The 69055-nt window shown below is 47.4% G+C and overlaps 6 protein-coding genes and 1 long non-coding RNA gene across 9 annotated transcripts; 4 read left to right on the forward strand and 3 right to left on the reverse strand.

The window, feature by feature from the left end:
* The first annotated feature begins 10296 nt into the window (after positions 1–10296).
* LOC120642291 (agmatine coumaroyltransferase-2-like) lies at positions 10297–11643 on the forward strand. The gene has a single exon (XM_039918750.1). The coding sequence runs from the start codon at positions 10297–10299 to the stop codon at positions 11641–11643; it is 1347 nt and encodes a 448-aa protein (XP_039774684.1).
* A 977-nt stretch (positions 11644–12620) lies between these two features.
* On the reverse strand, positions 12621–16107 carry LOC120642293 (NAP1-related protein 1-like). 3 transcript variants are annotated; one of them, XM_039918752.1, is made up of 10 exons: positions 15810–16107; positions 14996–15118; positions 14834–14884; positions 14577–14648; positions 14381–14494; positions 14234–14295; positions 13540–13600; positions 13378–13434; positions 13259–13297; positions 12621–13058 (listed from the first exon to the last, which is right to left on the reverse strand). In XM_039918752.1, exons 1-10 carry the CDS (start codon positions 15939–15941, stop codon positions 12996–12998), a joined length of 774 nt encoding a protein of 257 aa, XP_039774686.1. In that variant the 5' UTR covers positions 15942–16107; the 3' UTR covers positions 12621–12995. The 3 variants fall into 3 exon arrangements, with proteins under 3 accessions (XP_039774686.1, XP_039774685.1, XP_039774687.1); XM_039918751.1 differs by having other exon boundaries at positions 13540–13603; XM_039918753.1 differs by lacking the exon at positions 14577–14648 and having other exon boundaries at positions 13540–13603.
* A 1496-nt stretch (positions 16108–17603) lies between these two features.
* Positions 17604–18248, reverse strand: LOC120642294. Its single transcript, XR_005662556.1, has 2 exons — positions 18012–18248; positions 17604–17906 (listed from the first exon to the last, which is right to left on the reverse strand). It is a non-coding gene; the product is annotated as an uncharacterized LOC120642294 (long non-coding RNA).
* Positions 18249–24987: 6739 nt separating this feature from the next.
* Positions 24988–29718, reverse strand: LOC120642295 (ATP-dependent RNA helicase SUV3L, mitochondrial-like). The gene is made up of 2 exons (XM_039918755.1): positions 27551–29718; positions 24988–25526 (listed from the first exon to the last, which is right to left on the reverse strand). Exons 1-2 carry the CDS (start codon positions 29680–29682, stop codon positions 25472–25474), a joined length of 2187 nt encoding a protein of 728 aa, XP_039774689.1. The 5' UTR covers positions 29683–29718; the 3' UTR covers positions 24988–25471.
* Positions 29719–34421: 4703 nt separating this feature from the next.
* LOC120642296 (protease Do-like 8, chloroplastic) lies at positions 34422–40430 on the forward strand. The gene is made up of 13 exons (XM_039918756.1): positions 34422–34642; positions 35384–35508; positions 35655–35737; positions 35832–35930; positions 36202–36268; positions 36361–36436; positions 36515–36581; positions 37202–37419; positions 38276–38343; positions 38907–38986; positions 39601–39687; positions 39827–39934; positions 40065–40430. The coding sequence occupies exons 1-13, from the start codon at positions 34509–34511 to the stop codon at positions 40191–40193; spliced, it is 1341 nt and encodes a 446-aa protein (XP_039774690.1). The 5' UTR covers positions 34422–34508; the 3' UTR covers positions 40194–40430.
* A 4402-nt stretch (positions 40431–44832) lies between these two features.
* LOC120642297 (60S ribosomal protein L34-like) lies at positions 44833–46570 on the forward strand. The gene is made up of 4 exons (XM_039918757.1): positions 44833–45008; positions 45112–45191; positions 46024–46133; positions 46231–46570. The coding sequence occupies exons 1-4, from the start codon at positions 44930–44932 to the stop codon at positions 46319–46321; spliced, it is 360 nt and encodes a 119-aa protein (XP_039774691.1). The 5' UTR covers positions 44833–44929; the 3' UTR covers positions 46322–46570.
* Positions 46571–49820: 3250 nt separating this feature from the next.
* LOC120642298 (60S ribosomal protein L34-like) lies at positions 49821–51444 on the forward strand. The gene is made up of 4 exons (XM_039918758.1): positions 49821–49899; positions 50003–50082; positions 50915–51024; positions 51122–51444. Exons 1-4 carry the CDS (start codon positions 49821–49823, stop codon positions 51210–51212), a joined length of 360 nt encoding a protein of 119 aa, XP_039774692.1. The 3' UTR covers positions 51213–51444.
* Positions 51445–69055: the final 17611 nt, after the last annotated feature.

The raw sequence follows: 69055 nt of genomic DNA on the forward strand, positions 1-69055 counted from the left end.
TGAATTCTCATGTGTGTAGGTGAACTACAAAGCCGGTGGAAAACATTGGGTACTAGATAGCGGTTGCTCTCAACATATAACCGGCAATGATAGCATGTTCACCTCCCTTGAAGACCCCGGCGATCATGAACATGTCACCTATGGTGATAACTCAAGGGGAAAAGTTTTAGGTTTGGGTAGAATAGCTATCTCTAAAGATTTATCTATTTCTAATGTCTTGTTTGTAGAAACACTTAGTTTTAATCTTATTTCTATTGCTCAATTGTGTGATCTTGGACTAACGTGTACCTTCGACAAGAATGGTGTTGTAGTAACTCTTAAAGAAGACAAGTCAATGGTATTCACGGGGTTTAGGCATGGCAACATCTATTTAGTGGACTTCTCTTCAAAGCAAACAAGTACCATGACATGCCTCTTCACCAAGTCTTCTATTGGGTGGCTTTGGCATAGAAGAATTGCTCATATTGGCATGAGCAACCTCAAGAAAGCCCACAAGAGAGGAATGATCACCGGCTTGAAGGATGTCACGTTTGACAAGAACAAGCTATGTAAAGCATGTCAAGCCGGGAAGCAAGTTGCAACACATCATCCCATCAAGACGATGTTGTCTACCTCCAAGCCGCTCGAGCTACTTCACATGGATCTCTTTGGTCCAACTACATACAAGAGCATTGGTGGTAACCTCTATTGCCTAGTAATTGTTGATGATTTTTCACGTTACACTTGGGTTATGTTTCTAGGCGATAAGGGTTAAACTCCGGAAATCTTCAAGACCTTTGCAAGAAGAGCTCAAAGGGAGTACAACTCCCCAATTGTGAAGATCCGGAGTGACAACGGCACCGAGTTCAAGAACATGAAGATTGAAGAATGGTGCGATGAAGAGGGCATCAAGCATGAGTTTTCCGCCACCTACACGCCTCAACAAAATGGAGTGGTGGAAAGAAAGAACAAGACTCTCATCACCCTAGCTAGAGCAATGTTGGATGATTATGGCACGTCCGAGAAGTTTTGGGCGGAAGCAATCAACACGGCGTGTCATGCATCCAACCGAGTATATCCTCACCGACTCCTCAAGAAAACTCCATATGAGCTCATCACCGAGAAAAAACCAAATATATCATACTTTCGAGTCTTTGGTTGCAAATGCTTCATCTACAAGAAGAAAAGGCTCGGTAAATTTGAAAGTAGATGTGATGAAGGTTTCTTTCTTGGTTATGCATCAAACTCCAAAGCATATAGAGTATTCAATCAAACCTCCGGGTTAGTTGAAGAAACATGTGATGTGGAGTTTGATGAATCTAATGGCTCCCAAGAGGAGGTTGTTGGCTATGAAAATGTAGGTGATGAGGAGATTGATGAAGTTTTGAAGAATATGTCCATTGGGGATATCAAGCCGGAAGAGGTGCATGAAGGCAATGATCAAGGGGGAGGACCTTCCTCATCTACACCAAGCACCTCCACGGCGCCCCAAGTGGATGAAGATCAAGAAAAAGATGATACACAACGTCAAGAAGATGTGCCAACGCCAACACCCCAAGTTCAAGAACAAGAAGAACAAAGTGTTCCACCACAAGCACAAGTCACCCATGATCCACCCCAACAAGCATCCACGCAAGTACCGCTAGTAAAGCATGGTCGCATCTCCAAGGATCATCCAATTGGTCAAATCATTGGTAGTCCATCAAAGAGAGTAAGAACTCGCTCTAAACATGCTTCATTTTGCGAATATCACTCGTTTGTTTCTTGTATTGAACCCACTAGCATAGAGGAAGCGCTTGAGGACTCGGATTGGGTGATGGCCATGCAAGATGAGTTGAACAACTTCACCCGCAATGAAGTTTGGGTCCTCGAAGCTCCTCCGAAAGACAAAAATATCATCGGCACCAAGTGGGTCTTTCGAAACAAGCAAGATGAACATGGGGTGGTGATACGCAACAAAACAAGACTTGTGGCAAAAGGGTTCTCTCAAGTCGAAGGTTTGGATTTTGGTGAAACTTTTGCTCCGGTCGCAAGACTTCAAGCTATCCGTATTCTTCTTGCTTACTCTTCACATCATAACATTAAGTTGTATCAAATGAATGTGAAAAGTGCATTCTTAAATGGCGTTATTAACGAACTTGTTTATGTTGAGCAACCTCCCGGGTTTGAAGATCCGAGGAATCCTAACCATGTTTATAGGTTGCACAAGGCACTCTATGGGCTCAAACAAGCTCCAATGGCTTGGTATGAGAGGCTTCGTGACTTCCTAATCATGCAAGGCTTCAAGATCGGGAGGGTGGACACCACTTTGTTCACTAAAGACGTCAACGGGGATCTTTTTTGTCAAATTTATGTTGACGATATTATCTTTGGCTCAACTAATGATTTACTAAGCCATGAGTTTGCTACCATGATATCTAGGGAATTCGAGATGTCCATGATTGGCGAATTGACCTTCTTCCTTGGTTTTCAAGTCAAACAAATGAAGGAAGGGACATTCATCCATCAAGAAAAGTACACCAAAGATATCTTGAAGAAGTTCAAGATGGATGAGTGCAAGCCAATCAAGACACTCATGGCAACCAATGGGCATCTCGACTTGGATGTGGACGGTAAACCGGTTGATCAATCCCTCTATCGTTCTATGATAGGGTCTTTGCTTTACCTTACCGCATCTAGGCCCGATATAATGTTTAGTGTGTGCTTGTGTGCCCGCTTTCAAGCTAACCCAAAGGAGTCACACCTCTCGGCTGTGAATAGAATCCTTCGGTATCTCAAGCACACCCCAAGCATAGGCTTGTGGTACCCCAAAGGCGCTAGCTTAGATCTCTTGGGATACTCGGATTCGGATTTTGCCGGAAGCCGTGTCGATCGCAAGAGTACCTCCGGGGGTTGCCACTTGCTTGGGCGTTCTCTAGTTTCTTGGTCAAGTAAGAAGCAAAATTCCGTGGCTTTGTCCACCGCGGAAGCGGAATATATAGCGGCCGGTGCATGTTGTGCCCAAATCCTATATATGAAGCAAACCCTTTTGGACTTTGGTGTGAAACTAGATAGGATCCCACTCCTTTGTGACAATGAAAGTGCCGTAAAAATTGCCAAGAATCCGGTTCAACACTCTCGCACAAAGCACATTGATATTCGCCATCACTTCTTGCGTGATCACGAAGCCAAAGGAGACATATCTCTTCAAGGTGTGAGATCCGAGGAGCAATTGGCGGATATTTTCACAAAACCATTAGACGAGAGTACCTTTGTTAGGCTAAGGAATGAGCTTAATGTGTTAGATGCGGCAAACGTCATGTAAGTTGCCATGTCATATCGAAAAATGCATACATATAGGACACTTGTCTAACCATGGTAAGATAGTGATGAGCAAGGGTTTAGCTAGAGGTGGTGGTCCACTTGTGTTCCTCTAGGCTTGTAGAAAGGCTCATCATGAAGAAGCTTCCCGTGGGTTCAAACTTGACAAGTAGATCTTAATTTTTTGTTATGCATTTCTTGTCATATAGATGTGCACTTCATGTTTACTTTACTTTCGCATGTGGTTGTAGCTTGCATTATCATTGCATGCGTAAGGGTCACAAAGGAGATCACTTGATGAAAATGAGACTTGTTTTGATATACAAGATCTTAATTCATGAAAAGTGAAAAGAGCAAAGAGTTAGGTGCGTTATTGCCTAGTGAGCAATGTCATGATGAGTTTGAAGCTTTCTATCTTCAATATTCCTATGACATGGCTCATACATTTTATTTGGCGCTTTGTCTCTCTTGCGGCTCTTCCTTGTGTTTAAAAAGAAATTTACTTAAGCAAGTGTGCTATCCTATTTATTTTGAGGGGTAAAGTCGCCTATGCAAGTCCATTAACTTGAGTTTATTTGAGTTTTGTAAGATTATTGGACTTAGCATAGAAGAGTGAGCTGAGTGTGGGGTTTTTGGCTTCACCGGTTAAACCGACGTTCAAAGGATCTATACCCATCGGTTTAACCGGCGTTACTAAGTTGTGGCTCAGCTCAGTCAAGTTTCAGGCGTTTAACCGACGTATACAAAAGTCAGAGCATCGGATCAACCGGTGATCATAAGTGCAGATCAGACCAAGCAATCAACCGGCGTTTTGATCAATCAACCGACGGGTTCACATTTGGCATCATCGGTTCAACCGGCGTTCAAAAACAGGTCTGGTAGAGTCTCGGGTGAACTACACCGACGCAATCAACCGGCGTTCAAACCCTACGCGTCGGATCGACCGGTGTTAAAGAAAATCGCGGGTCCCACCTGTCATATATGTGTCTTGCCCGCGGACGCCTGGCTCTCTTTTTTTTGTTTTAACCTACTTCCCATTGCGCCGCCGCCTGATCCTCTTACGCCGCCGCCGCTCCGCAGTCGCCTCCGCGCCGCCACCAGTCGCCGTCGCTCGCCCACGACTCACGCCGCCGCTCGCCTGCACGCCGCCAGCAGAGCCGCCGCCGCCGCGCATTCACCACAGCACCGCCTGCGCGCCCTCCTGCGCCGCCTGCGCACGCGCCGCCACCATCTGCGCCGCTCCGCTCCCGCACTTGCGCCCGCGCCGCCAACACGCCGCCCGTGCGCTGTCGCCACCGTGTGCCTCCACGCCGCCGTCAGGGTCAGAGTCTTCTATGCCACGGCCTGGATTGCTCCCGAGCATCGAGCAGTACACTTTGTTTATGGAGGCCAGGTCTTTGGTTTGTCGAGAGCGACGATAGCAGGGATTCTTGGAGTTGACTTAGTTGACGTCTCCCTGCACGAGATGGTTTACGGAGATGCAGATCCACCGCGCAGAGCGATGATTGGCGGGATTGCACCTTCTTATGAGGCAATCTCTCAGTGTTTCCGCCAGCCGTTCCCTGCCTCCTACGCCAGAGTTCCCAGTCTGCTGACCCCAGAGGCATACGCAGTACACATGGCACTCCGGAGGACTTTGCTACCGAGGAGTGGCTACCCAGAGGGGTTTACAGGACTGCAGCAGCTCCTGCTTCTACACATCCTCACTCACGAGCCGTTTGACATAGTTGACTTTATTCTGGCTGAGATAGAGGATGTGATCACAGACGGGATGGGTGTGGTGCGACAGTTTCCCTTTGCACACTGGATCAGCTATATATGGTCTATGATTGTGCCAGCAGAGTCACCCATCAGCGCTCCCTACCGTCACGACGAGGCTCCCCGGTTCCCAGTTTACCGACCGACAGCTCCACAGGACCGGAGGAGGGGCAGACAGGCAGAGAGAACTGCCATGGCACAGTTGTCACCAGAGGCACAGGCTCGTGTGGCACAGGAAGACGAGGCACTGCTTGCCGCCGAGGCACAGCTTCCCGGAGGAGAGGATGAGATACACTGGTCTGAGCTTGAGTCAGACTCCTCCGAGGACGTAGAGTACTTCCCTGCAGCAGCCCCAGCTAGTCACGACCACGAGGCAGGGGGGTCTAGAGAGCCAGCTCCAGAGTCACCAGCACCTGCTACAGTCTCTGAGTCCCAGGTGTCTCAGGCGTCCGAGCTCACCGCACTTCTACAGCAGCTCGTGACTCAGTAGAGAGAGGACAGGCTTGCACAGGAGGAGGCCAGGAGAGCCCATGAGGCTCAGCTTGCTGCTATACAGAGAGAGGCCGCCCGAGAGCGGGCTGCGACCGAGGAGCGTTTTGTCGGGCTTATCGACAGAGTTTCACAGAGGACAGACGCTCAGTTTCAGCAGATGCAGCAGGGGATGATGGCGATGTTCGGGATGATCTCACAGCTTTACTCTCACACCGGACTCGCCCCGCAGCAGCCAGGACAGCCAGGCCTTCAGGGTGTTGGAGCACCTCAGCTTGCCGTTACACCAGCTCCAGCCCCTACTGCAGCTCCAGCTACCTCAGCGACACCGGAGACCACGTTCTCGATGTCCGCATTACTTGGGTCTGCCGGTCGTCCACTGTTCTCTCCACTGCCAGCGACTTCACTCTTCCAGGAGTCTCCTTCAGCAGTCCAGTCAGTCGCCCTCCCCGTCGTACCACAGACACTACCTTCAGGGGGAGGAGGAGAGGGTTCCTTGCTTCAGCAGCCGTCACAGCCGGCAGCTTCAGCACTCACTACTTCAGATGTTGACACATCTTCTGCTGAGCCGGTTACTACTTCTACGGACCCTCTTCCAGGCAGTGCCAGCACGCGAACCTCTACCACAGCTACACCCCCAGTCACTTCAGATCCAGCAGGCAGTTCTGACCAGCAGCTTCCGTCTGTCACTGAGGGTACACCGTCCGACGACGACGACGATGATGACCCGGACCGCTTCCTTGCAGTACCACGACAGCCGGACCAGTAGCTCGCCTTTTTGGTGCTTTGACGCCAAAGGGGGAGAGAGTCAGGGGGAGTCAGAGTTAGGGGAAGGGTAGAGCTAGAGAGAGCTCGTAGTTATTAGGACTTTGATTCTTTGTATCATTTGGTGTTAGTTCATGGATATGTACATTTGTCGCTTGAGTATGCCGTGCTTTGAGACATATCTATGGATTTCGTTTGAGCCGTTGTGCTCTTTGGTCCTTCTTTTCGAGTTCGCTTGTGTTTATCTTGCTTTATCTTTCTCGCTCTCTCGTTATTTATGGTTGTGTTGTCATCAATCACCAAAAAGGGGGAGATTGTAAGCATCTAGGCCTTCAAGGTATGTTTCGGTGATTAATGACAACCATTATTGTGACTAATGAGTTTGTGCAGCTTAATAGATCATTATCGCTCATTTGGTCATATGTCAAAAGAGGCCCCTCAATTTCATTATTCAAAAAGGCGATCTCGGTATTCAACTCAATTTTATGTCAAGACTAAGGATCTTTCTAGTCCTAAGTGTCATAAGGTTGAGAAGGACACTTAGGTTAGTATAGGTTTTATAGTTTTGTAGTGATCGCACTATTAAGAGGGGTTAAGGCTAAGTAACTTGAGCATGGACATGATCATTTGAAAATGGATGCACACTATGGTCACTCAGGTTTCTAGAAGTTCAAATAAGTGGTTCTCAAACTATATCTCAAGAATATTTGGATTTCATTCAAGACTCAAATCAGAAAAGACAAAATCAGAAAAAGTCTATACACCGGTTTAACCGACGCTCTCAATTTTCTATACGTCGGTTAAACGAAGTCAGCAGAGTCTGGACAAATTCAATACACCGGTTAAACCGACGTGTTTGAAATTAACGTCGGTGCATTAGTCCAGAGTTGGTTTTTTTCAGGGTATTTCAAGTTCTATACACCGGTTAAACCGACGGTGTTTAAATCAAGACGTCGGTGCAATTGACCAGTGAGATGGTTTTTCAGAGGAATTCAAAAGTTGTACTCACCGGTTAAACCGACGATAGGTTTGAGTTAACGTCGGTGCAGTTGTCCAGAGACTTGGTTTTTCAGTTGATCAGTGGACAACTACACTCACCGGTTAAACCGATGATACGTCGGTTAATCTGCCCAAGTTGTAACGGCTAGTTTTCAGAAGTGGCAGTTTACATTCACCGGTTAAACCGACGCTGGCTATTGGAGGGACGTCGGATTAACCGGCGATACGCAGTTTTCTGGCAGCTTTTTCTCCAACGGCTCTATTCGTGTGAGCTGCCTATATATACCCCTCCAATGGGTCATTTTGCTACTCTTGACACCAGGCAACATCCAAACACTCATACTATAGTCAAGAGCCACCTTGAGCTTCATCTTTCACATACTTGTTCATTCAATCAATCAAGAAGCAAGATTAAGGACTTGAGTAGAGAGAAGCTAGTGTGCATCCGTTCTTAGTGATCGGTTCTTGCTCAAGTGAAGGCCTTAGCTTGTTACTCTTGGTGATTGGCATCACCTAGGCGATCTTGGTGATCGAGATGTTTCTCGCGGAGCTTGCCAAGGGTTGTGGGAGCCCGGAGAAGAAGATTGTACGTGGCTTGATCTCCACCACGCTGGGATGGTAAACGGAGACTCTTAGTGAGCGCCCTCGTCTCAGTGACTTGGGAGGTGACAAGACTCTCTGTGAGTGTCACAACGTGGATTAGGGGTGTGTGCCAACACATCGATACCACGGGAAAAAATCCGGTCGTCTCTTGTCCACTCTCTTTATTCAAGCATTTTCTTTCATGCAATTTATTCATGTGCTTGACTTAGAGATCATAACTTAGCTCTACCTTGCTAGGCTTTACTTCTCTTTTTATCTCTCTTAGCTTGTGTAAGTAGCTTAGTTATCCGGTTGGTGAATTGGTGCCTTACTAGCATTGCATAGGTTAAGGTTGCTTTACTTTGTTTTGGAAATTGAAAAAGGCCCAATTCACTCCCCCTCTTGGTCCATCGATCCTTACACCCCCCCGGGTCACCCGAGGGTGAGCAGCTAAGGGCCCAAGGACGGCGGTGGCAGCCGTAGCACAGCCCCACCCGACCGGTGGCGGCGGCGCGACCGCACCCGATCCTGCTGCGGTGGCGCGCCCACCCCCGAGCCAGACGGGAGATCCAGCCATTGGGGGCCCGGATCCGGCCCCAGCAGCCGACGGCGGCGAAGAGCGACGAGGATGTGGGGCGGGATGAGGAAGAAGGTGGGAGAGAGAGGAGAGGGCGTGGGAAGCGCCGGTGGAGCCAGCTTCGGCTCCGCCCTGGGCCGCCACTGCCGCCCGAACGGCTGCCGGCGGCAGCGGCCGCCGCCGGAGGCGGCGCGGGGAGGGTGTTGGGCGGGAGTCGCCAACGAGAACGACGCGGGGGGGGGGGGGGGGGGGGGAGGGGAGCACATGCCTTAAAACATAACCTATTCAAGGCCATGTTTGGTTAGGGAGTAGAAAAGTTTTCATGAAAATTTTTAGCAGCTTTGACCACTAAATAGAGGTATTAAATGAAGTCTAATTACAAAACCACCTCTACAACTATAGTTCTGTAGCCGTTGCTGTAGCTAATGAAGCCTTTGACCGTACAAGTAGAGGATGATTAGAGCATGGTTACTGTAGCATTAATATTGTAAATTATGGATTAATTAGGCTCATTAGATTCAGCTCGCAAAGTTGCACATATATGTGAAAAAGTTTCACAAATAAACTTTATTTAGTATTCCATGCATACCTTCGTCTTTTTTTTGAAAAAAAATCAAGGGAAAACCAAACATGGCCCAAGTTCAGAACAACACAATTAGCATGTCTCAGACAAGAAAAGAAGAGAAAAAAAAAGAGTAGAGTGCGCATCCCACCGCTTAAACACAATACAGTCCAAAACTTGAAATTCATTTCCATCAGCAAAGGCCATCGGGGGAGCAAGGGCTATCCAAGCAGGTTGGAACTGTGAGTTCGGCGCAAGTTAGCAGGTGATGCGTTGCATCAACAGAAGACCATCACAGGAGATGGGATTAACAAGCTAAGTGCAAACCACGAAACAGCTAGTGCCAAAAATGACGAGTTTGGAGATAGACTAAACAACCAAAGAATAGCTCGGTCGATGAGACGATCGATCAGGTATCCCCAACCCTCCACGTAGAATAGTTTCAATATCAATAACTATACACCACATATGATTTTTAGTTTATGTGACACTATATTAAATGAGAGAGAAGGTAGAGAGAGGTACAAATTGGGTCTCATGCAAGACTCAGTATCAATATGTAAACCAATACTCTGGACACTACAAGTTGTGCATTGAAAGTAAGGTGATATCTTCATAAAAATGGAGAACAAAATATGATAGATGAATAAAAGAGAGTGGATTAAATACGAATCCACACCAAGACATCATATTTTGTAGAGTGTAGTTTCTAAAGGTATGATGATTGCAATATAAACACTACTCCCTCCATATTCCATACTCGAAAAGAATGTCGTTTTGGACAAGATTTGAGTCAAATATTGAGAATATAAATCATAAATAACTTTCAAGTTGTTGAGTTTCAAAATACAAAAACCATATGAATAGATTTATCTTGAAAAATACTTTCATAAAAGTATAAATATATAACTTTATGATAAATATTTTTATAAAAATAAGAAGTTAAAATTAAGTTTTGGTGATCGTGTTGCTGTCCAAATGACATTCTTTTCGAGTATGGAAGAAGTATCTATGGACGCTATGGGTTGGAATTGAGGTTGTGAGTTGTGACACACGTAGCCAGGCCCCGTGGATTGAGTAGGCTGCAAGGCGGTCCAAATCCGGGCTATTAGGGATGGTGGCAGACTGGCGGTAGGAGGAAGGGAATGGAGGATAGCGGGGAAGGCGGCAAGTAGGACAAGCAGGATACCGGGATAGGGTCGGTGCTTATTCCCGTTCAAAATATAGCGCCAATCATCAACTGGATTAGCTCTCCAACGACCCGCTCGTGCAGTCACCAGCAGGCATGAAGATCACCGTGCACTCGTCCAAGCCCGTCCGGCCCGCCTACGGCGCCGGCCGCGTCCCGTCCGCGGCGGCGGGCGCCGTCCCGCTCACCGTGTTCGACACGGCCAGCTTCGACCAGCACATCTCCGGCATAAGCTTCTTCCGTCCGCCGGCTCCGCCGAACGCCGTCCTCGAGGCGGGGCTGGCCAGGGCGCTCGCCGAGTACCCCGAGTGGGCCGGCCGGCTCGGCGCCGACGCCCGGGGCCGCCGCGCGATCCTGCTCGACGACGCGGGCGCGCGGTTCGTCGAGGCGACCGCCGGCGTCGCGCTCGCCGCCGTCATGCCGGCGCTGATGGAGCCGGCCCCCGAGGCAGCGGGGCTGCACCCGACCGCCCCCGGCGACGGGGGCGAGCTGCTGATGGTCCAGGTCACGCGGTTCGCGTGCGGGTCGCTCGCCGTCGGCCACACCATGAGCCACGTCGTGGCCGACGGGCAGGCCGCCTGCAACTTCCTGCTCGCGTGGGGCCAGACCACCCGCGGGGTCCCCGTCGACCCGGCTCCGGCGCACGACCGGGCGTCGCTCTTCCTGCCCCGGGACCCGCCGCGGGTCGAGTTCGAGCACCGCGGCGTCGAGTTCGGCCCGCCCCGCCCTCACCCTCGCGGAGGGAAGGCGCGCGACGCCGACGACGTCGTGGTCGTGCACCGGGCGCACTTCAGCCAGGAGCTGATCGCCGAGCTCCGGTCGCGGGCGTCGGCGCGGGCGCCGCGGCCCTACGGCACGGCGCTGTGCCTGGCGGCGCACCTGTGGCGGTGCATCACGAGGGCGCGCGGGCTCGACAGGGGCGCGGTCACCGCGCTGCGCGTCGCCGTGAACGGGCGGGCGCGGATGACCGGCCCCCCGCGGCGGGTGCCCGAGGGGTACACGGGCAACGTCGTGCTCTGGGCGCGGCCGGCCGCCGCGGCGCGGGAGCTGGTGGACGGGCCGCTGTGGCGCGCCGCGGAGCTCGTGGCCCGGGCGGTGGCCCGCGTCGACGACGGCTACTTCCGGTCGTTCGTCGACTTCGCGTGCTCCGGGGCGGTGGAGCGGGAGGGGCTGGCCCCGACGGCCGACGCGGCGGAGAAGGTGCTCAGCCCGGACGTCGAGGTGGACAGCCTGCTGCACGCCGCGTTCTGCGACCTGGACTTCGGCGGCGGCCGGCCCTTCTTCTTCATGCCCGGCTACCTGCCGGACGAGGGCTCCGTCTTCCTCGTGCGGTCCTTCTCCGGTGACTGGGGCGTCAACGCCTACGTGCCGCTCTTCAGCCGCGCCATGGAAAGCTTCAAGAGATGCTGCTACTCGCTGGGAGCGGTGGACGCACGTCTTTAGAATTTAGGTCCCTGTCTGATCTTTTGCTGGTGCTTGCTGTAAGCCTGTAATCCAATATCCGCCGTCTTGATCTGATACAAAACCTTTGCAAATAGATGATGCTAAAATGCCCCACATATTGCATGCAGCTTCAGTCGAGTGACTTTCCTTGAATCATCTTTTCTTTTGCGCATGACGACGTTGACGTTGTTCGTAGACTCTTTCTCTTTTCTTTTCTTTTTCTTTTTTTCTTTTCATCTCTGGAATCTGGGTGTAGAGGCAGGCCGGACGGCGATGGTGCGGGTGAGATGGCACACGGACAACGTCACCGGCTGCCACTGCCAGAGACAATGGGATGGAGGGCGAACGCGCGAGTGGTGGCGGCTCCGGTTGGGGAGCGCACCCACCCGGGTTCGACTCCCTTAGGGAGCACCGGGTGTCGCACTTGGGGGCTTATTCCCTGTATTTATTTCCTGTTGGTCCTGGACATCTCGCGTGGCGCCACAAAGGGATTACGACGTGCCCGTCGTCTACAAGGCTCTGTGCAGCTTTGGTGATCTCCGGAAGGACGCTGGTTGTGTATAGGTTGTAGGCTCTGGGTGTGAGTGTGTGGTGTGAGTGTGTTGTGTTGAGTTCAGATACTATACAATTTGTATACTTATAGTCCAGGCTCAAAAAAAAAAAAGACAATGGGATGGAGGAAGACAATGGGATTTGATTTAAGTGCGGTGGTTCCCGGTGGTAGTAGCAAGCATGACGATGAGGACAGGGGGAGGAAGAGATCGACAGAGCTCGGGGAAGAAGAAAGAGGAACCGCATGACATCTTATTTCAAAGCTAGAACTCACATGCCGATCCGGGTACAAAAATATGCCACTGCATATTAATCGCAACAATCCTCTTTTAGGACAGGAAATCGGCTCGATAAATTATTAATGCTTCTATCTATGGCTTATCTATATCAGGGCATATTGGGTCAAGATTCTGAAGCTCACCACATTCAGGGACGGCTATTTGATAGACCGAGCCCGCCATCAAAGCTGCGCAGTAAAGGGCTCAACTTGCACTGTGCACAAATACATGTACGAGTAGCTATGATGTTTGCAGTACAAGCTATCAATACTTTCTGCAACGCTAAGAACAGGCACGGCACAAATAATTTGCAGGCCAAGTACAGAAATCTTATACAGTAGAGCCACGAGTTGCTTCTCGACCCATAAACTGAAGTTGTGAAGATAGCTCCTAAACCGACAACTAAGGCAAGCACCAAAACACCGCAAAAGGGGACGCCTCGGTTTCATGAGCCCTTTGGAGGCCCAGTCTCACGCATTCTGCAGACATAAGTTATCAGACCCGGTTGGAATAGAAGAGGGCTCAGGTCTCCTCTTCATCCCCCTCATCTTCATCGTCATCTTCGGCTTCCTCCTCATCAGATCCCTAAATACATTACAGGGAATGGTCAATACAATGGATACGGTGAAACAATAGTTCTCAACGTCTCCAATCTGCATATGCCCAGTCTGCATATGCAACCTAACAGCCAGGTGCAACAGATAAAAAAGGTAGCTAGGGACAGAGAAAGGATGCAATGCACGTTTGCTTAAGGAATAGAACCACACACGAAAGGATTGAATTACCTCTTCATCACCCTCTTGTTCAAACTCACTTTCTAGCTCCTGCAGTGAGAGATTTCAGCACAAGATATATAAGGAAATAAAAAGAAAATGAACAAAATCACTTCAAAAGAACCACTAACATTGTTGAAATACTTCAAAGGATTAGGCCACAAGTCTTCCTTGATGATATCTGCCACCTATGTAATGGAGGTTATCAGAGAACATCCTCATCTGGAACATGTTATGTATTTTTAATTTTTTTAGGCCTCGACCTCAACGGTAGGACCTGGAAATTGATATACCTGATCCATCTCACCATGAGCAAAACTTCCATTCTCTGCATCATTGAACCAAGTGAAGAAGCTGCTAAAGAAACGGAAGACAACTTTACACAATCTCCAACTTGCAACTCAACAGATATAGACAAATCACTATACTGAATAAAAGAAGAAAGAAAAAGAGAATTTTGAAGCACACAGACTGACAATATTGCAAATAGAAACAAAAAAATATCTATTGGATACTTAGCAGTATTGATGCTTCTCTATGGAAAAAGAAAACCAATGCATACAGATACATCAGGAGGAATGACCTTGCAAGGGATTCTCCAATAAACCATGCAAGTATATTGGATTAAGAGTGTTTAGTATGCCAAATCACAAGACCAAGCAGCCATTGAACCTATAGGCACTACTATAAAACATATTTTCACAAATATTTCAACTATTTCATGAACTGTTGGCAAGACACCACGGAAATGGAAATGTCTAGATTGTGGAATCCCAATGGACCCAACAGAATAAACAGAGTAACAAAGACACATCCTGACTACACTGTAGAATCTCAATGGCAGAAAGAATGCTATCCTTTTGGAGCTTTGGACAATATTGACATAAGAAAGAAGCTCCATGCATAGATTGTTTAATTATGTAGTTGTTCATCACTTACAAGATACTAATAATGGGGAAATTTTGTGCACAAATTGAAACTAGATACCTTTGATCAACCAGTAGTCGCTTTTCACCCTTCTTGGTGCATGCCTTACCGTTGACAATATCCTAATGTACAAGTATAAATTAGAAACATTCTCTTGGCAGGAACTTGGTATGTTAAACATATAGTTTGATGGTCAAGGCACACTACCATTCCTGCCTTCCACTTAATGGAGGTTGCCTTTACCATGACTGTTCCATCATCACTCATGGAATATGTCTTAGTAAGCTTTTTATCTTCAAAATACGGATTGGAAGAAAAGGTCTTCCAGTTCAAGGTAGTTAGCAAAAATAAAGTTTAAAAGAAAAATTAAAAATAAATTGTAGAAGGTCCAAAAGAAGCTTACTAGAGTAATAGAGCAGCCCGATTTAATATCCTCTGACTCGTCCACAAAAATAGATTCCAAGTGTTTGCAAATCTACAACAGAATGAACAATGAAAATTCCTGACTAATTAAAATGCTTCAATTTGCCGACTTGGTTTCAGAGAGTTTCACAATATTATAGGTGTACTGAACTACTGATTATTTGATTTTATTACTCTGCTAATTTATACTAACAAATATCCAAAGAGCTAAAAGCATGCCAAGCAAGCAAAGGGTACCTGTTGATCATCCTCGGTTAAAAGGTCACCAAGCACAGGATGGCTAAGGAACTGCAGGTCAGCACACTTGCGTCACAATTAAATAATTAAAAGAAGATCCCTTAAGCACTACCAGTACAGGAGAGGAAGTAACATAAACCATAATAGAAGAATATTACAGACCGCTGTCAGCCAGAAGTCTGGAATTTTCTGGATAATTTCATTGCGTCGAACATAAACTGGTCTGCGAATTTTATTGTATTTCTGTTCCACCTCTAGAACCTTATCGCTCGCTTCCTCATTGACCTGTAACGAATTGTTGCCATTAGAGAGGCCTACTGGTAAAAGTACATTTAAACAGCCATTATAAAAAAAATGCATATGAACTAGCAATTCGTCATATACATGGGGGCAATGCAAATTTAGCCAGTGCGTTTCCCCGATCATATTCAACAACAAATTTTAATTTCTGAAGTATTCAACAATTACAACAATGGTTGGTTTTCTAAATCATAAAGCCAAACTATGCAATTGCAGGCTTCTACACTTGCTTATGCTCACAAGCAAGTAAATTCCGACCTCAGTGCCTGCTGACATTAAACATGATGAAGGCACGTACGCGCCTTGCTGCGTCTAATTTTTCATGATTCCACTAGAGCACAGAAAGTTTCCAATGCTTCCTCGCACTAAACGCGTAGAGAGAAAACCCTCCGTACCCTCCCGATTCCCCCAAACGAATTCTTCCACCCAGGCCACAATCAACTAATCAATCACCCAGCGCTGAGCCACAGCGGAACCATCTCGCAGGTCACCCTGGACCGCAGCGGAACCTCCACCAAATCCCCCGCTGCAAACCGCTGCTGGAAAGACGACCAGCATTCCAACAACAACCTAACCCAGCGAGCCGAATTCCAGTGACCGAGCGACCACAATTCACAGCGTGCCAAATGAGGCGGGTAAGGAATCCCAATCCACTCGGGGAACCGAAGCGACTCACCTTCTCGATCTCGTCCTGGATCTCCTGGAGCTTCTCGATGGAGAGCAGGAGGGCGCGGTCGATGGGCTCTCCCCCGTCGCCCTCGGCGCCGTCGGTCCTCGCCCTCTTGCCCTTCTCCTCGGCGGTCCGCATGGCGAGCGAGGCGAAGAGGCCCCCTTCGCGAGGGGCTCTAGGGTTTTGCACCCTGCTCAGAGAGGGGGAAGGCTGTGCCTGCCGCTGCCGCGCGCTGTGGGGAGAAAAGAGAGGAGCAAACCCAAGGGACGGAGGCCGGTGGTGCGGCCAGGGGTTTGGACGGTTACCTGCGGGGTTTTTATACCGCCGGTTTGAGTACGGTTGGGCTGGGCCGTACGAGTCGTGGTAACTTACCGTTGCCGATGCTTTGAGCAGGCCTAACGAGCCGGGCCGTATTGCCGCCTCAGAAAATTTCAGCCGAATGGAAATCACTAATGAATGCGTCTCCACTAAAGAAGACGAGTACTTTGCGCGCGCCTTGGCGCGCCCTTGGAGTCACTTAATATAACGATAATATCATTAGTTCTACAAAATCATATCTCTAGGCAGGCATGAGAGGTGAAATAATTTCTGAAAAAACATGGGTGGTAAACAATCCATTATTAGCATCTTCTTAAATTTGTAAAATAGATTAGAGAGAAAAGCGATGAGAATCAATAACAAAAACTAAAGATTCTGTAGTCTGAAATATCACTGAGGTCTATTACTAATTACAATTAATACGACAAACAAACTGTATTACAATAACAAATGGAAAAACTTGTTATGGCTAAAATGTAATACAAATAAAAGACATCATCAAGCCTTCTCTTCAATGGCAACAAATGCAAACACCTAATAGAAGCATACAAGGGCATTACCTAATCCAACATGTGCTGAATATTTTCAGTGTGCAACTATATATCCACAGCAACAAAAAGTATCTATGTAAAATTGCTTTTTATTTGACTCAAATTGAGGCATTTACGCATTTCCTCGCATCAGTCCCTTGTCGTTCCATTGTCATGACCATATGATGAAGCTTAAGGTTAATATTGCAAACAAAAGGGATCAAACTGTATCCACTAAAGAAATTTCATTTAGACATTCTGGATGTTGATTAGTACAAAAATTTGTCACCTCAAACTGAGATTCAGCATGTATTATAAATTAATCTATTAAAGCAACTAAATTTTGCAAATTTACATGATACTATAACATTTATAGGATACTACAATTGATGAAGAGGGAATGTTTACGAAGATTCATAATCTAAGTATCATAATCTGAACAAACATTGACGTGCTTTTTAACTGGCCTTAAGTTCATTCTTAGAACCTTGTTGGAGTAGCAGCAGCAGCTAGAGGATGAGCTGCTATAGACAACAATCGGAAAAACAATTTACCTTCTTGGTTGTTTGGTATAGTATCATCGCAAAGGCATTGTTGAAACAAGCTTCACAAACCTCAACTATGGAAAGACATTATTCCCATAGTTGAAATTTGAAAGTTTTGCAAATGAAAAGATAAGAAGCGAATGACTCAAACTATGATAATAAATGCCAAAAAAACAGACCATAAGTCAGTTAATATTCGCTTAACTCTGTAATTGGCACGTAGAAAAATCGATTCCGGTAATAGAACAAAAAATGCAATTGCTAGCAGTTTCAATATACATGATTATCCGACCTTTCAGGAAGGATAATTGAGACAAAGTATGAGATTATAATTTTAATTGTCAATGCCATTGTATACTGTAGCTAGAAAAAATGAGCCATTGCGACCAGGAAAATGACATACTAGCTACATGAATGCTTCAGTAACACGGTAAATTTTCACAGGTGAATACAAGGGCAAATCAATTGAAAGTTAACCAGTAATAATACTCAAGGCACACCTACATGTACAGAAAACATCCTATTATTTGGACCAAAGAAGGTAGCGAACAACACTGGATAGCAAAGTGGATAAAGGACATCTAGACCATGAAGTAGGAGAAACTAATGAGATAACATGCTGGACGCATAAAAATCACTTACAATAGCATGCTGCCCATAAGCTGCAATGGACCACCATAGTATGAATCAGCATACGGATACGAAATAGCCTGGAAATGAAAGCAACTCGTGTAACTCACATGATTGCCTATTCCGATAACATGTGAACACTTGCAACCTAAAATTACTTAAGGACCGCTACAATTGGAACTTACAAAGGACTGACTATGGTTAGTTTTTGGATGTGCATAAGCTGTTTCTGGGTTGCCAAGAGATAAAGCTCATCTTGTTTCCATCACTCTTCAAGTACTCATCATGGTTACCTAGAATTAACACAATGAAAAAAGAATTGTCAAATAACTTTGATTGCACATATGCAAACAAGCTTTGCGGCTATGGAAATTTCCTTTTCTTTTTGACCATTTTTTCTATGATATTCATTAAGGCTTCCTACGCTCATTCCAGATATTTTTTGATGACTCTCGCTAGTTGATTGGATGCTAGAGAGTCGTAATCAGGAATTTGATGACCAAATGTTGGATCATTATCATGCCATTTTCTGTAGAGGGACACAATTTGCGTTAAATTTTTAGCTGCAACAAACCAGACTACTAAAGGCATTAAAAAGGATAGAGGGCTCACAAAAAAATCAAATTGAACAATATATTGAAGACTTTCCTTATGTCTCATCTCCTGGAAATTCTCAATTCTTATCTATCAGTTCAGACTGTGTAAATATAAACATAGGTCAGTCCCAAAAGAAAATAATTAGAGATTTCAAACAAATGCAGCCTCCCTAATATGGAACAACTTATACATGAAAAGAGAATTAGCCTTCAACCATACTCATGAAAAATGAAACTTAAGTTTGCGAATCCATTCAAGCTGAACATCTGAGATGTGTAACTTTTTGTATCAGCGCCATGCCTCAACTCAGAAGCACCCTGTGAAATTCCATTTACTTTATGCCAACTCATCCGTATAGCGCCGCCATAATTTTTTTTAAGCAATCAAATTATCTGATGAAAGCCTAATTAAGTTCTTCATGACCACTTTAGCTTTGCCTATAGGCCCAATAGTGAATTAGCGCTGCAAATTAAGGTTGCTAGTTCTTCCCACCTAAAGTTTTCACACAATTTTTATACAGTAATTATGTGTGAGACGAATTGTTTCCTCAAAATAAATTGTGAGCAAACTAACTATCATGCAAATCTCTACTGCGTGAACTGTACATAAACCCAGCATTGCTGCAAAGGTGCAAGCTCCCTGTCCAAAGCATCTCCTTCCCCCTAACCATAAGCCAACCAGACACAACTGGCACTGTGAATTCACAAGGATCGTTCAGATATGAACACTAAGAAGCAACAAAACCATCAATTAACCAACACGTATCCAACATATGTTGTGTTCTAGCAAATTTGAAGAAGGCTTTAACATAAGGCACTAGGGGGCATACTGCAGCCACAAGTCCACCACCTCACTTTCGCCCAGAAATTCACCCTCAAATCTAGCAAATTGAAGGCTTTAACACAAGGCACTAGGGGGCGCACTGCAGCCACCACCTCACCTCCGCCCAGAAATATGCACCCTCAAATCTCAGTGTCATATCAACTCAAAAAACAACCCAGAAACCAAGAAACCAATTAGATCCAACACAAATCAGGTAGAGTTGCAAAGAAACGGTTCGAGAACCAGCTCGTCTGGGAGAAGTAAAGCTCACCCACGGCTTGGGGCGGCAGGGAGCGGCAATGGAGGAGAGGCGGCGGTGGGCGGAGGTGTTTTCCGGGAGACCTCTGCAGGGGAGAAATCGAGCGAGTAAGTGCTCATACGAGCCGCGGAGGAGAAGAGGAAAGTGTAGTAGAGATGAATCAAATGGAGACTCACCAGAAACGATGAATTTCGACCCTGGCCGGCATTGGGGAGGAGGCAGTGGCGGCAGCAATGGAGGAGAAGGGGAAAACCAAAGGGGTTAGGGTTTGGGGAGGGCGGTCAGGGTCTTAAAGAAGGAGGGCGAGCAGGAGACGAGCAGCCGCCATGATGGAGGAGCGCAGGAGCTGGCGCGCCGGCCATGTCGCCGCCGCCACGAGCCCCACGAACCACACGTCCGCTGCCGCTAGCAGGGGCACGGCGGTCACCTCCTTCACCTTCACCATCGACGAGGAGGTCGAGCGAGGGAGTCGAGTGGTGAGGCGTGTTTATTTTACCACCTCAGCAGCACGAGCCATGACGCCGGCGCTGCTGCCGCTCGCTACCTCGCCACGGAGGATGCCGCCGCGAGCCGTACTGCTCGCCCGCCGCTACCGGCAGCTGTGACACTTCCGGTGTTTAGCACTGTTTAAAACATGCAATTAACATAAAATGACACGTTAAACCCCCCCAATTCCAATTACTTAACAGTCCGAAATCCGTTTAAATGAACCAAAAAGTCAACTCTCACACCTTGGCTCAAATGAACTTTTGCCCAAAACGAAAATTGTAGAGTTTGACAAGATAAACAACTTTAGTGTTCAAAGTTTTTCAAGTTATAACATGAAATTTGGAGTTAACCCCAAAAAACAAGTGGGTTCACTAAACTTGAATTCAAATTTTAAACTTTCAAATTGTTGCTCAAACGAAGTTTTGCCTGAAAGGAAAGTCGTAGGAAATTAAATTTTGAACAACTTTCGTGTTCAAAATTTTTCGAGTTTCAATTGAAAATTTTGAGTTTGGTCTGAGTCAAACCTTTGACTCTCTCTTTCTCTCTCCCCTCCCTTTCTCTCTCCCCTCTCTCTCTCCCTCGCTGACCCTCCCCTGTCCTGAGCGCGCAGGCACTCAAGCGCGCCCGCGCGTGTGCCCGCTGCGCCGCTGCCGAGCTCGCTGCGCCTGCAGCTCGGCGACACGCCGCTGACTCCCTCCCCGCTCGAGTGCGCATGCTCGCCCGCTGACTTCCCCCTTCCCCGTCCCGTCAAGCCTGTCGCGCCCTGCCCGTCGACGAGCATGCCGCGACAAGCGCACGGCGACGCACCGCGACGCCGCCGTGGCGCCCAAACGAGCCGCCATGCCCTGCTGAGCCGCTGACCGTGGCCAGCCTCCATTACCGCGCACCACCGACGCCATCAAACCCCCTCGCTGTGCCCTGACCCGCTATCAAGGCCGCTCGGCGAAGCACGCCGCGCACACGCCGCCGCTCCCTTCTTCTACACCCTCCTTTCCTGCCGAGCTCCCCCTCCCCATTTGCTTCGCCCAAGGGCGTTCCACCCTCCCACTCTGCTCCCCTTCCCTCACCAAGCCGAGCCGCGCCACCCCAGTGCCAGAACGGCGCTGCCGCCCCGCCATTGCCGCCGCCGCTCGAGCTCACCGTGGAGCCCCTACCTCCGGTGCTCCTCAGTCCCAATTGAACCCCGGAACGGGACCTTCTCGCCACGGTGTAGCTCTACGGCTAAGCCTCGCCCATCCCCATCGCCGCCGGGCGCCGCCGTCGCGGACAGGGCCGCCGCCCGCTGCGGAGCCCCCCTCTTCCGCCCCTCCTCGACCCAAACTGACTCGCCCACGAGCTCCCCCACCTTCCACCGGTGCTCGACGACCCAACCTCCACCGCCCAGAGCCGCCGGAGCGTCGCCGCCACAGCTCGCCACTGCCGCCGGCCGTGTTGCTACGCCGCCGACCCTGCTCCGGCCATCCCCGTCGACCACAACACCCACCCACAGGTAGAGCTCGGTGAGCTCTCACCCCTGGACGCCATCCCCGCCGCCGGCGAGCCTCCTCCTCGCCGGGAAACAACCGCCGCCGCCTCCCCTGTCCCAACTCCGGCCAAGGGGTTATGCGCGAGCCCCCAAATTGTTCCAGGGGCCTAGATGCAAGTTTCCATTTCCTTTTTCTTTTGTTTTGAAAAACAACAAATTTGTAAATTCATTTAAAAATCATAGAAAAATCAGAAAAATGCAAACTCAACTGTTCTGGAATCTTTGCAAAGATATCTACAACTTTTGCTACATGCACTTTTTCAGTTGCTCAATAGTTTTTGCTTCATTTAAAATACAAAGAAATTATATCTTTTATTAGATCTCAAGTTACAAGCATGAGATGTTAGCCATTTTTGGTCAGTGTGTTACATGTTAGATGTATAACCTAGTGTAAAAGTTCGTGGACAGTTGACATGCCTAGCTATCAGTTTATTTAAATCTTGATGTATGCCTAGGATAGATAGTTTTAATTATCTAAGTTGTTATGATATGTTTCATGGGTTCAAAATTTTACAGTACCTGTATTTTAGTTCACAGAGTCTGCAGAAAAAGTTTGAGAATTTTTAGTTAAATCCAACTGGACCAAATGATTTTTGGTGAGGATAGTTACATTAAATTATTAAAAATAGTTCCTACACATGAAAAATTCTAATAATTTTTCTAGGGGTTAAACTGGAGTATATAACCATGATGGTAAAATATGAGGCTCTGGAACTCGCTATAACGATCTGTGGAATTTAGTTTTGATCCATGCAGCTATACATTGTGCTATTTTTCATGCCTTGTGTAATGCTTAGTTAAATCTGAAATTTTTACATTAGACTTATCAAAAGTTTAGGAGCACTCAGTAAACATTTTAGCATCTTTACTTGTAGGGTTTGTTCTGTATAAATGAATCTTAATCCTAATAGTGGATGTTTAATGCATTTTTAATAATTAGCATGCTCAGTGAAAATAGCTGAAAATTTTATGGCAAGTTTGTAATTAAGTAATTGACTCTCCATAAAAATTTCATCTTCAGAAGCTATACCATCAGCTGATTTAAATATTCCATGTTTGCACTTGATAATAATCTTTCTAGAAATAACAAAACCCTCACTTACTTAAGGGGTAATAATTAATCTAGATAATACTCTATAAATGATTGCCCAAGGAAAATATAAAGAAAATATTTTACAACTCTTTAAGTGATTAAATTAAGATTGTACCATCACCACAACTCACGCATATGCATTCGTGTAGATTTGACTACTCTCGCCGACGGTACGTACGAGCTGGTGCCGGAGTCCGAGAGTGAGCAGCGTGAAGCTCAAGTTAACCTAACTGAAATCACTGAAGACCTGAACCAGGGTTCAGAAGAGCCCAAGTCTAGCTCCGCTCAGGAAGGCAAGCCCCGGAGCATGTCCTACCTATTTTAAATTTGTGCAATTGTTATATATTCCTATTGACTTGTGCATTTAAGTTGTAGGACTTATTTGGAACCCTAGTTGCATAATCTTAAGTACCTATATTTGAATACTAGTATGTGTAGGTCGCTAGTTGGCTATGCTAATGGTTCGGTAGAAGTCGAGTGATTTCCTGTCACTCGCGAGCTCATAAGAGTTGAGTGCTTACTACACACTGCAATATAAGGTTTACGGGCGGAGTTGTTGTACTCATGATACCCCGTCTGTTTAGTGAAAATGGATAAGGCCGCGGTGTGTGGTAGTGGTGGTTAAGCGTTTGAACGTACTAACCACATGCCGAGAATATGGTAATTGGTAAGCTTAAGTACCTGATGGAACCGGCCGTGGAACATACTCCCCACTGTCTGGTCTTTGGTCACGCACGGGTGCAGGGCACCCCAGGGCGGTGGGCCTGTTTCATGCCCGGGGAAAAAGGGGAAAAGTCGCATGGGTGATTGCATTCCCCATGCGTATGTTTAGGTCTGTCTGGCCAGGTTAACAAATTCGATTTGAATCGTCCGTCTCTCACGGATATTGAGACTGCTTAACCCTTTTGCCACATAGAGTAAGAAGTGGAACAATGATGATGAGAATTATGGTTGAATGATGAAAAATAATTGTTTTTCACCATGTATGCTTTTGGATAGATGCTAATGTAGAACGGTTAATCAAACTAGAACTTGAAAGCTAAAATCAGAAAATAAGGACTTACTCTTTGTTGCTTTTCGGCAAAAACAAACCCCTCAAGCCAAAAGCCTTACATGTCTAGTTAGAGGGTTAATTATATCCTAGTCGGGTAAGCCTTGCTGAGTATTAGAATACTCAGCCTTGCTTGTGGCTCCACTTTGTTTTCAGGTGATACATTTGAAGATCAGATAGCTAGTTTGACCTGGCCGTGTGTTTTACCTCCTGGTTGGTCGGTGGAGTGGGATACGACTCCGGCCAACGATGACAATGCTGAGTGATGTCATGTACGGGCTTCATCATGACATCTTATATCGTCGTTTAGTAATCGCTTTATTTTCCGCTGCAATGAACTCTGAACTACTTTCAATTTGAACTTCAAGTACCTTTCGGAGATTTCGAACTTGGCTTGTAATAATTAAGTTAAGACTCTATAATGTAATATATCTGTGAAATGTTGTACTCTCTGGGCTCACCTTCATGTGGGTTGCATGTAAGCTTTGGGTTCGATCGACGCTCAGGTGGATTCTTCGGGACTTTACCCGACAGCACTGCCGGATTACTCCGTTTGAAGTGCGTATTAGCCGGGATTACCTTTAAGATGATGGTTAGCGCACTTGAGCCGGATTAATTTGGGCGGTACTGCCACAGCAGTGCTACGACAGCCGCCGCCTTTGCCTCGCCATCGCCTAGGAGGTCGAGCGGAGAAGGCGTGCGTCGACCTGATAGATGATTCGCGAAGGGAGTTTTTTTTTTCAGCAGCCGACCCACGCAAGTGAGGCGGGAGAGGGAGCGGCGCCACACACCGTTGGATGAACATCGCGCGGGCTAAATCAATTTCGCTATCGTGGCCACCCTGGGTTCGCTCCGAGCGGTGCACAAATGACATATAGAAATACCACTTCCTCAACAAAAAAAAAAGATACCACAACAAAAGTGCTAAAAGATCATTAAAAAAGAAATAAAAAACTCTAAAGAAATGTGTCTCCCCTAAAGAAGATACCACAACAAAAATGCTACAAGATAATGATTTAAAAAGATATAAAATACATTAAAGCCTTGCTTGGTTAATCCCCAAGTCCCCTTGAGGAGGAGATTAACAGAACATGACCTGAGAAAAATCATAAAGCACGGAGGCTAGTATAATTGTATAAATGTACAAAACTAGCAAGGGTTACTGCTAGACTGAATCCCATAAACTCATTCACAATCCCCTAAAACAATCAGAAAACAGTTCGAAGCCTGGTTCCAGCCCACCTCTCGCAGTATCGTACGCGTATAACTCGTTACATGGGGTCTGCACCTAGGACGGTGCAGCATCCCGTCAAACCCCATTGGTTTCGCCAATTTCAGAAAAACCGCGTCTACTTAACATTATCCGAAACAAATGCCAAGCTAAAATTTCGCAAGGCACTGTGCTCTCTAAAGGTTACAGACAGTATAAGGAGCACCAGGGTAACTAAAAAACCACAAATGTCGATAACAATCAATGAAGCCGTCATATATCAGTTCCTACCTATTAGGCTATTACCACAGATCTAGTGTAGCATACCACAGAGTAACTAATTTAACTGCAGTAATCATCCTGACCCTCGTATTGTTGTTCCTTCCGTGCGATCTACTATTGCACAGCAACTACTCAGCTGCTTTTCCCGTGGTGCCATTGAAATAGGGGCCTGTTGATGCAAATGTTGCAGCAGAACTGGTAGACTTCAGTTTCGTTCCAGGATAACAATTCTGAGCTCCAACAGAAAATAGCCATGGTGCCATTGGCAAGCAGTCAGGTTCTTTTTGCAGCATCCGTCTGATCACCCCATGAGAATTTCAAGCCGCTAAGTTCAAGGGAGGAGAGTTCTGGTTGAACTTATCTTGCCATTTCCTGCAAAAAGAAAGAAAGCATAGGTAACTGAGATATCCCAATGAAAACAAAAAAGGGAAAACTCCTCAACTGGTGCAACAGAATTCTGAGGCACCTCCCTCTAATCTGGGAAGTATTTATCTCAAACCAATGATCATGGGAAATGGTAATGAAGGTTATCCTTTTGGGAAGTGATCAGGAAATTTTTGTGAGCTTAGTCATCACAACCCAGTTTATTAAATGTTGGCTGTTTCATTGATTGGTGCACAATGAAAAGAGTCAAGTGTATATAGGATACGGAATTTGGCATACTACAATTTGTTTAACCTACCAAAACTTGCATAAGAGCACGGCACTTGCACAAAAACCACTGAGTTCCAGACATGAAAATGATATAACAATATAAGTTCACCAGTTAACTCAAAAGCTATTGCTACTTCACTGATGGAATTTACAAACCATGAGCAATTAATGTTTACCAAAGTAACAGCTTCTCAAAAGATTTTTCAACCAGATGCATCATAGATACGTGGCAAATATTTTCTGGTTGTGAGCAACTTCTCTCTGAATGGTAACATCTCAATTAGCTCCAATCAACGGAGTACAAAAGAAGAAAGAACACTAAGCACATCTTGCAGTTAGCTTAGTGCAATAGCAACTTGAAGCTTGACAACGGTGTAAAAGGACGTACCCAGTGCCGTAGGCTCCCGCACTGTGCGGGGTCTGGGGGAGGTTATTAGCGGGAGGTCTTTCCCACACACCGTGCAATGTGTAGAGGCCACCGCTCGAACCTGTGACCTCTCGGTTCACAGGCGGCAAGCACTACCAACGGTGTATGGGCATAATATTTTCAGTTTGAACTCGTCCGCTGAACCTCTTTTCAGCATGGATATGCCCCATCGATGTCACACAATATGCATTTTACCATAACAAACTCATGATCAATTCATCAGCAACAAATGTCCTTCAGGGCATCAGGTAAACTCGTCTATCTAAGGATGGACACAAAATTATTATAAGTGCTTGTTTTCTGGGACTGATGGACAAGTGGTGGTCCAGAAGGATATTTTTCGGTATTTAGGATCGGTGCTACAAAAGGATGGCGACATTGATGAAGATGTTAGGCATAGAATTTCAGCTGGCTGGTTGAAATGGCGACAAGCTTCTGGCATCCTTTGTGACAAGAGGGTGCCACAAAAGCTAAAAGGCAAATTCTATAGGACAGCAATTCGTCCGGCGATGCTATACGGTGCTGAATGTTGGCCTACAAAAAGGCGACATGTCCAGCAACTGAGTGTAGCAGAGATGCGGATGTTGCGGTGGTTTTGCGGGCACACAAGGAGGGATAGAGTCCGAAACGAAGTTATTCGGGATAGGGTCGGAGTGGCACCAATTGAGGAGAAACTTACCCAGCATCGGCTGAGATGGTTTGGACATGTCCAACGAAGGCCTCCTGAGGCGCCGGTGCGTAATGGGGTTCTTGAGCGGGTCGATAATGTAAAGAGGGGTAGAGGTAGACCTAAACTGACGTGGGATGAGTCGGTTAAGAGAGACCTTAAGGATTGGAATATCTCTAAAGAGATAGTTTTGGATAGGAGCGCTTGGAGACTAGCTATCAGTGTGCCTGAACCTTGAACTTATTTCTTTCGGGTTTCATCTCTAGCCTACCCCAACTTGTTTGGGAAAAAAGGCTATGTTGTTGTTGTTGTTGTTGTTGCTTGTTTTCTGGGACTGGAGCAGGAGCACTAAGCAATCTCACAGGCAAGGATCATACAAAGAACAAGCTCTGAACATATTGTAAATCAAAGAACAATTTCCAGAGATAAATCAGGATGGGGAACAGGAAAGTTGGCTAAGAACACACCAGATCAAAACTATGAGATACTACTTGATAGTTCATATTTCAGATTCTCCAATCAACAGGAGGCAAAGAACAAAATCCATAATCTCTGAAAGTGAAGTTCCAAGTATTCTTCTTCATTGATTTACTTGGCAAGCCACTTGCTAAAGCTGGATTAGTTAGGAAGAATGGTTAGAGCTATTACCTCACGATTGTTTTAGCAAGTGCCCTCGGCCGTTCATAACCATCTTTAGAAATATCTTCGGCACTGTTATTTGATGCCTGTTCCTCATTAGACTCATCATTGTTTTCTCGTTGCTGCCTAGGTTGTTTTCTTGATTCAGGCTTCCAGCATGCTTTTGCAAGTGATTTTCCAAGTAAATCAGCAATACTTATTGCCATTTGCTCAGCTTGATGCACCTGAGGAAAGTTATCTTCCTCAAAATGGTGAGAGAGCCACAAATACATTGATAGGACCTGGTGCTTTGTCTCAAGGTCCAGAAGCTCAGTGTCATTTCTTGCAGAATCCCTTGGCACTCCCATTGCAATGCTAACACGACGTCTTTGGCTATAGTGAGTGGCAAATCTTAGAAGATGGTACATGGCTTTTGGATCCCTTATATTAACTGGAGCAAAAATAAAATTGTAGCGATCCTTGAGGGATAGCCCCTGGACCCTCTCAAGCATATTAGCAACCTTCTTGATACTTTCCTGCTGGCACATAAAATATGTCTTATCAATGCGACAATTATCACGAAATTTATCCAACAGGTCATTGAAAGTAAGGTCTGGGAATTGGCTGGCAAACATTTCCACTTGCTCAAAGCAAGGAAAAAGACCAACTTTCTGTGCCTCCTCAAACGGCTGCTGCAGGCACTGGATCAAATAATCCAAATCGTCCTTCAAGAACGTTGTTGTGAGTCCATCTGGGTAAACACTGCCCCTCCGACCAGCACGACCAGCAATCTGCTTTACTTGCGAGGAAGGAACTGGTACCATCCTGTCCCCATTGTATTTGGCCAAGTTATAGAATACAACTCTCCTAATGTTAAGGTTCAGCCCCATGCCGACTGCGTCACTTGCTACAAGCACATCATACTCATTATCCTGCTCATTGAACAGCTTTGCTTGTTGCCGTCGTGTCTCTGGTGGCAGAGCACCATAAATAACGCAGCATTTGTGCTTTGTAAACTTCTCAATTGCCAGCTTCACCTCAAATATCTCCCTTCGTGAGAAAGCAACAATGCAATCACCAGAGCGAACATTCTTGAGGTCCCCAAGAAGTGTCTTCGCCTCAACAACAAGCGGCTTGAATCGCTCATACTGATGCACCTCCAAATCATCTCCATTATCTGCACAAATCTTCTGGACAATCTTGAGCACGCTAGGGTCACCGCAGAGGTGTATCTCATCTGCCTTGAGCCCAAGCACCGCGCGTGTCCATGCAAAGCCCCTGACAGGGTCAGCCATCATCTGTATCTCATCAACCACGGCGACCTCGTAGAGCTCCTCGGTGGACACCATCTCAACAGTACAGGCGACATGGTTGGCGAAAGGCACTTCCTTGACCTCCTGGCCGGTGCGGAGGGTGCAGTAGACACCGAGGGCATTCACCTTGTCGAAGACTTCCATGGCAAGGAGCCGGAGCGGGCTGCAGTAGACCCCGGACTTGGCGGTGGCGAAGCGGGTGAGCGCGTTGTGCGTCTTGCCGCTATTGGTGGGGCCGCAGTGGTACACGATCCGGCGGCGCATGGCGCGCGCGAAGGGGTACCAGGCGTGCGGCGCCGTGAGGTCGGCGGCGGTCATCACCGACCTGTGCTGCTTCAGCTCGTCCGCGAAGTTGGCGATGCAGAACTCGGCGAAGGCCGGGAGGAGGAGCGCGTGCGCCTCCTCGGCAGGGAGGGAGAGGAGATGCGCCGCCGAGTCCCCGGAGAGGCGCGGGAGGAGGAACGCGCGGAATTGGCGCACGTAGGTTGGGAAGGTGGAGGAGGGGACGTAGAGCGCCAGCGCCTGGTCGCACATGGCCGGGCTCTTGGCGAAGCCGCGGACGAGGGCCACCACGGCGTCCCACGTCGCCTTCGGGAGGCGGGAAGAGCCGGCGTCGGGGTCCCAGGCGGAGAGCTTGCTCCATAGCTTCTTCGGGTCAAGGGGCGACGGCTTCGGGTTGGGATCGCCGGCCGTGGCGGCGGAGAAAAAGCGATGCCGGGGCGGGAGCCATGGGAACGGGGGTTGCGGCGCGAGGCGGTGGAGGTGGGAGAGGAGCGGGAGGATGAGTCGGCGGTGCGGGGAGGTCGTGGAGCGGCGGAGCAGCGCCGCGGCGACGGCGGCGGCGGCCATTGGGTTTGGTTTGGCTAGGCCGGCGGCATGGCGGCGCGGCGGTGGAGGAAGATGGGAAGCGATTTTTTATTTTTATATTTTTCATTTTCATTTTTTACAAAAATATATTTTCGTTTTTGAAATTAATAGAAATATATCACCTGGCAGCGGGGGGCGGCAGTGTATTTTCTGCAAAAAATTTCACACAAAATTTGCGCTAAGGCCCCTGGAAGACCGGTCGCCCGGCAGAGGGCCGGCCGGCTACCCCTCCACTATTTAAGGGTTGGCTGCTCCTCCACCCCTCATTTGTATCACTAAAATTACAGAAAAAAAAGAGAGGGAGGGAGGGAGAGAGGCGAAGCTCTGCCGGATTTTCAAACCGGCGACTGCAGGTAACCAAAATTCTTCTACGCTTTACAAACAGTTTATGTTGTAATTATTTTTATTTACATAGTAGATTAGCAAGCAGTTTAATACAAGCGTTGATACAGTACATTAGCAATCTGATTACGCACTTGTGATTGTCAGGGCTCAACACCATGGCATCCTCAGGATCCACCTACATTTCATAGAGTAAGGTGACGGCAACAGTCTCCCAAGGAGTCAAGATGTCTATGTGCTTTTGAGGATCCTTGTGCAAGCTAATGAAATCAAGGATTTTGGGGGACGACTTTGGCATGAGGTTCTTCTTGTGCGAGAATTACGAATATGACCCGCCCAAACATTACGGCAAGGATCGAGTAAAGGTACTACAAAATACTATCAGAGTTTACCACTTTCAGATCTGGTAATGACTTCTAATATGATTTGGGAAAAAACTCCACCACCTCTATGTGATTTCGTGCAGTGGTTAGACATCGAGCAATCTCAGCAGGATAAGGACCACGTTGAGCGTCAAGTAAGGTGGGCTGCACAAAGGTGGCAACGAATGCTGCATGAAGAACAGATGGAGAAGAAGTGTAAGAAAGACCAGGAAGAGATTCAGAGGAGAATTGCAGAAGTGGAACGTCAGGAGGCAGAGGAACGTGAAGCTGATAGGGAGAGGAAGCGAGAGAGGGCCCGCCGTGCTAAGGAAGCAGGTCATGAAGCTATTAGGAAGGGAAAATATCCCCGGCGCACTCAGTAAAGCACCACCATATAATCTCGGCATTTTACATTTCCTAAAGCATGTTAGTTTTGCTCACAACACGAGGTTATCGTGTTGCACATGCCACTGCTTTTCATTTTTCAAGTAGCTAGTAGTACGAACGCCTTAGTCCTCTGCTTTGTAATCGTAGCATTGTTTATAAAATTGTATTGCAAACCGGAAATTTATAGTTCGTAACAACCTTTCTATTTTCAGTACACTACATTTAGTGAGCAATTTAATTCAACGAGTCTACACATTTAGAACTGCAACTAAGAAATCTTACTACACAAATATCTTCGTAATGTTACATGCTACCATCTAGTTTAAATACATATCTATACATAAGAAAATGTAATTACCACATACAGGTGGGAATACATATCCATACATCTGGTTCAAATACATATCCACACATAACGAAATCTAAACGCGACGGGCTCCAAAATCCGGAGGCAATCCATCGGTGGGATTCCCAGAAGGTCCAACCTCAACACCAGCATTATCTTCATGCATTTTAGGGCACTTCTTGTAAGTATGACCGTCTGCTCCACACAGGTTGCATCGTTTTTTCTTCTTTCCTGCCTCAGACTCATCCATTCTGTTACAGATACGAAGTGTCTGCCGTCGACCTACCCCTCTCCTAGCATCTGGATTGGGAATATACATTGGAGAGATATTTGGTGTAATGAATGATGCCAGACTGCCTATGACATATATCTCATGGCTCCAAGTGTGCAAAGCGGTTTTTTTCTGTAATATTTTGAAACAAAAACCCCAGGTTCCAACCCAGATTCTGAACATGCCGCAATGACATGGGAGCATGGTAAGTGAAGAAACTGTGGCTTCTTGCAACTACAAAACATCTTGCCTTCCGGAGTTATCAAGCAATTCTGAATGACTCTTTGTCTGCGGACACCCTGACCTGTCTTGTCCTTGCATGAAACCTCAAACCTTTGATTCTTTGTGCCCATGGAGACCACTCTGTCATATTGAGCATTTTCAATCTTTTCTTTTATATATTTAGTGACCCTATTAAAAAAACTACTCCTGAATCATTAAGTAAGACAGCAGCTGCCTGGTACCGCTCTCTGAAGTACCTTTTGCATCCGTACATGATGAACTCAACTATGCCAATAAGAAGAAAACCACAAACATGATGCATTACCATATTGTAACACTCTGCGTGGTTGGTTGTCTCGATCCCATATCGACGCCCACCAGTGTCGTATAGAATTGACCACTTCTCCTTAGGTGCATCCTTAATCCACTGTGTGAAAGGTCCGCCGCTTGAACGTCTCCGACTGGAGGATGAGGCCTGTTCCTGTAGAAGCTCGGCGCACATGTTATATAGCACCTGCCACAAAGCATCAAATTTTCGCTGCTGATTCTGAGTGTACAACCTCTTGAACAAATTCATAAATTCCTTATTCTTGAAGTGCTCATAAAAGTTTGCACCCACATGCCTTATGCACCACCTACTCACAACATCTGGCCATAGAGGAGGTTGTCCTCGACTTTCTTCATGTAGTTACCTTATTGCTGTTAGAAGACCTGCATGCCTGTCACTGATGAGGCAAAAATCTAGCCTTGCAGTAACAACGTGAATCTTCACACGTTAAAGGAACCAGTACCAGCTTTCTGTGTTCTCATTCTCAAGAAAAAGCAAAGGCAATGGGAACCACCTGCTTGTTGCAATCAACTCCAATCGCTGTCAGTATTGTCCCCCTATATCTTCCTGTCAAGAATGTGCCATCGATACACAGAACAGAAAGACAATACATAAATGCCCTCACACATGCACCAAGGCAGAAGAAAACACGAAACAGAAACTCAGGTCCCCATATAAACTCGGTACAATGTAGGTATCAATCGCGCTATTACAGAATTTCTCTGCACAATTGCTGACAGTATGTGAGGCAGGTTATCATATGATGCCTTATATGTGCCGAATCTCATCTCAAACACCTTTTGTTTTGTACGCCAAGTCTTTGCATAGCTGATTTTGTATTGAAAACGGTCGTCTATGACCTTAATTATCAATTTTGGCTCATAATCAATTTTGTCGAGAATCACCCCATACATCTTCTTGGCCACGAAAGTGGATGTGATGTTACGGTGATTTTGCGCAACAGCAGTCAATCTGCATGTATGTGGTGTAATAATTGAACACTTCCAGTGTGTCTTGTACTTGCCCTTGTAGGCATGTACTCGCCATGTACAATCACCATTGACACATTTCATCTCATATTCTTTGATGTTAGACTTCACAACTATCTGAATTCCTTCCTCAACAATATAGCCCAAAGCTTCACAGCTTTAATGTTAGGATACTTTGCCCCCTGAAAAACATCATTCTCTCTGTATTCGTATTTATTACCCCTAATATTTTGTATCACTGGATTTCCAAAACCCTTGTCTCGCCATTCATCTAGCAACGGGTAATCCTCATCGTCTGATGAGTCCCCACATTCTTCCATCATTCTAGCCTCTACAGCTTCCACTATTCCAGGTATCCGCTCCCCCTTATCAGCTAAACCTTGCGGCTTAGGTTGAATGACATGCACGTTCTGATCTTCTTTTTCTCATACCTGACCAGCTATACCTTGCGGCTCAGATTCTATGACATGTATGTTCTGATCTTCATTTTTTTGTTCTATTGATTGGTTCATATGAGATGATGTATTTGTGGACCCTTCACCGAAATAACCTGCCTTCTGGTGAATCTGAATTAGCATTGCAAAAGGCCACCCACGTTCAAGAGCTGCTTGTATGTAAGTCCGCCATTCTTCGCTGTTTGTTATAAGCATCAACTCCCAGAAATCCCCCTCTGTTGCCCAATTCGTCACAGTCTGAACGGTTAGGAAATAGGTCTTTTGATTCACATTGAATATCTCGTGAAGCCATTTGTGTATGGAACCAAAACTCCTCTCTAAGGGTTTATCTATTCCGCACTCTCTGCGTTCAAAAGCTGATAGATCTACTCCATACACATCATGAGAAATATAGTAGTCACCATAATGAACTTGAAAATGAAGCTTGCTCGACATATCTGGCCACACAATAATGCTATTCATTAAACTGATTGCTAATCTACTGTATCAACAAAAATAATTACAACATAAACTGTTTATAAAGCGTAGAAGAATTTTGATTACCTGCAGTCGCCGGTTTGAAAATCCGGCAGGGCTTCGCCTCTCTCCCTCCCTCCCTCTCTTTTTTTTCTAGAATTTTAGTGATGCAAATGAGGGGTGGAGGCAGCCAACCCTTAAATAGTGGAGGGGCAGCCGGCCGCCCCGCTGCCGGGCGACCGGTCCTCCAGGGGCCTCAGCGCAATTTTTTCGTGAAATTTTTTGCAGAAAAGCCCCTGCCGCCTCACAGCGGGGCGACCAGGTCCCGGTCGCCCAGCAGCGGGGCGGCCGGGGTATATTTCTGTAAATTTTGAAAACAAAAATATATTTTTTAAAAAACGAAAATGTAAAATAAAAAAATAAAAAAATCGCAGAAGGGAAAGGGAGAGGCGGCGCGCGAGTGGCGGGCCTGGTGGGCCGTGGTGGGCTGTAGCATCCCTGGACCAGTTCACAAATATACAACTCCTTGTGGACTTGAATGCGAAAGGGACACGCTCCCTCCATCCCCAACCGCGCAATTCCGATCACTTGCAGCTCATGCGCCGCACACGGACACACACACACCCTCTGGAAACCCAGGCCTCCATCGGATGCGGTGCCTGACCTGCGCCGCGTCCACCACCGCGCCGGCCGCGCGCGGCGCTGTCAGGAGCGTCAGCCGCCGGAGGGTTGTCGTCGAGGGCGCCTCCTCGGCAACCCACGGCGGCGAGGAAGCGCCTCCGAGGTTTGGCTATCTCTTTCCGCACACTAGGAGTTGATTTTCCGGAGACATGACGTTGAAAGTTGAATGACAATCAAGTAGTGCTCGGTTTCTACATGCTTTCCTCGTGTCTGTAATTGGTGGTTCGGCTTCTATTCCAGCATCCAATTTCATTTTTTTTTCTGTTCATCTCAGCCAGAGTAATGGGTGCTGGCTCAGTGGTTCGTACAATGCGTTTAACTTGTGGCACCTAGGAGTCCCTTTGGCTCTCATGAGTGCAAGATAAGAGTTTAATTACAATTCACGTTACTTAACAACTAGCGCTTTAACGCCATTTCTACACCTAGCTCTTTTCAAAAAAAAGAAGAAGAAGAAGAAGAAAGAAAACTAGTACACCTAGTACATGTTTGGTTGCTAGCTACATTTAAGGTTAGGCAAGCAAAGAATTTGGAGGCCACACTTTTTTCTTGGCTAAGGGAATCTTGCCACACTTCTAGTTTCTATGACATGTGGAGCCCAAAAGAATCTTGCCTAAGCTTGGTTACCAATCAAACACCTACCAACTTGGTCAAACTTGCCTAAGATTAGGTGTGGTAAAGTGTGGCTAGGAACCAAACACCCCCATCTAGTCATTTTGTGTACATGCATTAGGTGTTGCTAGCAGATTGGATAAGTTTTAGTTTTCTAATCCTTTTCTTTTACTTATGAGATGGATGCTCACTGTTCGCCAATTTTCATCCTATTTTTGTTTCATAAATCTTTTAGGTCATCGAGAACAACATGTGATCTTGGTGAAATATCAAGCAAAGCCTTGTTTCTTGTGTCAAAGAGGCAGCTTATCGCCTTGTCAGCCTTTTGTTTTAGCTTACATTCTTCAAGGTACTTATCAGGTTCGGACTAAGTGACATAGTAATTTAGGTGTTCATAGAAATTTATTTGGCTCCTTTTACCTTACCACGCAGTTTCCTTTTTGTAGCATGTTACTTTAAAGTTGTTCATGGTTTGGGCTCTTTTAATTTGACATTTTTTACTGCAGCACTTGCTTTGGGTGAACCATCTGTCAAAATTGAGGATGTGACTCCTAAGATTTTCCCATCTGCTCCATTATTTCCAACTGAGGTCAGTGCTCAGTTGAACCTACTTCCTTGATTTATCCTATAAGCCTGTTCACAAAGATGTTCACACCTCTTTGGGTCATGCTCCTGAATGGCAGAAACGGATCGCTGAACTTTTCGAAACAAATACTTACTCAGTCGTCAATATTTTTGATGCAACACTACGGCCACAGCTTAATGTAACTGGCGTTGTGGAGGTAAACTAAAAGCTTTTTCATGTCCCAACTTCTTACTCAAGAGTATTAGTTAATTGTTGCATGTTCTGTAGAAGCACTAGAATCATCTACATTATCGTTTCTTCTCCTTATAATTTGATCAAGCTAAAACTAGAGTACTAAACAAAAACTTGCTGATTTGTTGTTCCATTCTTGTTGGTATATTTTGTAGATAGTGTTTAAATGACATATTGTTACTACTAATAAAGGTTTGATAAGCTCTTGTTTGAATGAAACTTCTTATCCATTTTAGATCCCTGAAGGAAATGGTTCTGGTGTAGTGTGGGATGATTCTGGACATATTGTTACAAATTATCATGGTACATTAATCTGAGACAATCACACCTCCACAATCCACTGTATATGAGGCTATGAGCAATATGACTCACAATTTTTTTTCTGTGCTTCACAGTGGTTGGCAGTGCTCTTTCAAAAAATCCCAAGCCTGGTGAAGTCGTTGCACGTGTCAACATTCTTGCTGCTGAGGGGTAAATACTTAACTGCACTGGCTTTGATACATCTTGTATATGGTAGACAACTAATAGCATTCTGTATCTACTTGAAAGGATACAGAAAAGTTTCGAAGGCAAATTGGTTGGTGCAGATCGTGCTAAAGATCTTGCTGTTCTTAAGGTAAGATGTATTTTGACTAATGCTGTGTTCTGAAATATAGCCTACAAGTATTGTCACCATAGCTCATCCTTATCTCACTTTCAATGTATGGCATCATAAAGAGAGCATAAAAAGACCATATCGTTCCCCTCCTTTTCACCCTAGGATCAGAAATTTAGACCCTCCTCTTTCCTAGTGTTTGGAAATGAAAGCCCAGAACTTGACTACTTGAGAAGTTAGGTTGTAGGATATGGTTTTTACTTTTTTTTTCTTTTTTCTTGTTAGGCGGGCTGTTGAATATTTATATACTCTGCAATATAATTCTCAATTGATTTCATATACCATTTCAGTCTTCTACATGTGTCACAACCAATTGTTTCTGTCGTTAACCATTGAATTATCTGTCTAGTAATCTAGTTATTTAGATGATCCAGATGGCATATGGCGCAGACCAATAAATCTTTGAAAAAAAATAGAAATACTTGAGAGCCTTTATTTCCACAAAGTCGCATCTCTCATTTTCCAACCAATTTAATCACAGTCCTTTTGTGATTTTCACCCAAGTTTGATAATTGTTTATTAATTGGAAAAATTCTTGCCAGTCATTTTCTTTCAGTACCTAATACATGGACATGTAATAGGTCGATGCTCCTACAGATCTCTTGAAGCCAATTAATGTGGGGCAATCATCAGCCCTAAGAGTTGGTCAGCAATGCTTAGCAATTGGAAATCCTTTTGGTTTTGACCATACTCTAACTGTTGGTGTTATCAGTGGTTTAAATCGAGACATTTTCAGTCAAGCTGGGGTGACAATTGGGGGTGGAATTCAAACAGATGCAGCTATTAACCCTGGTAACAGGTTTGTGGATGTGATTCAAAATGTTTTCTATACTGATTATCTTCTTCAAACGAAAATTGCAGTTCCAATTTGCAAAACTCACTTTAGAAACTACTGTTCTGCTAGTACCTAGCATTCTTCAGTACTGGTTTTATGTTTCTGTTATAACTGGTTTTTATTTTTCTGTTATACTGAGCCTAGAACTTAAACAATCCTAAGCATACCCGTCAGTAATTTTCCACCTAACTTACATATGGTTTCTACTCGATACCACTTTACACAATGCATCGAGAGGATCTTTATCTATTGCCAAAGTGTAAAAATGGTGAATAGTGTTTTTACAAGATTGTATCAGTCACTATACAAATGAGGAAGTGGTACGCATTTAAGTGACTAGCATTATGCACCATGATGCAAAGATTACGAGCCAAATTCCTGCTCTAGCAGTTAGCATAATGATTGTATCAGTGGCTAGCATGTTACTCTGAAATTTTGTAACATCATGGTCAAGTTGTGAGACTGACAAACTTTAATTATAGTCTCTTTGTGAAAGCTATTCAGTTAACTATTTCTCTGTACTTGATGTTTTGGTATTTAGTCTACTACATTTGATATCCATGCTTGATCATTTTTAAAAAAAAAAACTGTATACATGCTTGATCATTATCCTATTTATACCCTTGTTTTAGTATCCATTACAGTTTACCTATGTCGATCATGTATGCAATTGGGGATTTGTATACATTAGGTATTGCTATATCAAGAACCTTTACTATGTTACTGTATTTCTTCATTAAATCTCAGGCACTATGATTTCTTCAACACAAGGTATTACAAAACGGTTTGCTAACCATGTATTTTGATGAACCTCATGCAGTGGTGGTCCTTTGCTTGACTCAAAGGGGCATATGATTGGTATTAACACAGCAATTTTTACACAGACAGGTAAGTTTGTTGCATTTCTGAAAACTGTGCTAGCAAAACATGATCAAGTACCTTAATCCATAAAGTGGTCCTTACGATTAGATGTTTCTATCAGATGTTTGTTCTTTGTATACACGGTTTCACATACCTCAGCATCTATACTCTGTAGTTCATAGCAGTGAGAAGAGCATATGACAGTAGTCTCACAACTGTTGCTTCCTTGATCTTAACTAGCTGATCACGAAGTTTAACTACATATATTTCTGTTTCATTTTTTAGATTGTTTTGTTCATTGTACTGACTGTTGTTGTGACAATATTGAATGACTAGAATTTTCTAGTTTGACATTGGCTTAGACACCTAGAGGCCAGAAGTTTTTTATCTGTTACTATTCTATTATAAAAATGGGATGATATAATTGTATGTTCTGCGCATCCTAGCTGCTAACTAGACCATAAGTTTACATTTTTCCTGCTTTTGTTGACCTGGTAGTGCGTAATCAGATTCCACTATATTTAATTTAACCTACGATTATGTAGTTTCAAGGGTTAGCCTAAGATGCCACTGTTTCCTCGATGTTGCAGGAACATCTGCAGGTGTTGGCTTTGCCATCCCATCATCAACTGTACTTAAAATTGCTCCTCAACTAATTCAGTTTGGAAAAGTATGTTGTCTGCTTATCTTTCAGTCACATTATCATATTCATACTCCAAAGTTTTCTGAACTTGGCCTTGCAACTACCTGCTAGCTGTGATCCCACATGTCAGACAAGTTTTCTGTCATGCATAAACTTAAAACATTGTCCTTCAGTGAGATATAACTATCAACAAACTGTTGCCATTTTAAATGTTTGCATGCAATTTTTTATATTTCAAAAGTGCCCAGTACACAATTATTTCCTTAGCAAGTTTATTTTATTTTTTCCTTTTTTATTAATTATTAAAGTAAGGTATGGAAATTTGTCCATTGTAGGAGGGTAAGGTTCAGCTGATCAGGTTCTTTGAACAGTATAGTAACCTTTTCAATGACACTGAAACTGTTTTGGTCTGAGTTTTTCTAACTAAAACCAGTTATACTGGCTATATTCTGCAATGCCTTGTACTGTATATATTCACTTCTACTAATCACTTGTACTGTATATATTCTGCCATGCCTTGAAGGGTCTTCTAAATTGAGCTGTTTTCTTATTAGATCATTTGTGTCTGTTCATTGTCGAGGCATATGCTTAGTTTCTTTCATTTGCTTCGGTCTAAGTTTTTTTCACATTTATCTCTTAAGGTCCGCCGTGCTGGCTTGAATGTGGACTTCGCTCCGGATCCCATTGCGTATCAGCTTAATGTTCGCAACGGAGCTCTTATACTGAAGGTAGATTGAACCCGCTGTGGCCTTCTGTTCTACTAGTATCAGCCAAATCAGCAATGCGGCCAATGTTTTATCTGCACTGCCACTCTTTGGTACCCCCCCCCCCCCCCCCCCGATCCCATCAGATGTTTCTTCTCTGTAGGTTCCTGCGGGCAGCGCAGCAGCCAAAGCAGGTCTGGCTCCTACCGGCAGGGGTTTCGCTGGCAACATTGTTCTCGGAGATGTCGTCACCGCGGTGGACGGCAAACCTGTAAGTGCCTCTGGATGTTCTGTTCGGTCTCTAGTCTCACGGCCGGCAGGCTGTTAAGGTTGTGGACGGACAGTCTTATGAATCCCCTTCTTCTTTCTGATCCTTCTTGTACCGTCATCTATGGAAAAAGGTGAAGGGCAAATCCGACCTGCTGAGGGTTCTGGACGACTACGGCGTCGGAGATGAGGTGACCCTGACGGTCCGGCGAGGCGACGGAACCCTCGAGGTAACCTTGCCCTTGGAAGAGGCAAACATCTGACGCGTCTCTGGAGACAACAACAAAAAAAAGTCCATGTATCCGAGCCGTCGCAGTGTAACCGTGTAAGTTTGTAGCACGGACCAAGGTGGGCACGCGCCCATTTGGAGCGATCTTGGCTAGGAACGAGTCCCGGGGCTCCTCTTCGCCATAGGGGTTCGCTGCACACGTATTGATGTTATGATGTACGTGTACCTTCCCCACGCCTGTTTCCTTAGCATGTCATGCCGCGATCGATCAGTGCTTTAAGTTAAAACCAGCCGCAGGGGATTTAACCAAAGAAAGCTAAAGAGAGGAGAGAAGGAGAGGAGGGGGAATGTCCCCGCGACCGGCAAGGCAGCAAAGGAGGGCCCTTTCGCCGCCGCGCGGCGTGGCGGGCTCTCTCTCGGCTTCGGCTTTGGATCTTTGAACGGGGCTGGCTTTTGGCCTCGGACCCACCCACAATCCTTTTTTTTTTCCCTCGCGGGCACGCCCCCGCTTCCCTTTCCTTCATTCCCTGCGATCCAAGCGCTAACGCTAATCCTTCAGTATTTCGTTCAATCATTTTGTGCTCTGCTTCTGTTTCTTTGCACCAAAGCCGATAGCCACGGGGTTTGCAGGCAGATGCACAGCAGCACAACATCACAAGCAAAGCAAGCCCTCACAAGTCACAACCTCAAGTGAAGTATAGTACGAAGGGGGGAAAAAGAAAAAAAGTAGCGTGTTGCCTTGCTTTTGCTCCACCTCCTCACCCCGTCGCTGGTACAGACGCCGGCGTAGACGAGACGAGAGGGCACTGGACACCCCCTATATCACCACCGGAACAAAGGCGCGTGAGGTGGCGCCGTGGCGGCGGGGCATTGTGAAACAGCTTAGCGCAGAGATGCCATGGTAGCCGGAGCTTCCTCTCATCGCCATTGTTCTCATGTCGCGGAGATAGGCTCCGGCACGGCAGTAGCGCACCGCAGCTGGCAATCCGCCAGAGCATCGATCGCCCCCGGCCGCCGGCTGTTGCAAAATGGCAGTGGAGAGGATGAGAAGAGTCCTCAGCCTCGCGGCGCTGGCGGCTCTTGTCCTCGCCGCGCTCCTGAGCTCCGGCCCTGCCGTGGTCCGCGGCGCCCGGGTGCCCGCGGCGGCTCTCGCCGCCGGCCAGACGGGAGCCCGGGGCGCCTTGCCGCCCGAGCTGCAGCGACGGCCAAGGAGCAGCGGCAGCCGCACCGCCGCCGCTGCGGCTAGCGGCGCGCGCGCCGGGCTCGAGCTCGACGCGTCCAGCAGCGGGGAGGCCGCGGCGGGCGGCGGCCCCCCCGCCTCCGCGGTGTTCGACCCCGACAGGATGAGCAAGCGCCGGGTCCGGAGAGGCTCCGACCCCATACACAACAAGTGCTGATCGCTCGCTGCCTCGTCGACCCCAGAGCTTCCAATTCTCTTGGTTTTCTTCTGATTTTTTTCTCTTCTCGAACTTTTTCGCTCTCTATTTCCTCCGCTTCCATTTAGCACTTCTTCTTTTTTTAATCTCTGAGGCTTGAAGAGCTCTTCTGCCTAGGGTGCAAACGATTTCGCCACAGAATGCAATACTAGCTTGTACAGAGAATGCATCGTGCCAATCAAAGACGAGTGGGCACGCTGAGATCGATCCACGTCTTGTATTGTATGCATGTAACCTTGTGTTCAGCTTGAGTTGCTTGGCGATTGTGTAACCGAGCTCCAAATAAAAGTTTACAGGACACGCGCAGTTTCACAGAGACAGCTATCCTCTCAGCCAGCGACAGCAGGCACGTTCTCCATTGGAGATCGGCCGGCGAGGCACACGGTTGGCCCGAGGCCGTTTTGTGGCGCACAAGTGCGTTTGCGGGTGGTGCATCATCCTAGCCCAAGCCTAGGCTGTGCCAAACGCCGACGGGCCGGACACAGAGCCACGGACCATGGAAACATCTCAACAGCCAACCTTTTTTTTTCCCGACGACTGCTTATAATTTTCTGAACAGAAATGGTGCCATTGGTGACCATGTCGTGAAAGCCCTGAATATTCGTACCTTATGAAATAGCTAGTTGAAACAGGAACATATAAATAATAAAAGACCAACGGGAAGGGCAAACAAATTCATGAGATTTTACTTGATGACACTCCAAACATGCCATTGCAAAATAGTAACAAGCGTACTATGAGGGTATCACATGTTGGTACTCCACTCTGAAGCGGTCACCTGTAGTGACCCTTGGATCAAGCTATCTGCTGCCGTCCGATCTAGGTTAACATCCGGATCCCTCCCTTTTATCCGCTCCCCGCCTCATACCACCAAGTATACTCGCCCAACATTTCAGCTGCCGCCGCCCCTACACCCCCAACAGAGAGAGGGAGGGAGGGAGAAACAAAAGTATGTATGGTGCAAAATGCTTAAAAAAAGAAGGATCGACCAAGTGTCCTGCTGGGGCCCTTCAGTTTCTAAAGCTTATGCAATAACGAAAGGATTATAGCATTTCTTCTTATTGATATGAGTTTGAACTATGAAGATGATCTCAAAGTTCGAAAACAAGTTTGTTATGAGGTAAATACTCACTTCATTGGCATTGTCATTCATCTTTGTTCCTATACCTATAGTAATGAAACGAAAATTCAATTGTCGTTTATTACTACTTCTCAAAATATTTTATTCTTGTAGAATATCATTATCCAATGGGAAATATCAAGTAATCAAGCCACCTTTATATTGCGAGCGGATGGCATACACAAATCATTATTTGGGAAAATCAGTGAAAGGGGTGTACTGTGCTGTGCATCACTTGACATCCCATTTTGCGATATATATTCTTGATGAATCGAGTGGCAGAATGGAGTGGGTATTCAAGGATTTTTGTAGTATCGAGCCGTGTCAAATAATTGACGGGCCTGGACCCTGGACTTTACACGATATTAACAGTCAGGAGCAGGGATTTGAGTATGAAGATGGTAACAGTGAGGAAGCGGTAGAGGGCAGGTTTGAATGGGACTCGGACAATGATAATGTTACCGAGACCAACAGCAGGGGCAAGTATAATAACTCTGGTGGTTTTGTTAATTTTCTTGGAAGGTGGGGCAGATATAACCCTGGTGGCTATATTGATTTTCTTGGATTTCACCCTTACAAGGAGGTTATCTTCTTGAGTCATACGTTGAGAAGAGGATTGGCCTACCACTTAAATAGCTCGAAGATTCAAGACTTGGGCAACCTCCATCCAACAAATTATGGAACAGAGGCGGGCATCCAGCCATTTATAAGAGAGTCTTTTCCATACACACCTTGGATGGGATGGTTTCCAGAAGACAATTAATTTCATCTGGAAGATTACGATGTATGAGGACAAGCTGTGAGTTTCTCAAGTTTGTTCATTGTATCCAACAAGATACTATTTGATGTTAGACTACAGAACATGTGACCTGTCCGATGTTACTGTTGCATGAGCTCCTGCTATTTTCTGCTTCCGCAGTTCCGTATGCTCGCTACAATGGAAGTAAGAGCGTCCCATTCATGATGTGCGATAAGTCCCATACTCAAATAACAGTTGAACATGGCAGTGCTCAAGTTTCTAATCCCACGTCTAGCTACGTAACGTGTATCGTTTTTAGTTTTATTATATTTATCCGGATTAAACCTTTCAACTTGACTTTTATTTATTCGGTCCCTGCGTCCGTTCTTCAAATATCAAGAGTCAGACGTGTGACTGACAGTCAAATTATCACAAAAAATCTAATAACTATCTTTTGTTCCGGAATAATTTTTTTATCCCGAAATAATTTTTTGTATTGATGAAACAATTAAAAAATTGTTTCAGAACAAAAAAATTGTTTCGGAACAAATTGGACTAGATTACACTATGAACCGATTTGTTTGACTAGTTTAGACTCAAAATATAAAATCTGAAGTGGAGAAGACTTAGTGTGAGAAGTCTGCTGGGTCGGGTGACCTCGGCGTCCAGCCATTCTCGTCGTCGGCCAGACGGGAGACCAAGGAACCTTGCCGCATGAGCAGCTACGACTACGATCAAGGAGGATAGCCGCCACCGTCACTGCAGCTGCTATCGGCGCCAGTGCCAGGCTCGACGCTGCCCCGATTGGTTGTTTTGTGCTATGAACAGTACTCGAAGAATTTTTCATGCATGGAGGTCTAAATAAAGTTTATTTGCAAAACTTTTTGACAGATGGATGTAATTTTGCACGACGAATCTAATAAGTCAAAAAAAATCAGTGATTGGCTATGGTAATGCTACAGCAACCATCTTCTAATCGTGCAGTCAAAAACCTCGTTAGATTCTTTTGTAAAATGCATTCATTTAATACAAGTAATTAATAGTCAAAATTCCGAACCTCACGGGTTGAGGCTATGTTCTCGCGACGATCCGCCGCGGCGAGGCACGCGGTTGGCCCGATGGCAATGTGAATATGTGATGCATTATTATCCGGGGAGATCAGGTGTAAACCAACCTCTCCGTGCAAACTATAGAAACTTCAATTCGAGTCATTGGGTAATTTTACAATCTGGACCCACTCTTAGATTGAGTCCCTTATTATCCTAGCAACCTAGCCCAAGCCCACCATCGGCTGAGCCAAACGCGGGCCCTTGGATCAAGCTATCCCCAGCCGTCCGATCTAGGTCAGCTCTCGGACCCCTCCGTTTTATCCGCTCCGCGCCGCCCCATCTCCCCGAGCTCACGCGCCCAGGGTTTCAGCCACCGCCGCGCCCGAGCAGAGAGAGAGAGGGAGGGGGGAGAGGGAGGTCGACGCCATGGTGCAGCGGCTCACGTACCGGAAGAGGCACAGCTACGCCACCAAGTCCAACCAGACCAGGGTCGTCAAGACCCCAGGTGAGGGATCCCCCTCCGCCCTGGCCCCGATTCCCTTTGCTGCGAGTCGAGTTCTTCCGCCGTCCTCGTATCGTATCTGACTGCTACGACGCGATTGCCGCAGGAGGGAGGCTCGTGTACCAGTACACCAAGAAGAGGGCGAGCGGGCCCAAGTGCCCCGTCACCGGCAAGAAGATCCAGGGGGTAAGCCCGGCCCTCTCTCCCTTCCAATTGGAAACCGTAGAGCAGCCTCGGTGTCGTTCGTGCTGCGATAGTGTGGCTTTGACTTAGCCTACCAGTTTTGTTGGATTGGATTAGTCCCTGGTGATAATGTGAATCAGGTGCCCAGTTTTTTAGTTACCGGCCTATTTGACATGGCACCTATGCACCAGTTCTGTTTTACTTAGTGATAGATCGGACCTGCTGTCTTATGAACGTATTGATTGCAACAGTAGTAGACATGGTTATATGGTCTTTAAATCTGACAGTTGAGAAGGTGTCTTTATAATCAACAAAGACATAATCCACAGTGTCAGATATAGCCATATAGGAAGAAGGCGCTCATGGCTTTGTTGCTAGCCTTCTTGGACTGTATGTCCGATGTTAGTTGGTCACATCCATGGGTTGAAAATCCTTTAATTTGCAAAGTGGTCAGATAACGCATTGATATGACAGATTGACTTAATGGTTTGCTGCTTTCTCATGTCTGTATCTGTCGCTGGTGCAGTAATAGTCTGCTAGTTGTTTTATGTGTTTTGGAATTTTGGAATATTCTTGGAGCAGGCAAGCTCGGGGTTGCAGATTCATAGGATGTCTCTTGCTACTGTAATAATAACGTCCTGCAAGCAATGCATTGCTCGATTGTACAAATTTGTTTCATGCTGTGTATTGTTATTGAGATGTCTCTTGCTACTGTAATAATAACGTCCTGCAAGCAATACATTGCTTGATTGTACAAATTTGTTTCATGCTGTGTATTGTTATTGAGCTTGTTCATGTATAGGTTATAACCCTTGTTTGTTTTGATATCTTGTAGATACCTCATCTAAGGCCCGCTGAGTACAAGAGGTCCAGATTATCCAGGAACAGGAGGACCGTGAACCGTCCTTATGGTGGTGTTCTATCTGGTCAGGCTGTTAGGGAAAGGTTAGTGCGCTTTCATGGTTTATCTGTTGATGCTGACTAGCATAGTAGCATTGGGTATCTTCTGTCCATTCCATCTCCTAACATTCCCATATTACAGGATCATCCGTGCTTTCCTTGTTGAGGAGCAAAAGATCGTGAAGAAGGTTCTGAAGATCCAAAAGACCAAGGAGAAGACAACTTCAAAATGAGACAGCCAAAGCTCTCTGCACTCTTGAGGACTTTTTGGAGGACAATGGTGATAGATGCTTAGTAAAAAATCTCTATCTGTATGCTAGGCTGGTGGTTTCTGAATTCTGAATCTAGCTAGAGATTGCAATCAATTTTCCATGTTGTCTGGTTGGAAGTCTAGACATCTTCCATGTTACTTGTCGTTGGCTACTCTAAATTATATATCCACAGATTTTCTATGCCTGAGCATTATTTGTGTCAGGTTGCTCTTTGGTGTGGTTTTCTGGTGGTCTATCCGCGAAACTCTCCTTGTGAGCAACGTAATGTTTGGATTTAGGCCACGCCAAATGAAGAGATTGAAAAGCGCAGGGTATGATTTTTATTCTATGCCGATGCTCTGTGGTGATTTGTTGATATTTTGCCCTGAAAGATTATGTCGTTTTGCTGCTGTCCGTGGGCTGAACCTTTTCGTTATGACTGATTGAGTCAGCATGTTTCTTCAGTTGCACGGACAATTTGTATTGGATTTATAACTTCGAGTGCCAAATTTCAGTTTGGTACGCGTAGGCTGCTTTAGGTTGCCTCAATGGGCTTTCACGTGCCGTTTTTGTGGATCAAAATTCAAAAGGCTGGGTGTGTTGCTATGCACTTGTCGAGAATGAGGCAGGTTCTTGGCTGTAATGAGCATGGAGATGAAGAGACGGTGAAATTTCCGTGGTTTTTGCACATCCCTTCCCGTCGCCGTGTTGCATAGCAAAGCAAAGCCTAGTTACGGTTACTGTGACTGTGATGTAAAAGTCCAATCACATGTGGATGCAGCCATAGCACTGCAACTGCAAGTTCACAGCCTACACCTTTTCTTTTCTCTTGAGAATAGTTAGGAGAGCTACATATCTTTCCAGTAAGACGATGCGATTGCTTTTGTTGCTCATTTTCTGATAAATTTGGATGAGAGGAATGGAATAATCTTCCGACACAAAGAGTCCTTAGTCCAAACGTTGCTTGCAAAAATCAAGGAGGAAGCTTGTGCCTGGCGCTTGGCATGTCTTGAGATTAGGCTAGATCTCAACCTTTTTATCTCTTTTTAGCTTAGTCCTTTTGTTTTGTTCTCACTCTACTACTATATTAATACAAGAACCGCAAAACTCTTGCCGGAATGCCGGTTCGTCTTAAAAAAAAGTCTACTGAGCAGAGTTCAGAAAACTGCACCTAACTGCCTTGTAAAAAGGGCTCGCACGGACGCACTTGATTCTGAGTTCGCTGGTGCAAAACCCCCCCATGGTTGGACTCCGCCATCAGGGTTGGAGCGCGCTGGGTTGCCTCTGCAGCAGAAGGGTTGGAAGCCGCCAGGATCGCAGCTCTCGCGTGTCGCGTCTGGAGCCGGGGAGCTCGTGGTCGCGGCGAAAGAAACATATGACGACGCCGTCGCCCTGGAGCAAGAGGAACTCACGTCGGCATTGGCATGGACGGGCAACCCACCCAGGATGGCATTGGCATTCCGCATTCGGCATCCAGGCGCGGCGTCGATGGCGTTCTGAGCTCCTGGCGAGGCCTCACCGGCAGCCGCAATGGCGCTCGATCGGAACGACGTCTTGGTCATCGAGGCGCGCGGCGGCGTCTGGGCGGCCGGGGTGGCAACAGGCTGCTCGGCGAGGACCAAAGCCACCGTGACGGCGTCGTTTGCAGGCCTTGCTGCGGCGCATCCCTTGGTCGCTGCAAGCCGGGGGCTGGGCGGGAAAGCGGCGGCGGCCGGCCGCCCTTCCCCTGCGAGGTGCCGCGCGGAGCAGAGAGGACGCCGCCCCCGCGGCGGCGCAGGGGTGGACGGTATTTCATTTACCGTCCACCCTTTAGGTCCCTGGTGTCCGTCCGATCAGCCACGGACGGTCCAGATTCCGGATTTGGTATAAAATAGGCATATGACGAGCCTGTCTCCTGGCTCTGGGTGATCGCGCTGCTCGAGGTCGACGCTGCTTTGGCCTCCCGTGGCGGCGAGCGGTGACTCCGTCGAACGCCGAGAGAGGCTGGCGGGGCAGTGTCTTCCGCGAACGCGACGTCGACGGCTGGCCTGGCCGGAGCGCGCGGCGAGGCCTTGCTCGTCCCTCGATACCCGGCCCGTCGGGCTGCCGGGCTGGGAAGTGTCGGCGAACGGTCTCCACCTCCACTGCCGCGTCGGGAATGGCCACCGAGTTCTCTGCTTCCCCCGCGGCCCGGCAGGTGGTCGAGCCAGCGCCGACGCCGACGCCGCCAAGTCGCGGATGCAACGGCCGCAACCTCGGGGACGGTCGTGAAGCCTCATCGGGAGCTGGGAGCCGGCACCAAGAAGGCGGAGCCAAAGGACGCGGTGCGGAGGCGAGAAGCGACTGCATCGCGTCCGAGGAGCAGCTGGAACGCGGCGCCGCTCCGGCGAGCGGAGGCACGGAGCCGAGGAGGCGCTCCTGGAGTCCCCGCCCAGGTCGGGGGTGGACGGTATTTCGTTTACCGTCCACCCCCTTGGTCCTTCACAGTCGTCGGATCCAACACGAACGGCCGGGATTTCAAATGAAAACACCCTGACTTGGTCGTCTTCCTGCCCCGACGCATGGATCGCGCGGCGGCGCTGCTGGACGGCGCCTGCGGTCTCGCCGCAGGCTTGTGGGGCTTCGGCGGCGGCCGGCGGTTCCAAACCTCCCGGCTGGCGTTTGGATCGGCCGTCTCGTTCTCGTCCCGTTGCAGTTGCAGCGCCGGGTGCTCGGCACTGCTGTGTTGCTTCCGAGCAAGCATCGCCATTGGCCGCCGCGGCCCCGTGGAACGGCGGTGCTCCGTTGCTTTCCGAGCAGGCATGGCCAGCGCAGATGGGTTTGTTCCTCTTGAACAGCAGACGAGCGTGCAGCTCTGAAGAAGCACAGGCACAGCACTGTCTGCGTGCTTCACAGAGACAGTGCCACAGTGTAAAGCGTTCAGAGCTTCGTCATGATCTGGAGGATAGCCACGGTTGGCAGATGCGGATGCAGCTACCTGATGCCGAGGGCAACATGTCCCCACCAAGGCAGCAATCAGCAGGCCATCCGGTCCCCAAACGACAATCACAACGCATGGACGCCTCGAGCAATCCTCCACGGCTGCGACGTCGAGGGCGTCCACCCAGTACGCACGGCGACGACGGCGGCAGCCAGCCTTGACGACATCACTCACTTGCCTCGATGCCGCGACAGCGGTGCCGGAGGGCGCGCGCAGGCAGTCTCGCCGCCGGCTTCTGGGGCATCGAGGGCGGCGGGCGATTCCAACATGGCCCTCGCTCTGTCGGTGCTGAGTGCTGACGACCTCTCCGCCGGAATTTGGAGCGACCGTCTCGCTGTCGCCCGTCGAAGTCGCGGAGGAAGTCGAGCGGCGGCGGTGCTTGGGGCCGAACGCACGCAGCTAATGACGTTGTCGTCCAGAGCTCGACCTGCCGGGGCGCAGGTCAAGGTCTCAAGGAATGGGGCATCTGAGGCTGCACGATGCATCAGTGTAACGAGCAGTGGAAGTCAACTAGTCAAGACCATGGTGCAGCGGCTCACGTACCGGAAGACGCACAGCTACGCCACCAAGTCCAACCAGACCAGGGTCGTCAAGACCCCAGGTGAGGGATCCCCCTCCGCCCTGGCCCCGATTCCCCTTGCTGCGAGTCGAGTTCTTCCGCCGTCCTCGTATCGTATCTGACTGCTACGACGCGATTGCCGCAGGAGGGAGGCTCGTGTACCAGTACACCAAGAAGAGGGCGAGCGGGCCCAAGTGCCCCGTCACCGGCAAGAAGATCCAGGGGGTAAGCCCGGCCCTCTCTCCCTTCCAATTGGAAACCGTAGAGCAGCCTCGGTGTCGTTCGTGCTGCGATAGTGTGGCTTTGACTTAGCCTACCAGCTTTGTTGGATTGGATTAGTCCCTGGTGATAATGTGAATCAGGTGCCCAGTTTTTTAGTTACCGGCCTATTTGACATAGCACCTATGCACCAGTTCTGTTTTACTTAGTGATAGATCGGACCTGCTGTCTTATGAACGTATTGATTGCAACAGTAGTAGACATGGTTATATGGTCTTTAAATCTGACAGTTGAGAAGGTGTCTTTATAATCAACAAAGACATAATCCACAGTGTCAGATATAGCCATATAGGAAGAAGGCGCTCATGGCTTTGTTGCTAGCCTTCTTGGACTGTATGTCCGATGTTAGTTGGTCACATCCATGGGTTGAAAATCCTTTAATTTGCAAAGTGGTCAGATAACGCATTGATATGACAGATTGACTTAATGGTTTGCTGCTTTCTCATGTCTGTATCTGTCGCTGGTGCAGTAATAGTCTGCTAGTTGTTTTATGTGTTTTGGAATTTTGGAATATTCTTGGAGCAGGCAAGCTCGGGGTTGCAGATTCATAGGATGTCTCTTGCTACTGTAATAATAACGTCCTGCAAGCAATGCATTGCTTGATTGTACAAATTTGTTTCATGCTGTGTATTGTTATTGAGATGTCTCTTGCTACTGTAATAATAACGTCCTGCAAGCAATACATTGCTTGATTGTACAAATTTGTTTCATGCTGTGTATTGTTATTGAGCTTGTTCATGTATAGGTTATAACCCTTGTTTGTTTTGATATCTTGTAGATACCTCATCTAAGGCCCGCTGAGTACAAGAGGTCCAGATTATCCAGGAACAGGAGGACCGTGAACCGTCCTTATGGTGGTGTTCTATCTGGTCAGGCTGTTAGGGAAAGGTTAGTGCGCTTTCATGGTTTATCTGTTGATGCTGACTAGCATAGTAGCATTGGGTATCTTCTGTCCATTCCATCTCCTAACATTCCCATATTACAGGATCATCCGTGCTTTCCTTGTTGAGGAGCAAAAGATCGTGAAGAAGGTTCTGAAGATCCAAAAGACCAAGGAGAAGACAACTTCAAAATGAGACAGCCAAAGCTCTCTGCACTCTTGAGGACTTTTTGGAGGACAATGGTGATAGATGCTTAGTAAAAAATCTCTATCTGTATGCTAGGCTGGTGGTTTCTGAATTCTGAATCTAGCTAGAGATTGCAATCAATTTTCCATGTTGTCTGGTTGGAAGTCTAGACATCTTCCATGTTACTTGTCGTTGGCTACTCTAAATTATATATCCACAGATTTTCTATGCCTGAGCATTATTTGTGTCAAGTTGCTCTTTGGTGTGGTTTTCTGGTGGTCTATCCGCGAAACTCTCCTTGTGAGCAACGTAATGTTTGGATTTAGGCCACGCCAAATGAAGAGATTGAAAAGCGCAAGGTATGATTTTTATTCTATGCCGATGCTCTGTGGTGATTTGTTGATATTTTGCCCTGAAAGATTATGTCGTTTTGCTGCTGTCCGTGGGCTGAACCTTTTCGTTATGACTGATTGAGTCAGCATGTTTCTTCAGTTGCACGGACAATTTGTATTGGATTTATAACTTCGAGTGCCAAATTTCAGTTTGGTACGCGTAGGCTGCTTTAGGTTGCCTCAATGGGCTTCACGTGCCGTTTTTGTGGATCAAAATTCAAAAGGCTAGGTGTGCTGCTATGCACTTGTCGAGAATGAGGCAGGTTCTTGGCTGTAATGAGCATGGAGATGAAGAGACGGTGAAATTTCCGTGGTTTTTGCACATCCCTTCCCGTCGCCGTGTTGCATAGCAAAGCAAAGCCTAGTTACGGTTACTGTGACTGTGATGTAAAAGTCCAATCACATGTGGATGCAGCCACAGCACTGCAACTGCAAGTTCACAGCCTACACCTTTTCTTTTCTCTTGAGAATAGTTAGGAGAGCTACATATCTGTTGGGGATTGGACCTTCGGGTCAAGCCCTCACCCTCAGAAATGCTCCCTAACCTGTTTGCAGGGCCACAACGAAATGGAGCCAAGCATACCCGAAGGTATCGGACGAACTCTAAGAAGCGCAAGCTCAGAAACCATGACCTTCGGTCCGAAGGATATAACCTTCCGAAGGCCGAAGGCAACGGGTGGCTGCACAGAGGCGCCAGCCCAAACACCAAGACCTTTGGACGGAAGGGTACCACTTCCGTCGTGCCGAAGGTGGCGACCGGCCACCCGGAAGAATAAACTCGAAGATCAAGACCTTCGGGAGAAGATCCCACGACCGGGGACGAGGATGACGGCTGGTCTATCGTTGATGAAACCTCCAGGGCCCAAACTCCCGGAGGTACCCGAAGGTTGTCGTGTCCTTCATTGGTTGAAGACATGTGAGCGAAACGTGAATATGTGGGAAGGTCGGATCTGTACACCTTCCGAATACGTGAGAAGGTCGGATTTGTAAACCTCTCACCTTGTAATATTACCCTTAACCGGCTAAGAGTGAGCTGTAAATAAGTTGGGAGGGGGCAATTTAGGGAAACCCGGCCGAGGGCTAGGGGTATAAATAGCCCCCTCCCTCCATAGTGTAAAAGGTTGAATTTTCTAATCACTATTGGAGAGTTCGACACATATTTTCATTGTCACCCTTCTTACTGTTCATACTCCCTGTCTGGGCATCTACAAAACAGAGATCCCAACAGCGGCGCCCACTGTTCCAGCACGTAAAACAACCCTCGATGGCCCCAGCGAAGAAGAAAGCCACCGCCGGCACCACAAGCACCTCCACTGAGCCTGGCCGCAACCTCGACGGCCCTCAACCGCAGCACGAAGCTGCCCCTCATGGAGACCTATTTGATAACACTGAAAACACCGAAGCTCATCAACTCACAGAAGCAGCACTCAAGCTCAAAGCCCTTGAAATGAAGAAAAAGAACATTGAAGCACAGCTTGCCACCAAAAAGAGGGCAATGGACCAAGCAAACAAGCTAGCCGAGGCCAGGCGCAGGCTAGCAGAGATGGAGGCAGAAGTTGAGAGCTTACAGAGGGCATACCAAGAAATGCCCGAAGGTTCCTCCCACCAAGAAAACCGCGTCATACTCCAGACAGCCTTCGTTCATAATGAGAACCAAAGGCCACCGCCGGTCAACCTCCCATTTGACCCGGCCTCGCCACTCTCAGTCGCTTTGCAGCGAACTTCATGGCCGCTCGGCTACAAGCCAACTCAGCTCCCCAAGTACAACGCTACAACAGATCCAACTCGGTTCCTCATGGCCTACGAAGCAACCATCGCTTCGGCCGGAGGTGACGACTCCACCATGGCCAAGTCCTTCGTCATGGCCTGTGAAGGTTCTGTGGCTAACTGGTATTCGTACCTGCCTCTGCAATCAATCAACAACTGGTATCAGCTGAAAGGAAGGCTCCTCCAGGACTTCCAGGGCTTCAGAAGGCTCACTACTAACACTGTCAAAGATTTCAAGTGCCCCCAGCATGACCGCGAACCTCTCTATGACTACTTCCGGAGGTTCGTCCAAAAGAAAGCTCAAATTCCTAACTTCCCTGAGAAAGATGCGATAGAAAAATGCATCGAGGGACTTCTGCCTGGTCAGCTTGCTTCCCACCTCATAAGAGGAGCTTTATTCAGAAGCAGAAAAGTACGCGAAGTCGGACGCCGACCACCGCAGAAGGGTCGAGCAAAGAAGAATCATGCGTCAGGCTGAAAAATACAACCAGCAAACATGGCAACAAGAGAAGCAGCCAGCTCACCAGCTCATCTTACCTCTGGAAACTTCGCACGAAGATGAGGATCAGATAACCTTCGATCCCTTCATGACACCACCAGAGCCGGAGCCCCAACGCTCAAACGACAAGCAACCTTCGTCAGGGGCACGAGGCAGAGGTCGCGGCAGAGGAAGGGGCCGAGGTCGTGGACCTTCGCGTGACCCCAAAAAACTATTCTGTCACTTCCATGGATCTGACTCCGACCACAGAACAAATCAGTGCCCAGAAAAGAAGAAGACCCTTCACAGAATGGAGGCCGAGAAAAAGGCCAAGCTAGTTGGGCACACTACATGGCCACAGACCCAACAACCTCAACAAATACAGTATACGCAGCCTTCGTTCGTTCCACCTCCACCATTTACACAAGCATACCGCACACCCATGTTCAACTACAACTACAATCACAATTGGCAGCCACAGCCAAACCCTCAAACGCAAGCCATTCAAACCACAACCCAAGCTCAACCCACTCAGGAGCAGCTACCACCACCCCCAGCTCACCCACCCAAACAAGAAAACCAAAACCAAAACACAAACAGCCAACCCACGGCACTACCATCCTTCGGCATGATCATGCCCATCTCCGGAGGTTCTACCATGGACTTCGAAAACAAGAGGCAACGCAGGGACTACTTCAGGCAAGTCCATTGCATCGTCTCCGAAGGTCCAACCAAGAGAACCCAGTGGTCACACTCTCCGATCACCTTCTCCGAAGAAGATGTCAACCTCATCAGCTACCCACACACGGACGCTCTTGTCATCGAGGCAAACATTCAGGGCTGGAGGATTGGCAAGATACTAGTTGACACCGGCAGTTCTGCAGACATCATCTTCTCCGATACCTTCGATAAGATGGGTATCGACCGAGGCCTGCTTCAGTCTTCGGAAATCCCTTTAATGGGATTCGGAGGAAAGAGAGTGAACGCAATCGGCAAACTGTCACTCCCCGTGTCCTTCGGAGATACGGCCAACTCAAGAACAGAGCACATCACCTTCGATGTGGTAGAAATGTCGTACCCATATCGCGCAATCTTAGGAAGAGGAACAATTAACAAGTTCGAAGCTATCGTCCATCAACTATACTTGTGCATGAAAATGCCAGCTCCCGCAGGGGTCATTACCATTCGCGGGGATCAGCAACTTGCGCGGGACATTGAACGGGGATACACCCCAGGACAGAAAAATGTGCACAATCTTCGGACTGAATCCAAGCCAGTTACCGACGAAAAGCACCAAAGGGACAGCGAGAAAGCAACCATCGAAGAAGACTGTGAAGTCAAGAAGGTCCCCCTCGATGTACACCTCCCCGACAAAATGGTGACTATCAATGCAACCCTAGAGCCTGAAGAGGAGAAAGAACTTCTCGAGTTCCTCCGCAAGAACCAAGATGTTTTTGCATGGTCCGCCAACGACCTTCGGGGAGTCAGCAGAGACATCATCGAGCATCGCCTGGACACCAACCCAAACATCAAGCCGAAGAAGCAGAAGCTTCGCAAAATGGCAGATGAAAAAGTCGCAGCAATCAAGGCCGAAGTCCAGAGACTGCTAGATGCAAATGTCATTAGAGAAGTCAAGTACCCAACATGGCTGGCAAACACTGTGCCGGTCAAAAAGAAGAACGGCAAATGGCGCATGTGCATTGACTTCATTGACCTCAATAAAGCCTGTCCGAAGGATGACTTTCCATTGCCAAGGATCGACAGAGTCGTCGATGATGCAGCAAACAGTCAAATGATGTCTCTACTGGACTGTTTCTCCGGATACCATCAGATCTGGATGAGGAAAGAGGACGGAGAAAAAACAAGTTTCATAACCCCCTTCGGCACCTACTGCTTCGTGAGGATGCCCGAAGGACTAAAGAATGCAGGATAATCTTTTTCAAGATTGTCTTCTGTAGTCTTAGAGCATCAACTTAGAAGGAATGTCCTTGTAACACCCCTGTGTTAATCGTCCTGCTAATCACGATTTAACTCGCTAATCGTGGACTCAATTCGTCGTTAGCGCTAATCACGTTTGCTTAGTAAACATCTACTTAGCCGTTTTCGATCTCGTTTTTGTCCTTGATCCGAGCTCCAAATCAACTTTAGCCCAAAACGAAAGTTGTAGATCTTCTTTTCCTCTACAACTTTTGTTTTGGCCAAATTTCATGTTTCCATATGGAATTTGGAGTTTCAGTTAGTCAGTTTTGAGTCAAAATCATTTCAAACGAAGAAACAGTGTCTCCACTGTGTTCGTCACTGTGACGCCCCCGACGCCATACCGGCGACTGTGGCCGGCGGCGAGCTTCCACGCGTCGGCCATCGCGTCTGAGCGCCGCTCTTCACCTCGCGGACGCCCTCAAAGCTTCCGTCCAGTCCTCTCCTTTCCCATCCTCGCGTTCGCGTCGCGCAGAGGCGAGCTCGAGCCACCGCCGCTCGTCGCACCGGCCAACCCTCACCACCCCGCCTCGATTCGTCGCGCCCGGAGCTGCGCAGACTCGTCGTCCACCCACTCCGACCATCCGCGAGCGCGGCCGTGCACAAATCTGGCCGAAATCAAGCTCAGACCGCCGCTCGCCATCACAGTCCGACCGCCAGAGTTCGCCCTCTCATCGACGACCCATCTCCGGTCCTTCCCCGCCCAAAACGAGCCCCCGGTGAGATCCCCTACGACCTCCTCTCGCTCCCCGACCCTCTCCCCACCCGAATCCGTGGCCGCCGCCGCCGTTTTGCCGCCGCGCCGCCGCGGACGCACTGAGCGCCGCCCGTGTGCGCCGCCGGGCCTCCCTGTGCCCGCCCGCGGGCCAACACCGCGCGCCCGCCGCCGCTTGACCTCCCTGGTGCTCGCCCCGCCCCGCCTTGCCGCCGGTTTGCCTTGCCGCCGCCGGAACGCAGCCGCCGCCGCCGCCCGTGGCCATGCGCCGCCGTGAGCCGCCGCGCAAGCCCCCCCTGCGCCTCCCCATGCGCCGCCGGCCGCCCTGCCCCCTGGCTGCCTGGGGCCTCGGCTCGGCCGCCGCAGCGCCGCCGGTCAGCCCCGCCGGCGGGGAGCGCCGCCGCGGGCTGCCAGCCAGTGCGCGCCGCCCTGCGACCGAAGCAGGGGAGCGGGAGCAGCTGGGCCGGCGCCCACTGTCCAGTGGGGCCCGGCTGTCAGCGCCCCCCTTTACCTTTTATGTTTTCAATTTTTATTCCTTTATTTTCTGCTGAAAGTTCATAATTGTGTAATAAATCACAGAAAAATCCTAAAAATGCAAACCCAATTTTGTTAGGTTTCTAAAATCATGATCTTCAGAGGAAAAATACTTAAGCATGCATTTTATCACTTTTGCTCTGGTGAAAATTCAATTTGTGTTTAACCTAGTTTATTTTGTACCACTTGTTCTATAACTCTAAAAATTATGAAAAATTCACAGTGGCTTACTTCTTGTATGTGCAGTCCACTGTAAAAGTTTCAGATGCATGGCCTAAGCGCTTGGTTGTGGATCTGTTAGTGTTTGTTTTCCTTTCCTAGGGCTAGTAGAAATGTGTTTCTATATCAGTAAATGTTGGAAAAATTTGTGAGGCATGCCTTACTGCTTTCACTTTGAGCTGGTTAATTTTGTGTTGCTAGGTCATGTATGCAAGTTAGGTTTTTACTTATAATTGCCCTAGCTTTGCTCTTTTCTTTATGCAATGTTGTTAGTTGTTTGTTTCATGCATGCAAAACAAACTCTGGTTTTAATCCATGCTGCTCTAAGCAAAGTTAGTAGTTGTTTTTGGTAGGAAACACTTCAGGCTAATTTGAGTTGAATTTTGGAATCGCATCATAAGCACTCGTGCATTGCACTGTGTTCTAATTGTTGCATGGCATATTTTATTCGTGTAGACACCGCGAACGAAGCTGTCCACGAGCTAGTTGCTGAGCCGGTCCGGGAGCCACGAGCAGAGGAGCAGCAGGAGGTCGCCGTTGAGCCCGCTCCAGAAGACTTCGTTAACCCCGCTGACCTGCAAGGCAAGCCCCGGAGCATATCCATAATTTAATTTTTTTAATGTTTATTTAAGTATTTGTGCATTTATGTTCTCGGAGTTGAATGGAACCATAGTATGCATGTTTTCCCTAGGTACCGTGGGCCTATACTAGTATGCAGGTGTCGATAGAAATGCTCCGCTAAATAGGATTTCGGTAGAAGTCGAGTGATTACTGTCACTCGCGAGTTTAGGATCTTGATCCTTTAGCTATGGCTTTGAAATGAGTTGATGAGTAAAAAGAATTGGAGACCGGGCGGAAATGAGTTGGAATATGGATATGGAATAGATGAGAACATGACCTTCCACCTGTGTCGATTGAGGACCGTACCGTTGTTGGCCCTGATGACCGAGTTTGAACAGTACTAACCACATGCCGGAAGTAGGAGGTAGTCGAAACCGGTAAGCTAATTACCTGATTTGCAACGATACTTTGAATCGCGACTTGCTACTCTGGGAGTGGAATGATGGCGGGTGTTGGATGGTATGTCGCCTCCGGGTTCTCCGGGAGTTCGCTGTGAGGGACCCTTCACCCGGGTTTTGGCAGGCGTGATTCAGACGTCAGGGTGATGATGGGAACAGTTGACGTGTGTGGCCCGACGGGGTTTACGCGTGTCGTGTGAGTTAGGTCCACCTTGCAAGGTTAAATCGGATCGATTCGCCGTCTCTCTCGGTTAAGAGAACCTTGGTCACTGCATCACATCGTAGTAAGAAGTGGAATAAGTATTGAAAGGTAGCGATGAAATGTTGTATCTGTTGTTCCGATGAATAATCTGCTCCACCATGTGTGCTCTAGATATGTAGGCAAATTTAGTTAATACTCACTATACTAAATGGAGCTAAAATATTGAAAGTAAGGATTCACTTCTAGCGGCCTTTCAGCAAAAGAACTCCAGAGCCAAAAAGCTTTGCATGTCTAGGTAATGGGCTATGTATACCCAAAGTCGGGTAAGCCTTGCTGAGTATTAGTATACTCAGGGTTGTTGTTATAACCCTTTTAAGCAGGTTGTGTCCCCGCTGACTTCGAGGAGATCTGTGCGTCCTGGATTGGACAGCCGCTTCCTCCGGGTTGGACCGTTGAGTGGGCCCCATCTTCCCCGTGAAGACCGGGCAGGTTGGCATCACATCGGTGGGCAGGATGTGGAGCTCACCTTTTATCGTCGTCGTGGCTATCGTATTGTATTTCGAACTCAGTTTTCAACTTCCGCTGTGCGTTTGAACTCTGTTGTTTGTATTTAAACCTTTTATGTAAAACCTGTGTTGTAAATTAATTTGGAAGACTTTTGTGTGCTGGTATCACCTGTGCTCGTCTTCGTACGGGTCTAAGTGCAATTGTGATCCTGGAGTACAGTAGTTTAATCGGGATTTTACCCGACAGCCTGTCAGGTTACACCGTTTTAAGTGCACAGTAACTTGATTAAGTATTAAGATGATGGTTAGTGCATTTAAGCCGGTTTAATTTGGACGGTGCTGCTACAGTCCTGGCTTACGTTGATGACATTGTTGTAACCAGTTCAATAAGAAGTAACCACGTGGCAGACCTGGCCGAAACCTTCGCAAGCTTAAGATAAGCAGGACTGTCCTTGAACCCGAACAAGTGCATTTTTGGAGTACACAAAGGAAAGGTTCTAGGATGCCTAGTGTCCACCAAAGGCATCGAAGCAAACCCTGACAAAGTAAAAGCTCTTTGGAACATGGAGGAGCCAAAGTCCATCAGGGACGTACAGAAACTAACAGGGCGGATTGCAGCCCTAAACAGATTCATTCCACGCTCTGCAGACCGAAGCCTACCATTCTTCAAGGTCCTTTGCAACGCAAACAAATTTGAGTGGGGCCCTGAGCAAAGCGAAGCCCTCAAGGCGCTAAAAAACCACCTACAGAACATGGTCAAAATGACCTCACCTCACCTGACCCGAAGGATGTGTCGCAGCATCCTACTCTGCCATCAGCGCAGCGCTCGTGCTCGAGAGAGAGAGAGAGCGAAGGAAAAAAAGCAACTACCTATATATTTCGTATCCGAAGCTCTCGCAGGCTCGAAGCTTCTGTACTCAGAGCTAGAAAAAATCGCATATGCAGTAGTCATGTCTGCCCGGAAGCTTCGACACTATTTTGAAGCTCACAAGATAATCGTGCTCATAGATCAACCCTTGCATGACCTATTCAGCAACAGAGAGGCCTCAGTCAGAATTGCAAAATGGGCTTCGGAGCTCTCGGAGTTCTATATAGACTTCGAAAGAAGAACAACCATTAAATCACAAGTACTAGCAGATTTCATTGCAGATTGGACATCCCCAACATTCAAGGAAGAACCTTCGACTGAAACATGGATCGTGCACTGCGATGGGGCCTGGTGTAACGACGGAGCGGGAATTGCTGCAATCATAGAGTCCCCTTTGGGAGCAAAAACAAGATACGCAGCACGACTTACCTTCGGCAACCTAGAATCATCTACCAACAACACAACCGAGTACGAAGCCTTGCTCCTGGGACTTCGCAAAATGAAAGCCCTTGGCCACCAAAACTTTATAGTCAAAACAGACTCCAAGGTTGTCAGAGATCACATCGAAAAGGACTCAGAGGCAAGAAAACCCGAGCTTATCGAGTACCTTGATGCAGTTAGATCCATGGAAAAATATTTCAAAGGATTCGACATCGTTCATATCCCGAGGCACATGAACGACGAAGCAGACAAACTGGCAAAGGCAGCATCAAGAAAAGAGCAGCTACCATCAGATGTATTTTTCGAAGAAATCACAGAACCTTCGGTCAAGCCGAAGAAAGAAAAATAGATCTCAGTCATCTCAGCCGAAGATTGGAGAACACCTATAATGGAGTACCTTCGGGGAAACATTGAGCTGCCAAATGAGAAAGAGGAAAAGAAAATGTTTCAAAGAGCTAGGGGATACTTTATCTCCGAGGGAGAATTATTCAAGTCAGGCGTAACCAGCCCATGGTTAAAGTGCATCTCAACGATCGAAGGAATCGAGCTCCTCAAGGAAATTCACTCCGGGTCTTGCGGATCCCACATTGGCTTCAGACAACTTGTCTCTGTAGCGAAAATGGCCTCTCATGCCATATTTCAATATAATGTTTTGGCGATTGATGACACACACAACACTTGGACTAATGTGATTGTTAAGATGACTATTCTCAGGCTTTTAGGTTCAAGTGATGACAAAGAGAAGAGAGGCGTAGCAAGGCCCGAAGGGCCACCCCTACGGGGGTTCCGCCCTGAAACCTCTTCGGTCCAAAGGACAAGAATCGAAGAGACTGCAAAGAAATTCAATACACCGGTTGAACCGACGTTAAGGAAAATACACACGCCGGTGTAATTGTCCAGAAGCTGGAAACTGAAGGTACACTCACCGGATTAACCGACGTTGAAGAAAATGCATACGTCGGTGCATTGCCAAACGAAGACCGATGAAAATACATACACCGGTTGAACCGACGATGCATCGGTCAATTGCATCGGTTCAGTTGTCCAGAGAGGTGGTTTTTGGAGGAACGTGAAGAAGTTACAATCACCGGTTAAACCGACGCTAATTTTACATACACCGGTTGATTGCATCGGTTAAACCGGCGATACACCGGTTAATTGCTAATGGCTAGTTTTTCAAGTAGCAGTTTACATACACCGGTTAAACCGACGATGGCTTTGGAGGTACGTCGGATTAACCGGCGTTAAGCGTTTTTCTGGCAGCTTTTCTCCAACGGCTATATTTGCTTGTGCTGCCTATATATACCCCCAAGGCCGGGTCATTTGAGAGTGCTGGAGTTCAAGGAAGTATACAAGAGCTAAAGATCATCTCCAACCACCATAGAGCTTCATTGTACATCATATAGGCTTAAGCACACTTGTGAGAGTGCTTAGTGCTTGTTTAGGCTTAGTTCTTGAGAGAACTAGCTTGAGAGAAAGTCTTGCTGCGGCAAGCAACTTGTGTACTCGTCGTGTGACCCTCCGACTTGGTGTGGAGTGGCAACGACACTTTGTGCGGGGAAGGAGGCCCCTACTTGGTGTTAAAGCTCCAAGATAGTGAAGGCGGTGCCGTGGTGACGCTTCGAGATAGACGGTGGCGGTGACCTCGTCTTTGTGACTTGGCGTCACTTAGCCTTTGCTTGTCGGGAGCCTTGGAGGCGTGGCAAGACGGTGATCAAGCGAAGAGACTCGGCATCCCACTTGTTCTTTGTGAGCAAGTGGCCGTGGACGTAGGGAGGGACTTTGGTGTCCTAACCGAACCACGTTAAATCGTGTGTCTTGGTGTCTTCACGGGAGTTTGCATATCCTCTCCCTTACCGCTTTACTTACCGCATTACGTTTCCGCATTTACTCTTTCTTGCTTACCTTTACTTTCCTAGTTAGTTTGATTAGGATTGGCTATAGGTTGCAAGTCTTTTGGGGTAAGTAGAGGGTAGCATAGATAAACCTTAGTCATAACTAGCATGTGTAGGACGTGTTAGGTTTATCTTATGCAATTAGATTGAGCCCTAGGATAGAAAAGCGATTAGCGACCCTATTCACCCCCTCCCCCTCTAGGGTCGGACACCCCGGTGATCCTTACAGTCTCCAAAGCCTTCAAGCAAGGATTCTTCTGGCCAACAGCCCTGAAGGATGCTCAACACATAGTGAAAACATGCCAAGCATGCCAAATGATGGGCCCAAAGTCCACAAATCCTTCGGAACCAATTCAGTTGATACCCCCCACATGGCCTCTTCAAAGATGGGGAATTGATCTAGTGGGCCCCCTACCCACAGCTCAGGGCAATTACAAGTACGCAGCAGTTGCTGTTGAGTACTTTACAAAATGGATCGAAGCCAAGCCACTCATCAACATCACATTGGAAACAATCAGAAAATTCTTTTGGCAGAACATCGTCTGCATATTCGGGGTCCCAAGAGAGATCACCGTCGATAACGGAAAACAATTTGATTCGCAGCTCTTCAGAGAATTCTGTTACAGTCTGGGCACGAAGGTAATCTTTGCTTCTGTGTACCACCCACAATCAAACGGGGCTGTCGAAAGGGCCAATGGCATCATCTTCGGCAGCATCAAGAAGTGTCTGTTTGATCAGAAAAAGGGTAAATGGGCATATGAACTTCCGAAGGTCATCTGGTCCCACAACACCTCGGAATCAAGAACCACCAAGTTCACTCCATTCAGGCTACTATATGGTGCCGAAGCAATGACACCAGAAGAGCTTAAAAATCGAAGCTTAAGGGTGACCCATCAAGTCGAGGGCACACCCTCTGAGGACAAAGACCTCATAGAGCTAGACATCCTGCAAGCTTCGGAAAATCTAGAAAAGTATCAACAAGAAACAACGAAGTGGAGAGACAAGAAAATAGTGAAAAAAGACATCGCAGTCGGAGACTGGGTCCTAAAAAGGAAGCCAAATGCCTAAACCTCTGGCAAACTACAACCCAAGTGGGAAGGACCATTCCTTGTAATAAAAAGCAACAGGCCAGGGTCATTTCACTTGTCCGACGCCGAAGGAAATGAGCTGCAGCATCCGTGGAATGCCGACAGCCTCAAAAAAATACTACATTTAAGTTTGTAAAAAGGACGCATCGCGAAGCTATAAGCGATCGCGGACCTTCGCATTTATTTTCAGTTATTTCATACAATGTAAATGGGCCGTACTCTTTTCCTCACAAGGGGAAACTCCACACAGGAGGTGAGGTTTTTGACGAGGCGGATGTAACACCCAGTGTTAATCTTTTGGTGCTAATCGTGTGGTTAGTCGCTAAGCAGGGTTAATCACCGTCATTAGCGCTAATCAAGTTTCCAGAGTAACTTTCGAGTTAGCTGTGTTCGATCTCGTTTTTGTCCTTGATCCGAGCTTCAAATCAACTTTCGCCCAAAACAAAAGTTGTAGCTCTTATCGTTCTCTACAACTTCTATTTTGGCCAAATTTCATGTTCCAATGTAAAATTTCGAGTTTTGGATGGTCAAAGTCAGCTAAAAACCACTCAATCTCGGTCAACGGTGACTGTCCTGTTTTCGCCAGTTCACCGCCGATCTCGACGTTCGCGTCGCCACGCGTCGGCCGGCGTCGAACCTCGCCCTCCGCGCGTGCCTTATCCATTCGCAAGCACTGGAGGCTTCTCGTCCTCATCCCTTTCTCCTTCATCGCGCACGGGTTGAGCCGAGCCCGAGCGAGCAGCGACCGCCGCCGGCGTTGCTCCGACCGCCCATCGCCGTCTCGCCTCGATCCAGTGTGCCCCAACCTCCCTCGCCGCACCCCACACCCACGGCGCCCGTCCCTGAACCCGTTTGGGCCATCCCTCGGCCAAATCAAACCCCGCTCCGGCCGGCCACTCCTGTTCTCCGCCGGAACGCCGCCCTCCTCGTCGAGCTCCCCTTCCCGGCCTCCCTTCATTCGATTCGGCCGCATGGTGAGCTTTCCCGAGGCCTTCTCGTCCTCCCCGAGCTCCTTTCCCTCCCCTTCTAGCGCCGCCGCCGGCGGAACGCCGCCGCGAGCGCCATGGCGCCGCTGCGCCCGCCGCGGGTCACCTCTGCGCGGCCTCGCCCGACGCCGCCTTGCTCCCGGGGGTCGCTTGGGCCCCCAGCCGCGTGCGCGCCCCGCCTCCGCCGCCGCTCGACACGGCCGGGCCGGACGCCGCGCCGCCGTGCGCCCCCGGGCAGCCACCGCTCTGCTTCGCGCCGCCACCGCTCTGCCGCGTGCGCCGCCGCCCTAGCCCGCGCGCGCCCCTGTGCGCTGCCCCGCAGCGCGCCCCTGCTCGGCCACAGGCGCAAGGCCCCCCCTGCGCGCGAGCCGCCGCGCGGCCCTGCTGGCCGGCCGGCCCCCACGGCTGCCGCGCGCGCGCTCCCTGCGCCGTCGGGGCAGAGCTGGGGAGCCCCTGCTCTCTCTGTTGCTCTGCGGGTGGGGCCCGCGGGTCAGTGGGGGTAGGGGTGGGTTTTGTTTTATTTTTTTGATTTGAGTGAGATTTGCAAAATTCGTATAAAATCAAGGAAAAATGCGAAAAATGCAAACTAAATTTTGTTGGGTTTCTTAAGTTAAAATATACAGAATAAAAATATTCATGCATGTGAAATGTCACTTTTGCCCCTGCTAAAATTTCAGTTTGTGTTTAACCTAGTTTATTTAATACCAGTTGTTCTGTTGCTCTAAAAATTATGAAAAATTCACAGTGGCTTACTCCTTACATGTGTAGTCCACTGAAAAATTTTCCATGAGTAAAAGTTTTGCGTGTTTTACAAATCTATTTATGCTCAATTCCATGAGTAAAAATTACTCCTACCGCAGTTTTTCTTTCGTTGTTGATAAATAAATTCTTTTCTACCATAATTGTATCCTTGAAGCAATTGCTCGAATTTCCATTTGTTTCTTTCTGTTCTGGTTTTAGGATCAGAATGGGATGCTCTTAGGTAGGTTATGGTTCTATTTGCTTGCTTGTAGTAAATCTCTAGCGAATAGTTGTCATGTTGTGTTTTCTTTTAATTGCCGTGTTGCATCGTGAGTGCCTTGCATTGTTCTTTGCATCGTTTTAATTGGTGCATAGCATATTTTCTTACGTGTAGACGTCGCGAGTGAAGCCGTCTACGAGTTGATCACTGAGCCGACCCAGGAGCCGCAAGCAGGGGAACCACGAGCCGAAGCAGCCGTCGAGCCAGATCCAGAAGTCGCTAACCCCGCTGACCGGCAAGGCAAGCCCCGGTGCATAACCCTTAATTTCAGTATTCAATAATCGTTATATAATTATTGTGCATTTAAGTTTCTAGGAGTTGATTGGAACCTTAGATGCATGATCCCTAGGTTTCCTCAGTCACTCTACTAGTATGCAGGTCGTTAGTACTGCAATGCTTAATTAGGATTCAGTAGAAGACGGGTGATTCCTGTCACTCGCGAGATATAGGTCTTGTTACTTATGAAAAAGTTGCTGGAGAATGAATCTTTGAGAAAAAGAAAGGAAAAATGGAGACCGGGCAGAGATGCATTGGTTATGGATATGGAAGTTATGGAAAGTAAGCCTCCGCCTGTGTCGATTGAGGACCGTACCGTTGTTGGCACTACTGATCGAGGATTGAACAGTACTAACCGCATGCCGGGAGTAGGAGGTAGTCGAAACCGGTAAGCTCAGTACCATATGTGCACCAGTAGGCGGACTTGATACTGTCTTCACCAGTGGAGCTAGTATCCAAACTCATGGCTGACCCTTCGTTGGTATCGGTGGGGCTAGTAGTCCCGGGTCGCAGGGCAGTTCGCCTATTCGGTGTGCATATGTGAAGGGTTGGTGTGTATATCCCGACGGGGCATATACGTGCCGTGTTGGTTAGGTCCACCTTGCAAGGTTAAATCGAATCAATTCGCCGTGACTCGCGGATATGAGAACCTTGATCTCTCTGTCACATCGTGGTAAAGAAGTGGAAATGAGTTTGAACTGAGAATGTTTGGCTGTGGTATTCTGAAAAGATAATGTGATCAACCATGCGTGCTCTAGATGTTAGGCAAATCTAGTTGGTACCTGATAAACTTAAATTGAGCTAAAATATTGCAAGTAAGGATCCAGTATTAGTAGCTTTTCAGCAAAACAACTCCAGAGCCAAAAAGCTTTTCATGTCTAGTTATTGGGCTAAGTATACCCATGGACGGGTAAGTCTTGCTGAGTATTAGAATACTTAGGCTTGTTGTTGCCATATATTTTAGCAGGTTTCGTTCCGGAAGACTCCGAAGAGATCTGCGCCTCGTGGATCGGTCAACCACTTCCTCCGGGTTGGTCGGTCGAGTGGGTCCCGTCTTCTCCGTGAAGTACGGGCAGGTGAGCCTCACATCAGTGGGCAAGATGTGAAGTTCGTCTTCTGGCGTCGACGTTATCTATCGTATTGTTTTAAAGCCTGTTTTTAACTCTAAATTGTTTCCGCTGCGTTTGAACTCTGAGGTTTGAATTGTAAAACTAACTTGTAAACACTTATTGTAGTTTAAATTGGTGTTTCTGTTTTAAACTCGGGTTGTAAATGGTTTTAAACGCTTTTATTGCCGGTAATCACCTATGCTCGTCTTTTGGCGAGAGTTCCTGTGTAATCGATCCTGGTTACAGCAGGCGGTCTGAGTGTACTGGTTGAGTGCAGTAATCCTGGTTTGAGGTTAAGTGTTAATTATTGCACTTGATTGGTATTATTTGGACTGTTCTGTGACAGCTGGCATCAGAGCTAATTGCACTAGGGGGTGATTACTGGTGTACTTAACTACGTTAAGTAAACCTTGTTTTGCAAAAAAATTGGGTTTTCGAAAAGTTGACGCTTGATGCGCTAAGGAATAGAGTAGATAGTTCGTATGCCCTAATTATGTTCTATAAGTTAGGTGGCATCTAAGTATCTATTTTATTCCAGCACTTCCAGCATTTACTTCTCGTTAAACCTTACTTTTATGCACAACTACTATTCTGTAACGACGCACCTACGTTGAGGTAAGCAGGGTAAGTATTCTGATAGTCCTTAGAATAGCCCACGTGTTTCATACGTGTGCGGGTCCCGTATGTTGAGCATACGAGGAGGTGATAAGGCTCAATTCAAACGAGCCTGTCGCTATCTGCCACCTGATATGGAGTGCGGATTTCTTACCGTGTGATTGTAATCACGGCCATCTCGTAAGGCAATGTTACGAGGTGAAGACTCGTTATGCAGTTGGTCATAACCGTGTACCTTGGGACACGTGTACCCTTGGGTGTCCCGTAAGGCGATTTGTACGGGAAGTGAATACGTTGCTTCGGTAACGTATGCAGCGCTGCCCATTCAGCGTCGAACGTTTGGGTGCCATCTCTATAGTGGATGGTAATGTATGTGTGAATATGTGGGAAACTGCATATGCGTTACCCGTGTGGCGTAGGACACATGGGGGCCGTTCGTGTGTGCTGGCACGAAGGGTCCAGAAATGGATATTTATATCTATCTCTTGTTGTCTTGGTTTGTTTGCAGGAATACTAACTACGTAAGCACGTTATGAATCCTTGATCGTAGGAACGACTAGTATATATAGGGAGAGTACGTAATTGTGCCACTAGTCGTCTTCGTATACCATAATTGGTAATTGTTTGGGTGAGAACGATAGAACGAGCATGCATCTTGCATTTCCGAGTTGGTTGGTCGCTTCGTAGTAAATAGTTGTGTAACCTTAAGACGGCAACGTTACAGCTAGACGAGTTACCAATCTGCTGTTCGACCTGATTAGATGCGGTTTCAACTGAAGCAAACCATTTTGTTCTCTTGGTGAACCATATCGCGAAGGGAACGATTCATGCTGTGTGTTCATATTAATTATGCACATTCTTTATTGCATGGATTAGTCCCGCTAGCGAAATGGCTAACAAAGGGATGGTGTTTTTGCAGATGGGAAATAACAACACTGCTAACCGTGGAAATGAGGGTCAAGGAGCACAGCCACCACCGTCTCCATCCTTGACTCAGGCTATTGCGGCTCTTATCGCCGACCGAAATGAGCAGACCGAATTGTTGAGGCAACTAGTGCAAAGCAATGCTGGCAGAGGCCGACAAGCACCACCAGCAGAAACCGACTACGTCGGTTTTCTTGCTACTCAACCACCTCTGTTCCACAAAGCCGATGATCCCCTTGAGGCAGATGCTTGGATTCGCACCATGGAGGACAAGTTTGGCATTCTTAATTGCACAGAAGTGGACAAGACTGCCTTTGCAGCGCAACAACTGAGAGGCCCGGCAAAGATATGGTGGGGTAGTCATTCAGCTATGCAACCAACAGAGAGACAGATTCCCTGGTCAGAGTTTAGAAAGATTTTTAGGGCACATTATATTCCAGAAGGTTTCATAAAAGTGAAAGTGGAGGAGTTTCTAAATCTGAAACAAGAGAACAGATCAGTAATGGAATATGCCAACATTTTCAATCACCTTGCACAATATGCTGCACATCACGTAGATACCGATGAAAAGAAGCAAGATTGTTTCCAGAAAGGGTTAAATACTGAGTTACTCATGCGTTTAGCAGCGAGAACATTTACCAGCTACAGTGACTTGGTCAGTAAAGCTATCCTCCAAGAAGATGCGATGTTGAAGCACGAAAAAGGCGAAAAAGAGGAAGAAATCATCCATTGGGTCCCCTGGGAATGCTGTGCAACGCTTACGCCAGGTGTCCACTAGCTTTTCCCAAACTCAATATCAACTACAACAGGAGATGCCAGA

Source organism: Panicum virgatum, chromosome 7K, assembly GCF_016808335.1.
Source record: "Panicum virgatum strain AP13 chromosome 7K, P.virgatum_v5, whole genome shotgun sequence".
Taxonomy (NCBI): domain Eukaryota; kingdom Viridiplantae; phylum Streptophyta; class Magnoliopsida; order Poales; family Poaceae; genus Panicum; species Panicum virgatum.

Excerpts from the sequence above, each read along its gene's own strand:
- LOC120642291 (XM_039918750.1), top strand. The coding sequence starts at position 10,297 with ATGAAGATCACCGTGCACTCGTCCAAGCCCGTCCGGCCCGCCTACGGC.
- LOC120642293 (XM_039918751.1), bottom strand. The coding sequence starts at position 15,941 with ATGCGGACCGCCGAGGAGAAGGGCAAGAGGGCGAGGACCGACGGCGCC. Across the intron at positions 14,885-14,995 it reads CAGACTTCTGGCTGACAGCG|TTCCTTAGCCATCCTGTGCT; the intron begins GTCTGTAATATT and ends GCTGACCTGCAG. Across the intron at positions 14,296-14,380 it reads TTAAGTGGAAGGCAGGAATG|GATATTGTCAACGGTAAGGC; the intron begins GTAGTGTGCCTT and ends CTTGTACATTAG.
- LOC120642295 (XM_039918755.1), bottom strand. The coding sequence starts at position 29,682 with ATGGCCGCCGCCGCCGTCGCCGCGGCGCTGCTCCGCCGCTCCACGACC. Across the intron at positions 25,527-27,550 it reads CTTGCTAAAACAATCGTGAG|GAAATGGCAAGATAAGTTCA; the intron begins GTAATAGCTCTA and ends TTCTTTTTGCAG.
- LOC120642296 (XM_039918756.1), top strand. The coding sequence starts at position 34,509 with ATGCGGTGCCTGACCTGCGCCGCGTCCACCACCGCGCCGGCCGCGCGC. Across the intron at positions 36,437-36,514 it reads AACATTCTTGCTGCTGAGGG|GATACAGAAAAGTTTCGAAG; the intron begins GTAAATACTTAA and ends TCTACTTGAAAG. Across the intron at positions 39,688-39,826 it reads ACGGAGCTCTTATACTGAAG|GTTCCTGCGGGCAGCGCAGC; the intron begins GTAGATTGAACC and ends TCTTCTCTGTAG.
- LOC120642297 (XM_039918757.1), top strand. The coding sequence starts at position 44,930 with ATGGTGCAGCGGCTCACGTACCGGAAGAGGCACAGCTACGCCACCAAG. Across the intron at positions 45,009-45,111 it reads CAGGGTCGTCAAGACCCCAG|GAGGGAGGCTCGTGTACCAG; the intron begins GTGAGGGATCCC and ends CGATTGCCGCAG. Across the intron at positions 46,134-46,230 it reads GGTCAGGCTGTTAGGGAAAG|GATCATCCGTGCTTTCCTTG; the intron begins GTTAGTGCGCTT and ends CCCATATTACAG.
- LOC120642298 (XM_039918758.1), top strand. The coding sequence starts at position 49,821 with ATGGTGCAGCGGCTCACGTACCGGAAGACGCACAGCTACGCCACCAAG. Across the intron at positions 49,900-50,002 it reads CAGGGTCGTCAAGACCCCAG|GAGGGAGGCTCGTGTACCAG; the intron begins GTGAGGGATCCC and ends CGATTGCCGCAG. Across the intron at positions 51,025-51,121 it reads GGTCAGGCTGTTAGGGAAAG|GATCATCCGTGCTTTCCTTG; the intron begins GTTAGTGCGCTT and ends CCCATATTACAG.